General features: G+C 32.8%; 2 protein-coding genes, 1 long non-coding RNA gene and 1 pseudogene across 4 annotated transcripts; all 4 read right to left on the bottom strand.

Moving 5' to 3' along the window:
• Window positions 1-20,428: 20,428 nt before the first annotated feature.
• On the bottom strand, window positions 20,429-39,524 carry LOC145624165 (myosin-6-like). Its single transcript, XM_081677133.1, has 39 exons — window positions 38,979-39,524; window positions 37,389-37,517; window positions 36,886-37,029; window positions 35,868-36,013; window positions 35,467-35,626; window positions 35,266-35,324; window positions 35,026-35,185; window positions 34,163-34,312; window positions 33,935-34,071; window positions 33,685-33,831; window positions 33,498-33,599; window positions 31,993-32,050; window positions 31,792-31,893; window positions 31,429-31,466; window positions 31,206-31,332; window positions 30,948-31,118; window positions 30,730-30,861; window positions 30,523-30,632; window positions 30,381-30,441; window positions 29,352-29,529; window positions 29,039-29,244; window positions 28,462-28,581; window positions 27,935-28,033; window positions 25,585-25,797; window positions 25,293-25,432; window positions 25,060-25,174; window positions 24,924-24,968; window positions 24,736-24,819; window positions 24,484-24,654; window positions 23,624-23,770; window positions 23,348-23,539; window positions 22,805-22,933; window positions 22,601-22,671; window positions 22,423-22,522; window positions 22,232-22,288; window positions 21,873-21,929; window positions 21,436-21,516; window positions 21,113-21,195; window positions 20,429-21,011 (listed from the first exon to the last, which is right to left on the bottom strand). The coding sequence occupies exons 1-39, from the start codon at window positions 38,979-38,981 to the stop codon at window positions 20,897-20,899; spliced, it is 4,539 nt and encodes a 1,512-aa protein (XP_081533259.1). The 5' UTR covers window positions 38,982-39,524; the 3' UTR covers window positions 20,429-20,896.
• Window positions 39,525-46,249: 6,725 nt separating this feature from the next.
• On the bottom strand, window positions 46,250-50,003 carry LOC145624164 (uncharacterized). The gene is made up of 4 exons (XR_014110388.1): window positions 49,553-50,003; window positions 49,392-49,451; window positions 47,623-47,743; window positions 46,250-47,117 (listed from the first exon to the last, which is right to left on the bottom strand). It is a non-coding gene; the product is annotated as an uncharacterized LOC145624164 (long non-coding RNA).
• Window positions 50,004-51,211: 1,208 nt separating this feature from the next.
• LOC145624163 (small ribosomal subunit protein mS80 (rPPR6) pseudogene) lies at window positions 51,212-53,492 on the bottom strand (annotated as a pseudogene).
• Window positions 53,493-55,858: 2,366 nt separating this feature from the next.
• Window positions 55,859-67,773, bottom strand: LOC145616466 (uncharacterized). 2 transcript variants are annotated; one of them, XM_081671196.1, is made up of 14 exons: window positions 67,272-67,773; window positions 67,093-67,161; window positions 66,874-66,981; window positions 65,964-66,032; window positions 64,944-65,093; window positions 63,776-63,805; window positions 63,287-63,393; window positions 63,017-63,088; window positions 61,346-61,397; window positions 58,596-59,191; window positions 57,660-57,866; window positions 56,900-57,020; window positions 56,296-56,420; window positions 55,859-56,199 (listed from the first exon to the last, which is right to left on the bottom strand). In XM_081671196.1, exons 1-13 carry the CDS (start codon window positions 67,596-67,598, stop codon window positions 56,349-56,351), a joined length of 1,980 nt encoding a protein of 659 aa, XP_081527322.1. In that variant the 5' UTR covers window positions 67,599-67,773; the 3' UTR covers window positions 55,859-56,199; window positions 56,296-56,348. The 2 variants fall into 2 exon arrangements, with proteins under 2 accessions (XP_081527322.1, XP_081527329.1); XM_081671203.1 differs by having other exon boundaries at window positions 55,859-56,049.
• Between the last annotated feature and the right edge of the window lie 4,316 nt (window positions 67,774-72,089).

Raw genomic sequence — 72,089 nt, 5'->3', positions numbered from 1 at the left:
TGTAATATGCCACATCATCCATTTTACTATAAACATGTTTCAACGACAATAAAAATGTTTATCACAAGGTTTGAACACAAATGAATTAATGTTCTTACCTACTATACTATCTTTTAAGGGCATGTTCTGTTCCGTTGAAATTCAGTTCAGTTCAGTTCAGTTCAGTTCAGTTCAGCTCAGTTCAGTTCAGTTCAGTTCAGCTCAGCTCGGCTCTTAATTTATGTCTAATGATATTGCTAATGATATAAAGCCAAATTTCATTCTTTTAAGCTCTTATTACAACGACAACAACAACAAAAACAAAAACAATAATAATAATAATAATAATAATAATAATAATAATAATAATAATAATAATAATAATAATGTTTTCAAAATAATAATAATAATAATAATAATAATATTAATAATAATAATAATAATAATAATAATAATAATAACAATAATAATTGAAATAATAATACTAATAATAATAATCAATAAATAATAATAATAATAATAATAATAATAATAATAACAACAATAATAATAATAATACTAATAATAATCAATAACTAAATAATAATAATAATCACAATAATTATTAATAATAATAATAATAATAATAATAATAATAATAATAATAATAACAACAACAATAATAATATTGATACAATTCATTGTTCAAATGGTTCTATTTTTTTTATACATATTTCTAATGTTAATCTCGTTGAGAAAATTAGAGTACTACACAACTTAAAATTTGTTTAAATGGGTTAGATTGTAAGTGTTTTGTGTTCTTTTGTCCTAATACTATTTTATTTTTAAATTAAATAGTATATGTGTTTAAAATGTTTAGAGGTTTCAAGTTTTTAATATATTTTCCATACATTTTATAATATATTTTCCATATATTTTATAATTATAATTATATAGTATATTTTTTCGTAAATATTTTAATATGTACATTTGTATATACACATATGTATAGTAATAAATAATCAATAAATAATCAAAGATCACTAATCCGTAGTTAAAAATCACTAATTAATAAGTTCAGTTCAGTTCAGTTCAGCTCAGTTCAGTTCAGTTCAGTTCAGTTCAGTTTAGTTCAGCTGAGTTCAGTCAATCAGACTAGGCCCTAATTCTGCTTCATATTCAATTATAACACATTTTAATTTTACAAAAAAACAATTTGAGATCATTTATTTAGTTTCATTAGTTATTATTGTTTTTTTTTTTTTTTTTTTTGTAATTATATAGTTAATGATTTTATACCTCAAATACTATTTATTGACATTCAAAGTAAAACCTTGTATATTTTCCAGGCTACACAGTAGATTTATTATTATTTTTAAAATTTTTTTTAATTAGTACTGATTACACTTTCGTACAAATTTAAAAGAGTAGTATAAAGTTAATAATGTATTATTATTATTTTTTTTTTTTTGGATAAGAACAAATCATTAACTTAATTGGGTAATGTTTATTATATTGGTTTTGAGCTTAGTGTCTTTGAAATAAATTCATTAGTCTTGAACACTTAACTTATGGCCTGTTCTCTTCATATTATTTTCAGTTCAGTTCAATTCAGTTCTAATAAGTTCAGTTCAGTTTTTTATTTGCTTCTCTTATAAAGTATTTAGTTCAGTTCAGCTCCAATAAGTTCGGTTCAATTCAGTCCAGCTCAGCTCATTTCAGTCAATCAGAACAAACCCTTATTTGAACCTTTTTTTTCATAAAAATAAGTTGAGCAACACAATTTTTTTTTTTAAAAAAGAAAAAAATTAAAAGAGAAAGATCCCTGAAATCGGGAAGAAAAGTCTAAGCACTTAAGACAATCTAATTTTTATATGCGACATGTTGTACCATGCGACAGGGATTACTTGAGTTTCTCGGTCATGGGTTACTTGAGTTTTTGGGGTTTCTTGAGATTAGGGGTAACTCGAGTTTCCGGGGTTACTTGAGTTTTCCAAGGTTACCTGAGTTTCTCGATCAGGGGTTACTCGAGTTTCTGGGGTTACTTGAGTTTTCGGTCAGGGGTTACTCGAGTCACAATTGTTTGAATGCGGCCTGACCGAGAAACTCGAATTACCCCTGACTGAGAAACTCGAGTGACCCCTAACTGAGTAACCCTTAACCGAGTGAACCCCTCAAGTAACCCCTATATGAACCCCTCAAGTAATCCCCGACCGAATAACTCAAGTAACCCCTGACCGAATAACTCAAGTAACTCCTGATCGAAAAACTCAAGTAACCCCTGACCAAGTAATTCAAGTAACCCCTGACTGAAAACTCAAATAACCTCTGACTGAAAAACTCAAGTAACCCCTAACCGAGTAATTCAAGTAACCCCTGGCTGAAAAACTCAAGTAACCCCTGGCCGAGAAATTCAAGTAACCGCTGACTGAAAAACTCAAGTAACCCATGACCGAGTAACTCTAGTAACCCCTAACTAACAAAAAAACTCGGGTAACCCCTACCGCATAATATGACCTACTGCAACAAAAAAAAAAAATAGTGCTTAAGATATCTCTCACTCTCAAAACAAAAGTCTTTAAATATGTTACAACAAGCTTTTTGGAATAGATGAATAATCATAGACTGGCCAAATTTGTCTTGAAATTCCCCTTGGCTAATCCACCTATGTATGGCCTCTACTCAATTCATGCTGATCGATCCAACTATTATCCTTTATTTATTTATTTGTTTGTAAGTGTAAAATAACTAAAAGCCTTTTATCTTTTATTTATTTATTTATTTGAACAAGAATTCTTTATCAAGGGGTGTATATGTAAATTACATCTAACATTAGTTGATTGTTTGTTTCTCTCTCCTCTTTCAACCTTTTGGTATTTTCTATTTTTTTTTTTTTTTTTTTTTTAATTTTTTCCTACTTCAATCTTTTGTTGTTTTCTCTCTCTACCTTCAATTTCAATACTGAAAAGTACACATTTTCACTATATGACATCTGATAGAGTATAAAACATATTCCTGGGCCTCTGAGGCCCAGGAATATGTTTTATACTCTATCATCGAACAAGTCGAAGTCAATGGAGGGAGAAAAGCTTACCTACCTTTTAGGGTTAATCATGCTCATTATTTTCACTTTATTATTTGGGTGGTGCGAAGTCAAATTTAATGGATGAAGGAAAACCCAGCTACCCTTTAGGGTTAACTATGTCATTAAATTCTCCTTTTGTTATTAGGGTTTTCGTTTAATTTTGCCCGCAAAGGCGGTGGAAATGGATTTGAACGGACTTGAAAGAGAAGGTGAAAGTGGGAAGAGATTGGAGGGAGAAGATAAAGGTGGGTAGGAAGAAAAATTACGAACAAGAGGAAGAAGATAAACATGAAGAAGAAGAAGATGGCAGGAAGAAGATGATGAATAATAGCAAACGATGAATTAACAGTGTTATATACAAAAATCTGTCCAACTTGTCATAGTGGTCCACAAACAGTAAAAAAAAATACTTATCCCGTTAACTATTATTTGCAACATATAGTATAAATGGATGCTAACTATTATGTGCAACAAATGTTTTCTTTTATTTTTAGGTTATCATTTCTCTCTATCTCTCTCCTCATCACATGCACCCAACTGTTTCTCTCTCCATTTTACACTTACAAACAAATTTTGCTTAGGAGTTCGCAAACACCCCCTTTATAGCAAATAATAGTTAACGGAGGAAGTATATATTTTTTAATTAAAAAAACAATTTTCAATGCAACTTATTTACGAAAATGTTATTTGATAAACATTAAATCAAGGTTATAAAACTTATTTACGAAAATGTTATTTGATAAACATTAAATCAAGGTTATAAAATGAGGCTTGCTCATAATTCCAACATATTAAATCATACAATATTACATATGCACATCTACTATAGTTCCACAAAAAAAAAAAAAAAAAAAAAAAAAAAAAAATTATGCACATCTACTAGCAACATGAACTAACTGCCACGGTGAAATATCTACCCAAAATTCCTCTTTTTTTTTTTTTTTTTTTTTTTTTAAAGGGATCCATCAAGTAACTCATAAACTAGGTTTAGACTTAATTTGGCTTATTTTTGTTAACGGAAGCAATAATCTTGACAAGTTAACTTTGCCTAACCAGGTTAGTGAGTTAGACAATTTGGAAGAGTGGGTAAAAGGTAAGAAACTCTCCTTCCCTAAATTTCTCTAGTAGGAATTGAGCTTTCAACCTAATGATTGGTTACTATTTAAACTTAGCTTGATTACTATTTAAACTGCTAACTAGAATGTGATTTTTAAGCATTTCATCGGCTTGTTTTCTGAACCACACAAATCGAACAAGTTTTTTTTTTTTTTTTCTCTTTTTTTTTTTTTTTTTTTTTTTTTTTTTTTTTTTTGTAGCACAACATGAGGATGAGGGAAGTTCACATTTATACGTGTCCGCTTCTATATCAATAGCTCGATACTAAGAAATTACATGACAAAGTTATACGTTGCTTGGTATACTATAGCTAATTAATATTGACTTATTTATTTTTATTAAGATTTCCATTATTCATAAAACATGTACACAATGAACTTTTTTTTTGTTCTTTCTAAAACTCTAGCCTCTATTGTTGAATTCTAAAGGGGGCGATGAAATGACCTAAATAAACTTTGTTAGTTGTGTGGTTTTTCCATTTGCTTTTGTTTGTTCTTGTGTCTATAATAACTCTTCCATATAAATAATAACACTTCCTCTTGTAGAAGAAATTTTTCTGTCTAGAGTTCTAGACATATAGGGTTTTCTTTCTAGAAGGATCTTTTCTCCTTCAAAAGATATGATTTCTCTCCCCTTTTTTGAGGGAGGATTATTTACTTTTTTTTTTCTTTGATGGATTGCTGTGAAACTGTTTCCACAACAAGAAAACAACCATTTACTGACCGAAAAAAAATCCATCGGTAAAACGTCAAAATCAACTGTTAAATCTTTTACCAATTGAAATCGACCGATAAATAACGACTAGTAAATTAAAATTTTGGTCGGTAAGTATAGAATTGCCGATTGAAATTTGATCGGAAATTATTTAGCGGTCGATTTTTGAAAACTTTGACTAATTTTTAATTTGTTGCTAAATTTATCAATTTCTTAAATATAGTTAGATAAATTTAATGAAAATCATCCTTATGCCTACGAGTACAGTAGATCGTTAAATTGTCTCTTGAAACACGCTATATATTCTAGCAATGTAAGCAATAGATGTTCCATAGTGCATCTACTCGATCGACGATCGTAGTTTATGTAAGGGAATTCTCTATATATTATGTATTTGTAGATGTCATATGACTTTTTATTAATTAATTAACTTTACTATTAAAAATCAAAATATTTTTCATAACATTTTTGCATGGTGATCAACTGATCAATTTGTTGCTCTATGCTTTGAATTGTTTTGCTTAACCCTTTGTGTATATCTAAGAGTTTCTAATAATCAGTTAATTTGTTATTTCATTTCTATATATATATATATATATATATATATATATATAGGGGAAGGCTCTCGTGAGAAATTTTCTTATGTGAGAATTTTTCTTATGTGAGAACACTCTTTATGTTCTAAATTTTTACTCGCATGTTCTAAATTTTAAATCTGATGTTCTAAACTTTTCCTTAGGTATTCTAAATTAAATCAAATGTTCTAATTTAGTACTCACATGTTCTAAACCATAAATTAGTTAAGTTCGATGTCATAAATTTTAAATAACTTGTTCCAAAATTTTAACTTGTATGTTCTAAATTTTAAAACATGTGTTTTAAGATTTTTAATTATATGTTCCAGATTTTAAATTGTATGTTCTATTTTTTTACTCGTATGTTCTAAATTATTTACTCACACTTTCTATATTCTATATCAGTTTGTTCTAAATTTTTATTCACATGTTCATAATCTTAAATCATATGTCTAAATTTTACTCATATGTTTAAAATTTCATAAAGCAAATTTTATAAATTTTTAATCACTTGTTCTAATTCTTAAATCAGATGTTCTAAACATATTACTCACACAAATGTTCTAAATTATTACTCATATGTTCAAAATTTTAATTTGAGTCACATGTTCTAAATTTTAACTCGCATGTTCTAAATTTTAATTCACATGTTCTAAATTTTTACTCACATGTTCTAAATTTTAAATCAGTTCTCATATAAGTATGAATTCTCACATATGGACCTATTCTCACCGGATCCCTCATATATATATATGCTTATAAATTTTATTATATTACTAATACCGGTATAGCACTTTGTATCATTTATACAATTGATCGTTTATGAAATTTGAAACCCTAACAAATCACAAAGCATTAAAAGTTATTTAGTTATTCATGATAAAATTACATATGGTCAGTCGGATTTACGACATATTAATGTTTAATTAGTTTATGATTATAATTTCCTCCTTAGACTATAGAGGTTTGCATATATCATTATTTTTTGTTTATAGTAGCTATTTATAATTCTTCTCTATATGTATATAAATATAACTTTAAAGGAACATTATTGAGAAATGGAGAAACTATATGAAAATCGAAATTTTGATAACATTATATGTCGTTTAGTGGAATTATTGTGATGGTCTTAGGACTTACTAAGTGGTCTAACATAATCCTAAGTGGTCAACCACTACCTAGTAATATGCTAGTATATGAAAATCTAACCAAGCTTAATAAAATATGCAAAGTTAGGTTTAATTAATCATTTATGAGGTGATCAAATCAAACAAAGATTAATCATTTGAAAGGGCCCATAAGATTGTATTTATTATTTATTATTTTTGTTTAATTATTTTGGTAAGTATGTAGTAGGAAGATATTCTATGAGAAGCTTTTAGTTTCTCACTCCTCCATTTATAAAATTATAATTTTATGCTTTCATTTCATCAAAATAAATATATAATATATGGTTTATTTACTCATTGCTTGGCCCTATTTCTATTAAACTAGTCACAAAATTGGTCAAACAATCATTCTTTCTAAAATTAAAAAAAATTAGGTGATAATCTTGATGATTTCTCCATAATCCAACGGCTCTATTTCTCTAAATGATTGTTAATGTTAGCGCCGCTTATTTTCAACCGTTTATCCACTAGCTTGATCATCAAATCACATGGTATGATCTAAGGAAGCTAGAGAAAGAACCTTAGAAGAAAATTAAATGATTTTTTGTAATTTTTTTTTTTTTTTGGGAGAATTATTGAAAATATTTGAAAATCTACTTAGCATAAAGAAGATATAAGAATATAATTAGTACCCATTAAATGATTATGGGAGATCTTCACTTTTTGAGCAACACCTACTTCCATATTATTAGCCTATTTCATGTGACTCAATAAATATATTGTAATAAATGATTTATTTTCATTTTTGAAATAATTGATTTAATCATTTCATCAAGTCTAGAATAATTTTTTCCATCTTTGATGGACCATAAATTGATCATGTGATAACATGAAGGTATATTTTTCTTATTGTTAGTACAAATTTTTATTTTATTTTTCTTGGGTAAAGAATTGAATGACACAATAGTACATATGTTGATGAAATTTGATAATAAACCTAAAATGTCACTCCAATACTTTAACCAATTAAACTAGTTAACATTAATTTAACTTATACTATGAAATACGGAGTATAAATTTTGTCGAATATATTTCTTTTATTATATTATAATTACAAATTTTCTGACGTGGATTGCCAAAGGTCAACTTGGAGTCGGACTTATTATGAATGAATAATGTTTTGTATTTAAAACTCAAAAACTTGGCAAATTATTAGCAAAATTTCTCAAGTCCTCAGAAACATGCCTTATTTAATGAATTGTCAGAAAAGATTTGTGTTAGATACCCTTGCCCCTAAAAAAAAATCATTGTAAAAGAAATACACAAATCTATGTTAATAATATGGTTCTTAATTATGGTTTACTTAATACTTAGACAAAAAATAATTAAGTTCAAAATTAGATTGGATGTATTATTATTAAGCACGTCTAATATATGATGGACGCAATATATGTGGAGACTTGAGAGGTTTGAATGTTGACGTCAAGCATGCATGGTCGGTTGGTCAAAACAAACTCTCTCCATCAACACTCGGCGCAGTTTAGAATCTTTAGATCGGCAAGTCAGCGATTACAATTTACAACATAAACATTAGTTTTAAGACTATTTCATAGATTATCTACTAGTTTCTGTGTTAATCGAACAACAGATTATGTTATAGTTATTGGTCATTTTATGTGAACTCAACTACTGATTGAGACATCAATCCTATTGTTGATAATAAATGTTTAAGTTTATTTTCTACGAAGTATTTCATAAGTTAGGTTAGTTTCAACCTGAGAGAAAATTTATTGATTGTCAAATAAACATGTCAAACAAAAGCTTAAGCTCATAGTTGATGCCTCGAGAATGATTTACATAAAGCTTTGATAGATGATTTTCTTGGACCAATTCAACCAAAAGGTTAAATTGATGGTTAAAAACTCAAACATTTTTTAAAATACATATATTACATCCCATTGTGAAACCCTTTCCACCCAACTCTAAGATTTTATAAGAAGGAGTGAATGAGATTTGAACTCGTAATATTCTTGTCATGCTGATTCTTAATACTATATTTAAGAACTAACAACCCATGTTTTTGTGGGGGCAAACAGGTATATATCCTGTATTGGATGTTCATTTCCAATGAGAATTATAGTTATGTACCACTCTAGTGTGTTATAATCCTAAGGACATTCACATGTAGGGAGGGGGTGTTGAAACCTCATGGTTGTCCGCATATGACATGTCACACATTGAAAAAAAGGTCAAAAAGTACTAGGCCACCTTATAATTTAGAGCTAAAGAGTTATCCCTATCATCACCAATGAGTTTTAGTATGAAATCTCATTAGAGCTTATAAGTGGATCGTACTGTCCTCCTTATTTATTGGTTTGCCCAAGGCTTGTTCATTTTCTTGATCTATCCATATTGCAAGGCTCACATGTAAGGAGAAACATATAAATTGACCAACAAGCGAATCCAAACTGATTAATCACATATATTGAAGAAATAAATGGAGAATGACTAACATACATACAAGATTATTAGTTTATTTCACCTATCTCCATTATTATATGAATCCTTAACTTATCTCAACATACTTTGGTTCAAACAATAAAAAAAAACTAATTAAAACTTAATAACCGAACTTATTAATCTGAACTTATAAGAAAATATTTTTTAAAAATTATAAGCGAAAATAAGATAAACTGAAATGACCGCAGAAACCTCACATGTACTTATCAAAATGTCACATTACTAATTTATGATTTTGCTATAAAATTTAGCAATATTGCAATTAAAGTTTTTTAAGGGTGAAATGTGATTTAGATATCGCACAAAATGTGAATGGGAAGATCTTCAAACAATAGAGTCAGTAGTGGCAGTACCACTGTTTGATTTTGATCATTCTACCCTAAATTGCTAACCAACCTTTCAACAACCATATCTTATATATGTCGTCTACATGGCATGCAATCGATTAATTGCAATTGATCAATCAACATTCAAATGTAATTAATAATCAACCTTATGTACATCACATGACATTAATTAACAAGGCCTTCTACATTAAAATATTTAATTAAAGTGCTAATTAAGAGAAAAAAATGGTACTAAAACTCAATTATAGGACCAATTTATGAGTTGGATTTGATTAAATTGAGGCATTGACATGAAATAAGAATGTGGGTGACCTCAATTTATCTTAAAATGTACTCCTTTCCACCTTTATTGGACCACCCTCCTTCTCTAACGGCAACATTGCTAAATATTAATTGGGTCGGTAAAACAGTTTCTTTTATACTCTTTTATATATTAAAATACTAATTTATTTAGTAAATTATACAAATTATTACTAATAAATTAATCTAAGGTTCATATTATTAGATTAGAGGCATTGCACCTGGCACAATCGTTGGCTTGCATATGGCATGAGCCTTAATTAATTAATTAATTTTTATAATGTTATTTTTAAGTTTTAATACTATTAATTTAAATCCCTCTATTTCCTAGGTGCCGCCCCCCTTCACTATTCTCTAACAAACAAGTATTTTGGGTTTAGTTCCAAAATAGTGGGGTTATCTTGTTTAATGAGCTAAAGCATAAGAATTATGAATGAAGATTATTTAGTTAGCTTAATATTTAATTAGCTTATAGTATAAGGCAAAAGCTAATGAGCGCCCCCGGGGCGTTAGATAAGAGAATTAAAGTGTAAATATTAGAGTAAAATTAACATTAATTACATCGAACGATGCGTGATTTTGTCATAAATTCCTAACTTAATACCATTTCAACCAATATAATTTATCCTTATCTAACGCCCCGGGGCGCTCCTTAGCAAGATCGATAATATAATATCATTATTTCATAAATGTCCACATTAATGAATGTAACACAATCCATGTTTTACTAGTGGATTTAATAACAAGATACAATGGTATATACTTGTATTTGTGAGTGAACCTTATCTTAGCTTCATTCTTCAACACCACCAAGCACAATGTTAAGGTTTACATTGAAATTTGTTCTCCTTTAAGGTTTCTCCAACCAAAAAGCATCCTTCACTTTCTATGTGCTAAGTTTTTTTTTTTTTCCAACTTCAATTCATTTGGTTTTACTTGATTGGATTGTCTATAATACTAAAATCATTTGGGATGCAACACATTGATTGACGTCCTTACTATAATATGAAGGACCTTTATCTAAAGGTCCGTGATAATAAGAGTTACAACGAGGTTTAGGATCTCTCCATTTTAAGGGTCAACCAACCTTAAAAGCACCAAATATATATCAATCAATCAAAGCCTTAGCTTAATTTTATAAGTGGGGTAAAGCATCAAATATATATATATGAAAAAAAAAAAAAAAATAGTAATACGATGGCTGGTAGAAAACAGATGAGAGAACGCAATAATGCAAGGTGGTCTACCTTAGCTACCTAGTCAGTTGATCGATTAATTTCCAAATCAATATGATGATTTTCTTAATGATCAAAGTATGGAAGAGATATATTTAACATCCATATTTGTTAAAGCAAGGCAGTGGTTTAGAGCAAGGGCCTCCTCAAGATTTTAGGTTTAGAAGGAATTGAACGTACTTTAATTAATAGACAAACCAATATTACATACTAAAAAGTACTCTCTCCATTCCGCTTTATAATCAAAAGAAGGGTTTAAAATATTTTTATTTGATAAGTTTCTCTCTTTCTCCTGTCTCTCTCTCTCTCTCTCTCTCTCTCTTTGTGTGTTTAACCCTTCACTAAAAAATTATAGGAAGTTTATCTTAGGATTATATAAAAAATTATAGGAAGTTTATCTTAGGAATTTATGTAACAATAATATATAGCTCTAGCTAAGAGTTACATATAACATCACTCTTATTAATGAAATTTTAGATTATCCTAGATAGGATATTGTGCAACAACGGATCTGATCAAATGAGAATGAGACTTTAATTTAGAGACTAAAATTTATAGAAATGTGACGTTTTCTTAGGTGATGAATGAGGGATGACAGAGGAAGTAATCAATTTTGTGGTTGCTTGATTAAGATCAAATAATCTTAATTAGATGCACATGATAGCATCATGTGTTACGCATTACCGTGGGCGTAAAATGATAATTGCAGTTGATTAGTGATTTGCAACTGTCCATGCATGCATACTTTTTATTATTACTGCTGATAATAAGTCTTCACCGCGCAATTAATCTAATTAATACTCCTTCCATGTGACTAATCTTTGACTAATTAACGGCTTCCATTCTTGCTTAATTATACTTTCTAAAAAAAGGAAGTCAATTCATTCACATAAAGTGGGTGACTTATCTCTTATCACAACTGAAATTGACATACTACTGTACTACTATACTTGATTTAATTAATCTAAAGTGCTATAAAGTCAACCTATACACTTGTCTACATTAAAATGTAAGTGGGTTCCAAATTAGAGTTAGTCAACTTTACAAAATGTAGCTTTTGTAACAAACATTATTCTTAAGCATGAAACACAACGTTAACTAAAACACACTAAATTTTAGTAATTTATGTAAATAATTGAAATAGAAATTAACTTAAACGCACCGAGGGCTACAACACATCTATGCAACATGGTTGAGCTAGTTGCCGAGCTATAGCTCAACTATCCAGTCAAGGTGAAATAGTTTCTTAATATTAGTTTTCACCGCCACATGACAGTTATTTGAGATTTACTTGGAGTAATTTAAGGCTTTATTAGGGTTTCGATCTCTTACGTTATAAAAGGACCCTTTAAGTGATCAATTAGATCACACCTTTTGAGCCAGTAAGATTTAGGACTCAGCTCCTAGCTTGTATTATTTTCTCCATTATAGTGAAGAAACATTCGAATCCCCCACCTTTGGATGTAGGTCTAATTTGACTTAACCATGTAAATCCTTGTGTTGTTCTTTATTTATCATTATTTATTGCTTTTCTAATTCTCATTTTTCATTGACCTATTTCTTATGAAGTTCATTTGCTCAAATTAATGAACTAGTAAAAATAGGTGAGGGTGAACAAATTTTAAGTCGTGTCACTTATTTCTTCATGTTTTTCATGATTCTTAATCATTTAAATACTAGGGAATACTCCATCCTTTAACCTCTACATCCCAAAGTCCAAATGACATAAACATGAGACATACCCTTAGCAACCAGGCCATAAGCATGTTACCCTAGGAATGAAATTCAAACAACTTAAAAAAAGAAAGTGTTGAAGGACCAATTCAATCAAAAGTTTAAACTTATAATTGAGGCCTTAGAATATATTATAAACTTTATAAAGAGTTTCGCACTATATATTGTAAGCCTAAGGGTTGTATTCCTAATTTCCTACAAGTTATAACCATATATTCTGACAAAACCTTCTTTAATTGGTCTGGTAAAATGGACACTCTCTCTTGATGACAGGTATGGTACAACCGGCCCAAACCGTGTTTAACAAAGATTTAAAATTGCTTTTGTCTAATATATTAGCCTACTCCCCAATCAATAAAATAAGCCTAATTAATCAACCTTACCGGCTACAATTCTGCATCACCATATTCTTATAGAAAATGCATCTAACTAACTTTGCAACTAACTAAACTAACTGTAAAACCTTAATTAATTTCAAAGCGTACATTATTTTATACTAATTAATAATATGGCAGAACAATCTACAACTAGGGGAACAATTAGAACCTGGTAACTACTGACTGATGCTCTGATAATGTTCTAATTTAATTTGTTAATTAAAAATTGAAGAAAATTAATTTGACCAACAATTAAAAATTATAATTATGCATAGATTGAGAGATTTAGAAACACATGAGACCACATGGATTGGATAATTATTATTAAATTTATAAGGCTAGGAACTTTGAGAGGGAACGTAAAATTAAGACGACTTTATAATTTATATATAATACAAGTTGTTAATTAACCTTGAATTAAAATTTCTTGAATATAACTATCAAACTAACCTTACATTAATTTTATTTAATAACCATCTTATAAACAATATTCTTGTATAATTTATGAATTATGTGATTGCAATTCTTAGCTACGTATTGTCAATAATTTGGTGTACCTACCCACTTAGTGTTTCTTCTCAAGAGACGGGGTACTAAATATCATTATCTTACTTAATATAGAATAGAATCTAGAAATAGTTTTATTGTCTTTATTCAAGATTTGACAATTATATTATAAAAAGCTAATATTATTTATCTTACGAAATTTATGTTTCTAATAATTTAAATTATATCATGACAGGCGAACTGTCACAATCTAAATGTTTTGACGTCTCCTAATATGTGCGATACTCTATAGTCTATTAGCAACAAGGGCGCAAGTCAAGTGTGGAAAGGGCTTGTGAGCACGAAGCAGCACAAAGCCCTTTCCACAACCTAGGTACAAAGGCTTTTGAGAACGAAGCAACACAAATGAGCATCGATGAGTTAGAAGACACTCTTGCTTATTCGCGACAAGATCACAATTCCTCCACGATTGCACCCTTTGAGAGAGAGAGAAGGGTCCTCTAACTTCGATTTGTACCTCACTATCACAAAAATGGTACATAAAAAATAATAATTGGTGATACAATAACATCAATGTATAGTAATCATTTATTTGTTGCTATAAATTCCATATACTTGGCATACACTTGACCATATATATAAACTAAAAGTGTGATTAGTTGCCATAATAAACTAATATGGAAATTTGAAGATAGGTATTTTGACTTGGTAAACTAATAATTTAAGTAACAAGTTGTTACTAGAAATGTCAGTGACTGATCAGAAGAACATATGCAAGCTTATCATCGATCTCATTTAATTGAACATACACTCTACAAAATATATGCATGAATTAGGACAACAATACGTTATTTTCTTGTCTCATGCATGCATTTGATTAGTGCTTAATATTTGATTTGCAGTCTAATTACTTCAATTAATGTCATTGATTTATATAATAAGTTAATAACATGCATTTTGACAAACAAAAAAAAAAAAAAAAGTTCAGAGTTACATATATCTGGCAGGTGTTCTCTGCTTGGCTCAGTTTATGTCATTTTATGTTCACTATGATTTCTATGAGTAGTTACATACAGCATTGCATGCTTCAATTTATAGGTACTTTATTTTTCCGAATTGTTATATACAGCATTGCATGCTTCAATTTCTAGGTACATATCATTTGTCCAAATCATCTCATTATCCCTACAATAAGTACATACTCGGGTTTGATGATCATAACAATAACAATTAAGGATATTACATAATTTTATCGTAGTATTTAATAATTATCGTAGTATTTAATAATAAGTCAATAATCATTATTATTTTGAGTATTCATATGAAGAAAAATTAATTTAAATATGCGCTTGTACAATTATACATGTGACTATTTACCGTAATATAAGAATAAATCTAAAATAAACAATTAAATATATTCCTTTTTAAAGATCTATAGAAATACCAGAAGTAAAAAAAACCCTAACCTCTCTCCTCTCTCTTCAACCCCTAGCCTCCATTGTTAATTTTTGAGGGGCTTTCATCGGATATTGCCGGTGAAAAGCCCCAATCTAAGTTTTTTCTTCCTTTTGTTTGTCTTTAGTTTATAATAATTGTTCCTCCGTTCAAGAGGAACTTGTCTCCCTCGAAAGAAAGCGTTTTTCTCCTTCGAAACAAGGTTTTTTCGATCTCCTTCGAAATACAAGGTGTTCTCTGAGCTTGGAATAGTATCAGGTTGTACGTGGCTACGATTGATATTGGTTACTCTGATTCAGTGTACAAAATTGTCACAAGAATTTTCTTCCTCCAAAAATTACGAAGCGACGACGGATCCACTCAAAAAGTTGTATGAGACAACGAATCGAGAATGTGTCAAATTGTTGTATCTATGTATTTGGATTCTTAGTCCTTCTCTAGTTAATTCAATTCTGGTTTGATTTTGTTAAATCTATTTTCTTTGTCGTTAATCATCAATTGTAGATGTCGTATGACTTTAATCAATGAAATTTGTCCTTTGGTTTTTTTTTTTTTTTAAAAAAAAAAGAATAAATCTAAAATAAAGAAGATAACTATATACTCAACCAAACAAACTCTTAAAAAAAAAAAAAAAAAATCCTACTTAGCATATGAAATTTGAAAAGAGGGGGACATTTACACATATTTAAAAGGTTCATCAGTTTTAAATTAAGGTTAAATCATTGATAAGGTGAGCAGGGGCCCAACCCTTGCAAGTATTTCAAAGTTGTTGATTATAAGTAATATAATGTGTAATAATTGCATATAAAAAGTTGTGGCATATTGGCTTATTAGTGTTACTATGTACGAGTAATATATTTAACCAAATGGTTAGAGGATCAAATCTTGACCCCGTAACTTTTTGACTCAAGATCCGTCACGATGAGACAGATGTATGATAAATTAAAGTGAGAAATATAAGAATCATTATTATTCCAACAAAAAGTTTGAAGTCGCCATATCATTATAATACATTTTTGTCTTGTACAAACTTTCAAGGTTAAAGTCATGCTATAAGAAGATGGGCTCATTGCAATTACTTGATGCTAAAAAATTATTGCTACAAACTATCTAGCTTATCTTACTGAAGGCTCAATTTCTCAAAAGGATTATTGAAGCACTTTTTCAATTGAAATTGGTTAGTAAAAAACGAACAAAATTGATGAGTTTTTTTAAGCTATAAATGCAAATAAATGTCCATTTCAAATATGCCAAAATTGTAGGTAAATCCAAACCTCCAAAGAGCTTAACACCACAAATTTGATCTCAATTTCTGTGAGCCAATTATGTCTAGAAGATCATTAAAGAATAAAACTCCAAAAACCTACTACGAGTATATCTTTTTCTTCATATTAATAGGTTGTTCCTATATATGCAATATTTATATCGTGAAAGTGGGTTAATTTTTTATTTTTTTAAAAAATGACTTGTAATTATTATTATTATTATTATTATTATTATTATTATTATTATTATTATTATGAGCTTACAAGTTAGTCTCCAAAAACAAAGAGAATTACATCCATAAAATTGACTGCTTAGCTTTACAACTCTCTTTATCTAATCGCAATAAACATTATAAGTAACAAGATTAAAATAGACAATTTAAATCGATTTTCTAAATTCAAATACCATCTTGTTAAACAAAAAAGTGACTTGCTTCTCCCAATTTGATTGGAATCAAATAGGCCATACAAATTCCTCCTCCTTAGCTTGCTCAAAAAATTCATGTAGGGCAACAAAATTTGATTGTATCAAACTCAACCACAACTTACCCCTTGTGAATAATTTGTAGTCCTAATTTTCTTAAAACACTTTAAAAATTAAAGAGATTAAATATCTCAATAATTGGTTTAGTGAAAAGGAACAAATATTTAAGAAAAAGATCTCCACAACTTTAATATACATGGGAATTTAATGATAAGGTGAGGGATTAGATTGGTACAGTTCGTTTGTCATATGCCGGAATATATGCATCAGAAAGCGATTGAGTTGGACTATTTACATTAATTTCCACGTCATCATTGAGCTGGCAAATAACACCAAATTTTATTTTTAATTTGTAGCAAGACAAATTTATGATATGATAGACCAAAATCTTTAATAGCTACTTAACTGAAAGAAACTCACAGTTTCCCTTCTTCAGTCCCTCTCTAGAATTTAAGTAATCCCGGGTGTACGAAAACGACAACTTTAGTTTTGTTTGTATCCGTGCTAATGTATGAGATATAATATCAGTTAGGAAGAAAGATAATTTAGATAGTTATTAGAGCCAATTAGGGGTACTCCATCTTTATATAAAGTACTATATTGTTAAACTATAAAACATTTGAGGTTTTCAACGTTATTTATGACACACGCTGCACAATTTTGTTCTCACGACCTTTATTAGTGTGCACCGTGTGTCATAAATGACGTTGAAAACCTCGAATTAACGCCAACTATGACATACGTCAAAAGTGGTGCTACTCTAAAATTAATGTCAATCACAACCCTTAAAATGATAATAGTTGAACAATTTCCAAACTTTTATTTTTCATCACTTAGTCTTAATCTTAGTGATATAACTAATTAAAAACTACGGAGTATTCTGTATTACATACACAAATTTAAAAATGTTAATAGCATGTGACAACTTTTTTGAATATTCAAATATCATATACATACTTGTAACTATGATATCTAGATAGATCGGTCATCATTAATTAGAGTATTTATTTATGTTAACAAGTACATTAATGATGTCCTTTTCATGTTAGTTAGTTTCATAAATATAATATAGCCAAATTAAAGGGATAATAGCAAGTGCAGATCAAAGGAGGACAAATAGAAGACTCCCCTAAAACATAGGCACACTTAATTATTTACATTCAAAGCTAAAGCCCCTTGGCCCTTACCCCTTACCCCTTACCTAGCTGCTGTCAAACACAGCAATAACCACAAATCCAACCTTGTCCTACATCCCATTCCTTCAATAATATAATGTTGCTTTATTTAAAGCACATGTAAGAATATTTATCTGTGATTTTATCAGCTATAGAAGAAGAAATTCTTTTTTGACCTAATATTTGCTTTCACAGATTCTTATAAGTGGCTAGCCACATGTTATTGTCAGACATCATGAGAGTTATTTCATTAGTGTTATAGGGGTTGCTCAATCACAGTTACAGGGATTACTTCATTAGTGTTATAGGGATAACTTTGCTTTCTTATAAGCGGCTAAATGGTGTGGTGAGCCGCGCATAAAACACGTTTTTAGGTTCTCTTTTATTCACAAGATATTTATTGAATTTATATTATTTTATGTATTAAAACTTATTTTTTACTAAGGGCCTGTTCTCTTACGTTGAAATTCAGTTCAGTTCAGTTCAGCTCCTAATTTTCTTCTCTTATAAAATATTCAGTTCAGTTCAGTTCGGTTCAGTTCAGTTCAGTTCAGCTCAGTTCAGCTCAGTTCAGTTCAGCTAAGTTCAGTCAATGAGAACATGCCCTAATTCATTTTTGAATTTGCTCTTTGAACTTATATTATTTATTATGATTAAAACTTATATTTACTTAAGCCTGTTCTCATACGTTGAAATTCAGTTCAGTTCAGCTCCTAATTTCCTTCTCTTATAAAATATTCATTTCAGTTCAGTTTAGTTCAGTCAATGAGAACAGGCCCTTAGGGTCTATTTACATTTACTGAAATGAACTGAACCGATTGGAGCTGAACTGAACTGGACTGATTGGAGCTGAATTGAACTGGACTGAACTGAACCGAAATGAATATTTTATGAGAGAAGGAAATTAAGAGCTGAACTGAACTAAACTGATTGGAGCTTAACTGAACTGAACTGAATTGATTGGAGCTGAACTGAACTGAAATTAAAAGTGAACAGACCCTAAAATTGTTAAAATAAAATTTTTATTAAAATCAAATTATTTTTACCAAATAGTGTTTTTTAAGGTAAATATAGTAGGTTCCTAATCTTTTCAATTTCTTCTCCTCCATTTTTCTTTCTTGTAAAATATGATAATCAATAAATATAACTATTATTGTTTCACATGTTGAGTAAATGAAATCATTTTTCAATGATATGAATGAAATTAAATCACAAAACTTGGATACCACGTATTCCTGTCGTCTATGAATAGAATTCAGATGCTTAAATATTAATTAAATTGCTTAAAATTACTCATACTTAAACACATACTCGTATACGTCTCTTGATGCTATGAAAGGCGCGAAAACTACCCTATCCATATATGTTTTGGCTTAACATAACTCCAAGCTTCGTTGAGAAACCATTATTACTAAGATGATCACTCATCCACGAAATATGTGGAAGCTAAGCTATAAAGAAGTTGGCAATCCAAAATTTTGACCAGTTTTAACAAGTTGAGCAAATCCATTCTTAAAATTGGATAAATGGATATATAGGGTCAAAATCACAACTATAAATGTACATTTATAATGAATTGCATATTATTTTTATTTTTATAGCCGAATATACTAGTAAATGCGTTGAAATAACATGAGCAAAATCAAGGACTATAGGGTGGTCCAATATTAGAGATTTTCTTTTGGGTCCTCAAGTCCATGTGAAGTCCTCATGGCCACTCAAGTCCATTTGGGGCAATAATAATTTTATAAAAATAAAAGATTTTAAAAATTGAAAAATTACAAAAAATAATAAAATAATTGGCGTTTGATTAATATCAAGGGTTCAAGGGTACATATCTTAATCCTTTTTTTTTTTTTTTTTTTTTTTTTTTTTTTTGGGACAAAAGCAAGAGATTAACTACTTGATCAAATAAACGCCTTTCATCATGTCTCAATCTTTTTACCAAGTGTTTGCTGTCTAAAGACTACAAAGTCAATGACTCAATTTCTTCAAAGGTCCTACAATCACTTAATTGTTTAAATGTATTCAAATCCCACGTTTTTGATCATTTTATCATATTTCATAAGACTTGGATTGTGTTTGATTAAATTTTGTTTAAATGGTAATGTTCAATCGTAGTATACGAAGTGTATTGATGTTCTTTCCGTCCTATATGGTGTTTATCACAAAAGTGTCGCGATAAATTTTTAGTTTAAAACTGCTATTATATAGTATAGACGATTTAACAAGTTACTTAGAACTGTATAAGCGTCCAAGAAATTCACTTGTGCTCCAACGCAAATAAGACATAACTACGCAATTTTAACAGATTGAAACCACCTTGAAGAACAAATAAAATGTCATAGACAAGCACTAGATCATGCGTGTTTGAGGGTAGTCCATGACCACACACGACTGCATGAGTAAGACGTTTTCTGCAGAAATACAAGATCAACAAATCCTTCTCAATAGGAGAGTACGCAACAAAAATAATAAAATGCACATTCCATAGCTAATTAATTGTCATTACAATTGCACATTTTCGATATAAGCATTGTTTCTTTGTACAAAAAAGAAAATTTAGGGAGTACACTCTTCAACAACCTCTCACCCTAATTAACATGATCAAAATAGCAAAACAACCTTGCTCCCGGTACTAATAAATATTGGGAGGCGAAGAAATGAATTGAAGAAATTTGTAATAAAAAATATATACTTGTATGAAAAATAAGCCAATATTGGCAGTAGAAAAAAAGGGAGAAAAATTATAACTTTTAAGTTTCAACCCTTCCTACACTATGAGAAAATTTACATATATATGATGGGTGTGAAACAATCAACTAAATCTAACACCACGCGAGGAGACTTCAAACAAATAAATAAAATAATTGCACCGTCACCTTAGGCGCCAAGAGAGATGGAAAAAAGGAATGTTCTCGAGTTCTGAGTTTCTGTAACTCATTCATGTAAAAACTGGAACTCGAGGTTCTCAAGAAGCTCCTCAGCTGGTCTTACATCAACAAATTCTTTTGAATGCATTGAACCAGAAATGTCATCGACTGAGAATGGTATGCTGCATCCAAAAATCGTACATGAATTTCATGATTCAGTCATTTTAGTGATATTACTGATAATTCAATACCAAAACGTTAATTTATTTTGCAAAATAATTACCTGGAACTATCATCTAACAAAAAGGAATTGCTATTGGCACTGTTGGAGTCCTCAGTCATTAGGACTCTCATGCTTCCAATAACCTGCAGGGAAAGGGAAATGGTACACGAGTTTGATGAGAACCCAAGTGATCAAAGAACTATGGAATAGATTGGCAGCTATGATACTCAGACTCTTCATTTTAAGACTCTAAGTACCCGTGTCCATTCCTAAACATTCTAAAATGGGTATGGACACGACACTTTTGACTCATGAACACATTTGCACGTAAGTCCAAGTAACATAGGATGGTTATACGAGTACCACAAAGAGAGAAGACTTACATCAGGAGATACACTTCGAGTATTATAGTTGTCATCCCAATACAAGGTACATATTCTGTACAGTTGCTGGACACTCAATACCTGAAACATAACCACGTATCAGCACTGAGCAAATCTGTGCATTCAACATATTTATCTTTTCCCTATCTTTTATATATTTTGAAAGATTAAGTCCATGATCCAACTTCCAAAATCTACAGGAAATCATTAAAACTCCTAAAATAAAAGGCTATCAGTTCCTGTAGATCAACAATGTAGAATGTTTCTATGGAACGATGAATAGCAAAATTCCAAGCTTTATAAAATATCTATATATCTGGCCAGAGAATTTGATTTTACTCCTGGAGTAACAAAGTAACCCGTAAAATATCCTGTGCTCCTGAGCATTAGACACATCAGGATACATCCAGATTAGAACAAAGATAGAAGAGACTTACAGGGCAGAGGTCGTTAGTTATTTCGTCGTAAGATATTCGGTACTTTTGATGTATAACCTGTGATTAAAATAGCAAAGCCTTGCATAAGTACGAGACTCGAGCTTCACCAATCAAATAGTAACAAACACAGAAATCCAGAATGATAGAGCATATTGCAGACTAGAATTAAAAATAAATTTTATGTACTGTATTATATTCTGTTCTTTCAGTGATGAAGATATGTTCATCAAGGTACTAGGATTTCAGAAATAGAAAGCAATTAATCAATTTACTATTGCGGGAAAAGGTTGGAAGTGAAAAGACTAAAAGTTACATCCTTAAACATAATGGCAACTACAGGTATAAATAAATGAACATACCAGGAACCCGACAGCTTGTCTTATGTGCTTGAGTTCATCCCAGGATGAACCTGCATACTGTGAAAGTAATAGTATTCTGATATTAGATCTTAAATTTCCACGTAATAAAATTAGCAAGCAAATACATGAAGAACCATTACAATGGCTGCTGATTATTGAAAAAACAAATGGTGAAAGATAAGAAAGGCTACCTCTTCCTTTGCTTGGGCACACCAGAGTTCTAACTCAGCTAACCCAGATTTCACATATTCTCCATTACTAAAAGTACAGCACTCGCGACGTAGTAACAGACTGAACATTACAGACAAGCTTGTTAAACACATGTTGCAGAAAATCTCGTTTACAGGAAAGTGCAAAAACAGGACTTACCTGTTGAAGAGTTGTACGTTGATATATGAGAATATCTGTGTGAAGATTTTCTGACAGAGAACTGGAGGCACCTGCATGAACACCAATTTCCAAAAAAAAAATGAAGACAAGGCCCCGAACAATACACAACAGATTCTGATTAAGATAGCAAGGGTATATAAAGATGAGAGTACGGAACACAGCAAAGAAGAGTGCTCTGCTTACATAATTTTCTTTCAGCGTGTTGAGAAGTGAGTTAAGACTGTCAATGATACCCTGCCAGTGACTTGGGGCAGACTCTTTACTAAATGATCGGCCTGACCTTAAGGCACCTCCCTTGGATGTTCTAGGTGCCTGAAAAAGGGCAGAGCAAATTTGTGACAAAATTCAGTCCTGAACTAAGGATTTATAAATAAATAATAAACAAATAACGAAAGATTAGATATATAAACTTCAAGAAGGGAAGCTATCATAAAAGGCACACCACTATCATAAAAGCCACAACACTGTAACAGATGTTTACAAAACACATACATGAAGGCATGTATATAAAGGATAATTCATGCACATACAACTTTACATTATAATCAGAATTAGCTACATAAAGATAAACGTCACAAACTGCTACTGTAGTTAAGGTAGAGTGTGAAAGTATGCAGCCTTCCCCCTGTATGATAAGTGTAGTTCATAAAGGCCTTTTTCTAGGCAAACACATACTTTACATAGATGAGTAATATGGAAGAACTAGAAGAAGTTTTTCAAGAATACCTGGATACACAAGGAAAGTAATGATGACAGCTCCTTCTTCAAGTTGTCACGAATAATGCCATAAATTTTCTCCACATACGCGGTGAGCTGCTGCTTGAAAAGCAAAGCTGGATATTTGGCTTCCACTTGGCGTACAGTATCCAGAGCTGCAGCTGCAGCAAGAGTAGAGGAGGAAGGAGAGGAGCGGAAACCCTGAAATTTTTTCCATATAGGTTAGCAAGGAAAATATTCACTCCAAAACAAAGGCTCGGATCACTAGTTATCAGAACCAGGTACCATAGTCATTCTCCCAAAGAGAGATGTAGGGGGCGGAGGTTTCCGCTGCGCCACACCCGGTGCTTTGAGGCTCCGTTGCAAAAGGAATAACAAAGCCGATGTATTTGATAGCCAGTAAGCCAGATGCTCATTATTATCATCTTGATTCTACAAAACATCAAAATTATGATGAGCGGGCCAAATTTACTGGTACAACTTTTAAACGGAAAAAAGAGGCAATTATTTTTATTAAAAAAAAAAATAAGAATAATCATAAGAAAGAGGACTCATAATTAAAATAACCTAGTATTGTTCCTACTGCTGGGAACTGTTTCAAGTATCTATATGATGGTTGATCACTAACTGTCATTATTATTTATACATACTCAATATTATATTTACATTTTACTGTAAAAAAAATTACAAAAGGTCCTTCAATTTATTTTTATTTTTATTTTTATTTTATTCACCTAGGCCAATAATAAACAGAATACCATAAATGCATAATGCGAATCTAAAGATACCGAATCAATAAAAATAGCTGTAGCAGAGCTATTTCCCAGCTTCTCCACTAAAATCTCTGAGCAAAATTTTGACCAATGAGAAGAACAAAGGAGGGAATGGGGAAGATATGCTATCAGCTGTGACATTTACCAAAAAGTATACAAAGAACATTGTACACAACACCAGTTGGGTTTTCAAAACGTAATTGCAGATAACCTTTACTGATGACAATATAATTGACAACAGAAATTCAAATAGCAACTGAAAGAAATAACAGCCTCACACGATCACACCCTTAATACTCTGCAGCTTAATAACGGCTTTTAACGGCATTTACATGTTTGAGCATCGATCAAATGTAACATAACTTAAATTACCTCAATGGAAGAACCAAACATTTGAATAAGGCGGTCAAACACACTAGTCCTCTCTGCTTCAAATGATTTCCAATGGAGGAGACACTTGTAAATTGTAAATGCAGCCACAGGCTTTCCTTGATTGAAGCCAATATTTTTTGTCACACAATTTATTAGAGCATCAACATTCTCCTGCAACAAAGACACATTCTCTGAATTAGACTGTCCACACAAATGACTATTCCTAAGCAGCCAATATTTTCAATATCATACTTGTTGACGCTCAAGCTGAGATCGTCCAAACTTCTGTTCAGATTCAAAATCTAATTTTTTGACAGGAGTTACACTTTGTGGTTCCTACACAAATAATAAAGCACCAAATTTAGAGTGCAGTTGACATGACATGAAAAGGCATATACAGTAAAAATCTAGAAAATACAACAAACCAATTTAGGCCTTACATTGACTCTGGAATCTTCATTGACTATGTGACCATTTGGCAATTTCTACAACAAAACAAACAAAACGATTTTGAGACAGGACTTGAGAAGAAAGATTGTACAGATACACAAATGAATAGGAGACAAGTGAAAGTACCGGAGTCACAGCTATTGGAGTACTTCCTGAACTTAAGTTTACAGGTGCAGATAACAATGATTGTTGTCGAAGGACCTTATTTTCAGATTCCATGTCAAAAATTTTCTCTTCAAGTCTGTAGAAAAGGACAACCACTCCATAAGCATATTCAAACCATGTAGTAGTATGAGTATCCAGTATAAACAAAGTTCTAGGTGAAATGAAACATGAAAAAAGATTAGCACTCAAATAACCTTTGCATGTCTGTCTTCAGCTTTATCATTCTTGATTCTGCATCAAGTGCCTGTTTCAATCGTTCTTCGCTGAGTTTACTAGTTTCTACAAATTTCTTCTCTGTTTCATCAATTTTCAGCTCCAGCGAACTAACTAAGGCCTGCCAATAACAAGATTGTACTGAATTAAGATACAGTAGACTATATCATTAAGAGTTTTCAGACATCACTGCAAAAAAAAAAAACACACACACACACACACACACACCAAGATAGTAATCGAAAGCAAAAAAAAATAACACGACCAATTAACCTTTAGATTCTCATTTTCAGCAGTAAGCTTCTCCACAACAACACTGTCAACAACTGGCACCTCCTGTATAACAGGTACATGTTCAATTACTTTCTTAGCAACCTCACGCTCCTTTGCAAGCAACTCCTTAGTTTCTTTAAAATGAAGCTCCATCTCCTGCAACGCGGTTTTAAGTTTTGTATTCTCTTGTGTTTTTGTTTCTTCCAGATCAGACTGCAAACAAAAAATCCCAACTCAAGAAAAGGAACAGGAAAAACTGCAGTTACCACATAATAAGTTTTCAAAGCAGAAAAATATAATAATCATCAGATTAGTCTTGTAATTTTTTTAGCAAGTAAAACCAGAAAGCAATTAATATGTAATAATCTTTCACAAAAAAACACCTAACAGATAAACCCATAATTGCCAAACTTGATAGGATATTAAGTATTGTTACTACTGATAATAGTATAATGCACACGATGAGAAAGGAAAATGGAGTAACGATGATGCATGCTGAAGGAGGAAGCTCTTAAGCCTGCCTGATACAACAGGATAAACTTCTTCTACACTTTGTAAGATGAAGGCATATAATTGCAATTTTTTTTTTCTTCAGCAATAGCCCAAATATTATCTATCACTTTCGAATAGTCAGCAGATGAAGTGAAATAATTATCCAATGTCCTCCTACATCATTATAGAACTGTATCTCTTCATCTTTCTGCTACCAGCAAGCAGTTATGAATGAGGATTCTAAAAAATGGATACCATGATACATTTACAGTTTACAACAAGAGAAGGCTTTCTACATATGAGGCCTGCTCAATCTTAAGTAATGCAAGGACGCCATGGGCTCATGTCACATGTCTGTAACAGTTTGATGTTTGATCAAGTCTTTTAATGAGTGAAACATTAATTTTGTTCAAGCATTAAACATGTCTATGTCACTACTCTTAGTGAGCAACAAAGAGAAGTTTGATTCAGATCAGTATTAAGCACAAAGAACATTTCATATCTCCCATTAATATCTACCATACTTTACAACTCTCTCTCTCTCTCAACCAGAAGTCAATTTAATGCTAACAGCCAAATCTCTTTCATGATCAATACAGCTTCTATAGCTTCCTACAGGACTACATGATATTGAACTTCAACTGCAACCCCATGAAATATGTAAATTTTCTAAAATTATAATAATTACTAAGTTGATTTAAGCATCTGGTCACTTCTCAAAGTTCACCATCAATACTATGCAGATACGAATAGATAGTAAAAATTAAAGTTACATCATTTTCCCCATTAGTCTTGCTCAAACTTTTTTTAATAAATCCTCTTTTACCTAACAATATGCTACCTTTTGCCTATACCTATACAATGGGTAGAGACCCAGTAAGAGCCCTAATCCGCCCCAATTATTTCAGGGTCAGACCCAGTATCTTTTTATTTTAGGGAGCCCTAAACAAGGCTTGATGGAGTGGGCTTTTCACTGCCCTCTTAGCTCTCTCCTTTAAATTGTAACCAAGAATTTCTCCTCTACAGGCTACATCTATTCTCTCTTCTAGCTCATTCTCACCTTCACAATCTATAGTAGTTATAGCATCAAGATCTAAAGATCAAATGGCTGAGGATGAAGATGGAGGCAACAGGCCAAAAACAATGTCAGGTGAGAGGGAATTGAATTTGATTATCTTACTGAAGAGAAGATAGACACATGATGACTATCCTCGATTAATGAAGTTTGACAATAATGTTAAAGAAAAAGGCATGTGATCTCAGTTTCATGAAGGAATAGGATGATGTTAAAGAATGACGCAAGAACTGACGGCTGAACATGGAGTTGATTTCAGATTTTCATCTTCTTGAGCCAAAATTATAATTAGGCCAGACTGAAAAAGATGACCCTTACCATGCCCCACCCCGCCCCGCCTTACACCAGGTTCAGCATGCTGAACAGCTCTACCCTTGCCAACCTTGAGGATGTTAATGACATGACGCCCATTCCACATATTACAAATGTACTCGGTATCTCAATCAGAATTTAATCTATATGTTAGTGTTACCAACACAATTCAAATCTTACTAGAATAATATTGAGCTGAATCAGAAAATTTTTGAAATTGAAATACACGTCATTTGCTCTGTAGATAGTGCAACATCGCCAACATGTAGGAGGTGCACAGATTCTAGGTAATGTGAGAGAGAGAAAGAAATTAAACACAGACCCATGTGATCATTTCATGAGGAGATGAAAAGAAAGCATAAGCAAATAAAGAAACGTTGCAATAATTATGACCTTAACATGATAGGGACACTTCAATATTTAAGGAACAGAAAAAGTACTACACAGCTAGTAGAGGAAAGAAAAACTAACTCGCATGCGTTTCTCCAGTTGTAAGCGCCAAGTAAGCTCCTCAACCTGCTTTTCCAATTTATTTTTGGCAGCTTGAAGAGCACCTGTCTCCCGTGCAGCCTGCATTACCAGAAAAAAAATGTTGGTATATAAACAAGGATCCAACTAGCACCCAATCTATCATAACAGATTAAACAGCACTAAACGTAATTTATTTTTTCAAAACCTTCAAGAAATCACAGAAGAAAAATACAAATGGCACAACAAAGTTGAAACAAAAGCATTCTGTAAGACACCAGTAACGTGTGTGAATCTCTCATTTGTTTTACAGCTTCTACAATCTACCCAAAAAAAAAAAAAAAAATCTCTAGAAGTTATAAGCAAGTTTCTGTATTTCTTTTCTTTCAAATGCAATATAGGCCAATTCAGGAAAAGTTCCAGGGATAAGGCAGACAACAAGAATAGGTAGTCATTCAGAAAAGGCAGCAATACATCAGTTACTAAAGCAATGATAAATGTTATACTACAGAAAAAGAAAAACAAATCACCATCTTGAGTTTTCGCAATTCAGAACGAGCAACTTTGCATCTCCATGCACATTGGGTGCTGATGACTGCTTTCTTCAATCTCAAGAACCGTGTGCGAGCCAAGAATTTGCGACAGTGACTCTGGAAGTAGGAGATTAAATCAGCACTAATATAAATTTTACAAAGAGCTAAAGAGATAAAGCTAGAAATCTTCTAACTATAATCACAGATAGTTCTACAATGGAAGGTAATAAAAAAATCTCTACATTATCTGCTTATGAATTTCACAATGAACTGCAACTAAACAGGAAATAAAAATTTAATACTCCCTCCACTTTAGAATAAACAGTTTGACCAGGCACACATGCCAACGAATAAATTTGACCATTAATACACGAAAATATATGTAAAATAATAAAAATTTGATATTGTAAAAATATATGTTAATACTAACTTAACAACATTTTAAATGATAACATTTGAAAATTTCATATTAGCATAAATATGCGGTCAGAATTAATAGAAGAATAATGAAAGTTAAAACAGTGCCAATTATTCTGAAATGGTGGTAGTATCAAATTATACTATCTTCTTATACCTGAATAAATATGGCAGCTCTAGTCTGTCTTCTAAAGCGGATTTCATCACGAGAAGCCATACCACGCATACCACTTTGGATGGCGACAGCAGAACAGTAAACTTCCCTGTATGCTTTTCGTGCAAGATGCATCCGCAAAGCGGTTTGTATTCTCAAGGATGCAGATTCTTGCCTCATGCCCTCATACACATGACGGGCAAGTTGTCCTGTATATTGAATAGTGAAGTTATAGAAGATATACATGAGTCGTAGATACAAAGACGTTCATCAGAGAAGCTTGGAATGCAAAGCTTGAAACACTGCTATAATATACCTCTACATAGAGCTTGTACATGTACTGCTGACCGACGAAGCAAGATAAAGCTTCTGCGGGCCAGATAAGAACGGATCTTTCTCTGGATGATACTTGCTGATCGTCCCAACACCTCGCTTCTTCGAGCATCTAAATCAGCCATCTGACCAGCCCTGAGGAAAACCTTCGTCTTACCTATCTGCAACAATTTATCGCAATTAAGGTAAGTAACCAACATATTAAAGTAGAGTAGCAAACCACAACAAAAGACTACATGATGAAAACAAATAGAATTTTTTTCAAGGAGTAGCATTCACGATTTCAAAGAGCTATCAGATGGGGTTTTTCAAACTTTACAAAGTCAAAATTCATTAAGAAGTCCAAAATCCTTTTTTTTTTTTTTTACAAGTTATTGGTCAAATTTCTTGTGATTATAAAGTGCTAATAGAGTATCAAGGAGCAGCTACAAGTCTACAAGGCTAACCATATGATGAAACCTTACATCAGGCCAGCCAAATTTACCACACTGAATATTCAGATATTGTACAACCGAGATTCGCATATCATCAGAGATTTCTAACATACATAAGATGATAAGATCAAATAAACACTTATTCAAACATTAAAATTCATGCAAGGTAATAGATTTAAAATCATGACAGCAGCAGATGGTCATGTATATCATCACAATTCACAAGTACTAAGAAGACAAAAACAATCATAAACCTTATGAAGAAGAATAGATTTGTTATCAATCCCAGAAGCATAAGACAAACAGAGCTCCTTTGAACTTATGCCCCTTTTTACGTATTAGCTACCACACAGAAACAAGATACTGGTGTATAATGGAAAAGAGACATATAGAACCAGTATTATGCTCAGGTCGGTGTAAAAATAGTGAGATAATTTGACCGGAATGTATGGGCTTGGAAAATGCATGCTAGGTTTATTGCTAAAGTCAGAATTACAAAGACTGCACCTAACAAGACAAGTAAATAAAACATTTCATCCAAGTAAGTTACGATGATTTTCAAAACATGATTCTGGTACCTGGTAGCCTTCAAGTCCCACTTTCTCAAGAAGCCTCTTACATGCTGCGACATCATCAGAACTAAAATAAAAAAAATAAAAGAAATCAGTTTCATACTTTCATTTCCAAGCAACATCACGCACAGGAAAAGACATGGTTTACCTTCCATCTAAGACTTCTGGTGCAAGAATTCCAAACCGATCTAGAAACTCAAAAAATGGTTTTCTAGTGGGGTACCCAGCCATGCTTATCCTAATAGCCTCCAAGACCCCCTAAAACAGAAGATACAACAAGTCAGAACAAACAAACGCTGCACTTTCAGGTGACGATGTACAAAAGAAAAATAGGACATGTAATCCCAATCCTCACCCCACAGCGTAACTGTTGAAGGACATTCTGATTCTCAAAAATTGCCGGCTTAAGAAGATTGTTTGGCTTCACACAGCGAATGTAATGTGGTTCAGTTGCACTCAGCGTTTCAAGAAGTGAAACCAATTGTTGCTACATAAACATAGAAAAGAACATCAGAAAGACAAGCCGTACATAAAATCATACATATAAGGCAATATAACAAAATATTTGCATACCTTAAAGCGAGTACCTATTGATGAAAACTTTGATGACTTAGAAGACTCTTCAGGTAAAGGAGGAAATAAATTTGCTACAAAGGAACATCTGGAAGCACTTAGAAGTGCTTGGTGTTCAGCAACAACGTAGTCTTTGTTCTTATCCAGAAACAGTTCAGTTTGATAGGTAACCTACAGAAACGTACAAAATCCCTCAAGCTACAGAACTTAATAACTAACGAAACCAACCTATGCATGCAGTGAAAACTTTTGACTTACATCACCAGCATAATGGCAGATAGTGAAATCACTACGAGCTAATTTAGGCTTGCTGAAACGCTTATGGTTTTTGAATGTCTGGTACAGCTTTTGGGCAAATGTTTCATGTGTAGATCTTGGGAACATACTGTCCAAGGGGGGAAAATCATCAAAAATGTAATATATTTTATCAAGAGAATGCTAAATTCCTGTATCTAAAAAAAATATTTGTCACTCTGCTTACCAAGCTTCATCCAGAAGAGAAATGATTCCACCAGGTTTCTGACAGAGAATTACAGATGAAGAAAAAGAAGTTACTTGCGAGAACACAGTATAAATTCACAGCAGTGCAAGATAATTAACAGGCTATATCATATACTGCCTATAAAGCAAAAGAGTAGCCAAGCATTCACCAACCAACTGAACAGGAGGAAGATAAATAAAAAAAGTAACCAAACATTCACAAAGCGACTGAAGGGTTTTGATTGCGTTCTCAGTCTTTAGGACTATCCCTAGTTCCCTACTCCATAGAGAATAATTTTAATTTTAAAAGTACAAAAAGGATAACCCCTCGTTACAATACCAGGAAACATTCAGCAAAACCAACCTTTTCAATGAGATCCAGAACATCTTGATTATCAATGAATTCAATGTAGCTCCAATTTATTTCTTCTTTTTCATATTCCTCCTGTTCCATCTTAAAGACATGCTGCATGACATATTTTCGATGTGTTACCAAAACATGAAGAGGGAAGGAAAAATTCTCAAGCAGGAAAATGTTCGCTTAATCGCTTATTGATACAAAAACCTGGTTAAAATGTTGCTGAAGCTTCTCATTGGTTAGATTAATGCAAAATTGCTCAAAACTGCAAAGACACCAAACTTAGTGGTCACAATGACTTATCATCAAAATTTAATATCAGGAACAGGTAGAAAAGTAAAGAGTAAGACTTTACAAGCTACTCTCTGGAAAGCAATTTCAACTGACAGAAGAATGATCTTAACATAATTTTGTAATACCATATAATTGAATACATACATTTAATTTAGATACTCAACTAGATAAAAAGTAATATCCAATTCTTTCCTTCCCTGTCTTACACCCAGGACCCAGCCATAATGTCATGGAAAGGATAAAGAAATAGAAGGTGAGCTAAGAGTTGAGTTTCCCAAAAGAGCATAAATCATTCATCACAGTAACAAATTCAATAATAATCACAAGACAAATAAAATGAACAGCTAATGATGACATGATCAGCAACAAAGTGGCTAATACCATCGATTTCCATATATGAGTTAATAAATGCATAACAAATCTTTGATTTATGAAAAAGTAGTCACTCCATTCAGAATATTTTATCAACATCACATAAAGAAATCATAAAGTTCACTTTTACTCGCAATATATCCAACAAGGTTTTATGACTCAATTATGCATTGTTTTCCTTGAAATCATTAACCTAATTTATTCAAAAACAGTTAAAGTGAGTTAACTCCTTCTCCATTAAGATAAGCACCATTAACCCAACTTAAACATATAGTGGCTAATAGGACAGTATCTTTTTCACAGTAATGATACTGTTACTAGATAATCTCATGCAAAGCTGTAGTCTTTTCAGAAGTTCAGCTTACAATCCTAAGCTTCTGTTCAGATTTTTCAATAAACAACAGAACGACAGTATTACAGCAAGTCCAAGTAAGATTCCATACCAAAACAGAACGACAGTATTACTGCAATACTCTTTCTTGATTAGGAATTCAAATCTCGAAACTTCAGCCACATATGGATCAAATTTGATATTAAAAAATTACACACGACAATTTTTTTTTAATAGATTTTCCATTTCTAATTGGCATAGTTAAGAATAATGGGTCAAGGGTGACAATTCATATGATTTGACAAGCATCGCCCAAGTGATAGCACAGCCCATGTGACCTACTCATAAAACTTACCAAAAGGACAAATGAAACAACTATTTTGAAATACTCAAATAAGGGGTACAGAACAACTAAGAAAACAAAAAAACATAGTAACAGAAACTTTTCACGTTCTCTATTGTCAACATGATCATTTGATTTGACAAGCATAACTGCAAAATGAAAAGATGCAAATCACTATGAGAGAAAGTAATTGCAGCAAGAAAATGTTAGTAGCTTCAGGGCTGAAGATCTATCGGTCTACTTTACTTCAGAGCAAGTCATTGCATAATGTGCACCATGGACCTCAACTAAACAAGCAGGTGTTGCTGCCCCCATGCTCCATCATACATATTCCCATCAACCATAAAATGTAAAGGCATACCAGTTAAGCACCTGTTTGTCTTGAAACTCTCAAATCCATAGATGTCCAGCACTCCAATTATGAACTTTGAATTAGAATCTTGACCAATTGATGTGTTAATATTATCAACAAGCCTACAGCATAAGATGGCAGAGGAATTTATATGAGCAGAATCTAATAATACCATGATACTAGAAATCACAAGTCTTAAGTTTTTACCAGTCAAACAGCCTAGAGTATACTATTTTAGCCAAGGCATCTCTACTAAGGGCAGCAGACTCCGGATCCAAAGATTTGGTAATGGTTTCATCACGAGTAACCATTATGCGTTTACAAAGAGAATCTTCTAGTGCTTTTGGATCACACCTGAACAGCATAACATGTTATAATTCCTGTTTGAGGATAACACTGAAGAAATTTTTTTCTTCCTAAATTGGTGTTCAACAAAATCAACAGAGTGCATGTTTACATGAAAAGCTCAGCAGCCGTTTGCAGATGGAACCGAGACTTCTCGTCTTTGGGCTCGGATGAATCCATTTCCTTCCCCTTTGCAAATTCAATGTTTCCTAAATGAAGAATTGCTGCCACAACTCGAAAGATTCCATCCTGAAAATCAAAAATAAAATTTTAACTCATGAAAATTTCTACAATGTGGGTTATCACACCGGGGGAGGGGATGTGGAGGAAATATAAATACCTGCTCATCAGGACTAAGCCCAACCACATCCATAGCTCTTCTGGTTGCAAGATATTCTTCGCCATCATCAACCCCCTCCAACTTGATACAATTCGTTTGATTCAGATAATGAAATGTTTTCGGATCTCCCAGCTTGTATTTTTGAACAACCTGAAACGAAGAGTCATTACTGAACATAATTTACATATAGGAAAAAGTAATAATGCACAAAAATTACTCAGCAAATATTTTTCAATAATGTTTCAAGAGTAGCACACAGCAGCATAGCATGCTTCAAAGAAATTGACCGTATCAATTTTCTGATAAATCTATGATCTTGTTCTTACAAATGCACAGCTGCATGCTAATCAATGTGTTTCTAATCAAGACTAAAGGAAATGACAGACTCTGCAATTGATGAAATCTTTTTGCACAGAGACAATGGTCAGTTTGGCTAGATAACCTCGCCCAAACAACAGGTCAAACAACAAAGTGTCCTTACAGGTCTTACATCATACAGTTTTGAACCAGTTATGAATAAAAGAAAAGAATATGGCCCAGCGATAAAATCAAGACACTCTACAGCAAAATCCCTCTCTCTCACATCACGGTATTACCAAGGAAAAGTGACACAGCAAGGATTAAACATCTACGGCATCATAAATAGGACAACTATCTGGCATTCCAAAAGGTGATGTAGAATAGATCTTTTAGACATGTTTTTGTCAAATGAAGACAAGAAAGAAGCTCTGGATAACAAGGAGTATTCGCCAACAATGAATTTACCAAACTGATACAAGTCATTGGAGTTTTGTCTACTACATTTTTCTAACTTATATTTCGATAGCTAATATTGAAGAGGGAAGCCATTGCAATCTACTTACCTCTGTTGGTGCGGCACAGAGCATGTAGAAACAATGATAATTTCTCTCAGGATCAGATACTTGACACACACGAGATCTTTCCAACAAATATGTTCTTATTGCTGCTCCAGAAATCCTTCCTTTCTGGTCAAATTGGAGCTCCACAAACTTCCCAAAGCGACTATATTTTTTACTCGTTAATCAAACAAATGCTGCTTCAAAAGGTTATAACATCTCCAGAAATAATTTAAATTAAATTACCTGGAGTTGTTATTTCTGACCGTTTTGGCATTGCCAAATGCCTCCAGAACAGGATTAGACTGCAATAGGATAAGAACAGATTCATTAATAAGTCAGACAAGATGAAGTCAAACGGCAAATTACCACTTCATTTTCCACTCTAATAGATATGAGCTTAAACCTATTAAAGCTATACTTAATTGAGGGGGAAAGAATTATTACCTCCAGAACTTTCTGTTCAATACTTCTTCCCTCAGATGCAGCAACTCGACCCCCCATATAAGCAAGATAACGCATCAGCAATTTTGTACTTTCTGTTTTACCTGCTCCACTTTCCCCACTCACTAAAATTGACTGGCTGATTCCATCCTTCATCATAAGCCTGTAAGCAGATATAACACAATGCTGAGCTTCATAAACAGGTACAGAAGTAATGTCCCATAAGCCATAACTCGTAAACCAACAGGTTTTATTTTTTTTCCAAAAGCATCCCAAATGAGTAAGTAATAAGAAGTTGCAGAGAGAAACATGTAGGTCCAACTCCTATTTCCCTCTTGATATGTTTCTAGGATTGAGAGCAATAAGAAACCAATATCTTATACAAGATAAACAGTATACAGTACCTGTAGGAAGCGTCTGCAATCGCAAAAGGATGTGGACTTAGCTCACCAAAACTTGCCCCCTTGTATTGTTCCATCATATGTATGTCATACAAGTGAGGCAGTTTTCTGAAAGGATTTACAGCTATCAAAATGTTCCCAGTATAAGTCTGTAGACACAAAGTTGTTTATCAGGACCAATGAGGTCAAAAATCACCAACGGAGTTACAACAGAAGACGTGTTGGATGCAATAGAAGGGATTAAATCACACTAGAGTTGACAACATTCTAAGGTTATGCTTTGTAGCTTATTTTAGGTCCTCAATATTTATTGGAAATCAAATCAAACTACATAAAATGATCAGATCAAATAATAACAAATTATAGCATCTAATTACAGAATAATATTAATCTCATCATCAACCATTCAACACCGTTGTCATAATACAATAAATCAATATTCCCAAAAAAAAAAAAAAAAAAAAAAAAAAATGTTATCAGGTTGTCTAAACAAAAGGCAAAATTGGCCTCCCTGAGTATAGCTTGGGTGCACCCAACACCCCGTATTTTAACTAATCACTAGCCACCACCAACTATTGATTGAGGCGCAACGTGTGCAATTAATTAGCCATTAGTTACCAGAAATGTCTCAATGAGCAATTAATTACCCTTTAATTACCAGAAATGTCTTAGTTTGAGTGCCAAAAAATACCCATTAAAAGCACGTGTTGCACCCCAATCAATAATTGGTGGTAAGCAAGCAACTAGTTAAAGTTCGGGGTGTTGGGTGCACCCAACCTATATTTCAAGAGTGTTGAGGCTGATTTTGCCTAAAAAAATGATCTAACATTCAACAGAGATTGTATTAGATACATTTATAGAAGTGATCACATTCATATCTCATTAAAGTTGATACTTGATAGCATTATTCATCAACTAATTCACCACAAACGTGAATGATACATTGATACAGCTAATTATTATTACATGGTAGTATGGTATACCTAAAAATTTACACTTATACAGGAAAATATACACTTACGTATATTTCATTGATGTCGTATCTAGATTTCAAATTCTGCAATACCCCTGGTTCATGTAAATAAGCCAGCTTTGTCATGTCATCTACTCCACACGGAGGGGCTTCTGGGTCCTTAGGGTAAACATTTGAAGCGTGAACTACAACCTGCATATTACAAGAAAATACAAACTCATCACAAAGGATACTAATAAAATTACAGAATTTACAAAAATGAACATTGCCATTTTTTTAGTCAATAAAACTCATCTAACAAGATAAAAATCATTCTTAAAATTGGACATGAACAGCCAGCAAAAAAGAACTACAAACAATAAGGAACATAAAAAAATATTCAAGTGGAAAGTAAGCAGCCGTGTGCACAAGCACAATTGAGTAGAGCTCATGGTCCACGAAAGTAGAGAAGATTCATATACGATACGCCTACTTTAAAGAATCATTTATACTGTAATCAAGGCCATATACATTAAGATATATGCCATGAGACCAGGCAATTCAGCACTCACCGTTTTCCCTGAAGTACAAAGGACCTTTAAATTTTCACCATTAATCTCAACTACTTCGCCATCTATCCAGACAACATCAGGGTCCTCAATCCAAACAAGAGATCCGACAGCTAAACTGACCGAAACAGCCTGAAAATTACAAAAACAATGTTTAGTTCCATTTGGGGTTATAGCTCCATCTCAACTTGAGCACCAGTTCATATAGCATAACATTTCTATAAAGTACGCAAAAAACATAAACACCAAAGTAAGAGAATAAGAACATACGATTGGAATGTCAAAGAGGTAAGAGTAGGCTTGTTATATTTAGATGAATGCTATTTTATAGTCACTAAAGCTTTTCACATAGCATTATAGCACATTAAAAGTTTAAAATTCAGTTGAAAATAACTGTGTATTACATTTTATATTTTATATCAAATCATGACTCCAAACTAATGACCCTCCATTAATCACCGTTCAGATCTAAATCAACTATAAGCGGTAAGAGTAGCCATGTTATCTATAGAGGAACGTTATTGTATAGGCTAGTAAGACTAATGCCTTTCATATAGCATATTAGCACTAAATGCGGATCATCCTCTTTTAGAATCACGGTATCAGGCATAGCATTTACTAGGTCCACTGACATGGCACGTTCTCAAATGGTGACCGAAAAGATACAGTTCACTACATGAGACACAAAATCAGGCAAAGCATTTACGAGGTGCACTGATACAGCACGTGCTCAAATGGTGACCGGAAGTATACAGTTCAATACATTAGAGACTAATGACCCAATCATAAGGTGCAGGGTTGGCACCTAGGAATTTCAAAGCCTAAACTCTTGGTTCAAAAAGGCCTCCCGAGCCCCCAGTTGCAGGTTGGGTCAATATGAAAAGTTCTGCCTTCTACAAGTTACGCGCAAACTCTACCACCACCAAAATGTAAACTTTTACAATGTATAGAGAGGAAACAGCAAACTAAGACCACGAATAATAATAAATTCTTCTCTCTTTCATCCTTCCTATCATACCATCATATTGACATCATAACTTCACAAGCAATATAGAACTTCGACAAGCTCGGGAGTGAATGCTGATCAAAATTCCAATTAAATTCATTAGGCGGCTCATCTAATCTCAAGCACTCAACCTTCTACAGAATAAAATCATAACTTGAGCACCCTTCCTAGTCAATAATAATAAATGCTCACAATTCAGGTATTCTTTGTTTTCTACTTGGTAGGAAAAAATCATTCCATATCAATTTACGGAACAATCAAAAACAAAAAGATAGAAGAACTTTAATAAGCATACTAAAATCGAAAAATGAATTATAGATCAAAAGCAATACTCCAAGCAAATCAAAATGTATAAATAACTAAATTTAGCAGCGTAACATTAATAAAATAAAATTCAAAATAAGCTCAAATTATTCTCAAATGTAGTAAACACATTTCTCAAATGAAGAACAGATCAGTCAAATTAAGTCAATAAACAGTATAAATCAGTCAATTGATCAACAAAAATTAAAACAAATGCAACTAAACTTACAAAAATTCAAAAAATATTATAAACCCAATAATTAAAAACAATTTAAAAAATTTACCATTTTGCTTTAATTCGGATCGAAGTCCCCTAGTTGCTTCTCGATCTGGGTTTCTTTTTCCTCCTCCTATCAATCAATCCCACTTCATTTAAACTCCAAATTTCCAAATTTTTTTTCCCAAAATAAAACCAAATCAAAACTTCAAAAATCCCTCTTTTTTTTCTCCAAAAATGCCCAAATCAAATCAACCTAATTGCTCCAAACTCTGTTTGCTGCAACTCCAAACTTTCCTTCAATTAAAAATAATTTCTTTCAATTCTTATAAACAAAAATCCAAAAATAATTAAACCCAAATACTTCAATAAAATGCTGGACCCAAAAAGCTTAAATCTTCTCCCAAATTAATTACTCAAGAAGAGAGAGAAAGAAGAGAGAGAAAATTTGATAAAAACCCTGCTATAAGCAAAGAAAAGTTGGGTTTTTATTTATTTTCTAATTTATATTTTTCCTTCAAATTGCAGATTTTTGGAGTTTTAATTAATAATGAAGCTGCTAATTAAAAGGGAAAATTAAGTGTCAAAAATTAACAAATTAAGCAGCCTTCAACAAGATTTCCGAAAATACCCTTTATTGTGGGACCCATTTTTGTTGTCTGAATCCAGAAATTGAATTGTTAGACGCGGGTCTAAAAACCTATTTCACATTTTTTGGGTCGGTGGTGTTTTAGTTGTAGCCAAAACCGCGTCGTTTTGCATGTGTCTTGAATCTTTATTCTATTTTATTTATTTATTATTTGTTATAATACACCAAAATAAAAAAAATAATTAAGGGTAGATCTTATATTATAATAATTTTGGTATATGCTAAAGTCTTGGTCCAAAGATTTTGGCGTCTATTACATCATCATTTAGGACTCAATCTTGATGCATTCTTTTTAATCTTATTAAGATATACCTTAATTTGTACTTTAATGCAAATTGAAGGCCTTTTAAATAAAATGGGTGCATACCAAATACTCCGTATTGTATAATAGACGTAATTAAACTCATAACAAGGGTATCCAATGAGCACGATGTAGCTAATTCTCTAGAAAGAGTTTATGCAATTGGCCATAATATCTTACGCCAATATGTATGAAATTATATTATAGTTATTTGCATACATGCAATAAATGTGTTGGATCTTGTGTAACTGTGCAATGTTCGAAATTTTAATAGAGTTTTTTTTTTTTTATGACGCATAGTAAAGTTAAATTTGGATTTAATGAGGAAGGGGCATAAATTATCAACTTCAGAAAAAAGGAAATGTTTGCTATAATTAAAGTACTTATTAAGACAAATCAACTAAACAACTAAGGCATCACACAAAAATGGAGATATATGAATGTAATCGAAATAAACATAACTTTAATACAAGAAAAATTAAATTAGGTTACAACTATTTTTTTTTTATCTTAAAAAAAGTTACTTTTTTTTAATGTACGTAAGAGGAAAATATGTAAAGGAACGAACGTACTTAGAGGTATAATCAAAAGTTAACTTGATTAAAATAAAAGGTTAAAGTTACTATATCTTATACTCTGTAGTCCGTACGAAATAGAAAAAGTTTCACTTTTACAAAGAACTATGTTAGACCCCGTGTCATGTATGGTAATTTTTAATAATTAATTTTAAGTTTTTTTCTTTTTTTTTTTTTTGTATAAGTAAATTTACATATGTAAATATTATCAATAATAACAATATACTAAAAGACACACCAGTAATGACACGTGTCATCCCCTGGTGTGTCCTTAGTTTTTTTTTTTTTTTTTGAAATTATATTAAAGAAACAAATTCTATACAAAATAATTCCCTAATGTTATGCAATATAATTACTAAAAATAAAAAGATTTGACATATTTTTAACACAACTTTTTATATAGTTATAAAAATTAAAATATATATATATATATATATATATATATATATATATATATATATATATATATATATATATATATATATATATATATATATATAAAACCTTTCTTAACATAATTTTGATTATTTTCTACATCATTTTATACCTAACATATCTTTTGTAATTCAGTACTTTGATCAAAATTTGTCAACTATATTCTTATATTTTTTTTATATATATAAAAAACAATTATAATGATGGTTTAATAATGATTATTGAAAATTAACGTGCATGACACAGGAACTAACCTAGTAATAGATTATAAAATATTTTATTTTCCAAACAAATATTTTAAAATATGCATTTGACTATATATTGTTTGTGGAATGATACATCAAATATTTTATTAATATAAATTAGTAATTTTGGTTTATACTTAAATTTATAGTTGGCAATAAATATAAGGACGCATCTAATCTTTTATTTATGTATAAAATTTGTTTTTTATATGGAATTTTTTATAAAAAATAAAGAATAATTAAAAATATAAGAGACACATCAGAAAATGACACATGTCGATGGGATGTCTTTTAGTATATAATACTAACGTAGTACCCGGGCGATGCACAACTTACAAATCTTAATGCTTCGTACTTATATTCATTTAACATAATTTTAAAGTAATAATGAATTTACTTACATAGGTGTCTTAATCATACATTTTTCACCTGGTTAGTGTGTCTTTTTTTTTTTTTTTTTTTTTTTGTGGAAGTGTTTTTTAGTATATAGTATTGATTGATTTGATAAGGTTTTAAACATATTATGAAATATTAATTTCGAATTTAAATATGTTATTTAATTTGCTTCCATATCAATAAATGTAATCATGATTTTGTCCTTTTTTTTTTTTTTTGTTTTTTGGGAAGGAATGATTTTGTCCATTTTTATGTGTACACTAATTGGAAAGTTAATAATTTTTTTTTTTTTCCAAAATTGACAATTGCTACTAGAGGGTATCATAAATTTATTAGGTAGACATTATGAACTTATTCATTGGCTTATAACATAGTGATAAATGTAACCAATTTTATTATTAAAAAAAATCCTTAAAAATCACCTCTTAACATACAATAATATTACTAATTGGAGTAGTTTTTTTTTTTTTTTTATGTTATCTTGTATCATTAAAAGAAATGATTTTTCTTCAAAAAAAAATGATATTTATTCCAACAATATATATATATATATATATATATATATATATATATATATATATATATATATATATATATATATATATATATATATATATACACACACACACTAAACTAACAACCATTAATGTCCATCATTGTCTACGTGTCACTTTTTTATTTAATTTTTTCCCTCCAAAATGCAAGGATAATGTCATATTTTTTTTCCTTTTTAAGCTACCCTATTTAACATATCTTTGAAAATATATTTCATTTAATTTTTAAAATTTAAATTTTGGGTTTTCTACACATATTATGCTATTTAGTTATTTACGAATTGTTAACAATAGTTAATAATATAATTTAATTGAAATTTCTTAATAAAATATGAAATTATGCACTTTTGGGAATTGTATATTCATATTTAATTTGAAATTAGTTAGGAAAAATGAGGAAGTTATTTTCTTTTTGTATGTGTTAAAATTCTACAATTCAATTCTTATTTTAAAACCGTACATCGCACGGAGTTAATCTAGATAAAACTAAAACAATCACCATATAAGACACTTGGCACAATTATATGAAAATTTTTCCCTCCGAAATGCTTTTTTTTAGTCTGGATTCCTATGCCTTTTTTTTTTTGTTAAAACAATGAATTTGTATTTAAAAAAAATAATTACTATAACATTAAAAAAAAAAGTTACATTCAAGATTTTTAAAGGTGTACATTATATAAATTTAAAATATATTTTATAAAAAGTTACATAAATCATCGCTAAATCTTACCTTTATTTTATTTTATATTTATTTATATTTTTTTAACAAGAATCTTACCTTTATTAATCTGCCAAAACTAGTCAAGTATTAAAAAAAAAAAAAAATGTTTTCCAGGCTTATATTGAGATTCCATTTACAACCTTTATTTTTTTCGTAATTGCATTTACATATAAAATATATATATATATATATATATATATATATATATATATATATATATATATATATATATATATATATATATATATATATATATATATATATATATATATATATATATATATATATATATATATTGGATTATGGGTCATTAAGCCCTAAAAAATAGCATCACATTTTAATTTGGAATTTTGAATCAGATTCAAATAACTAAATTTTAATTCGGATTAAATTTGATGTTCAAATTGAATTGAATTAAAAATAATAATAATAATAATAATAATAATAATAATAATAATAAAAAAAATAAATAAATAAATAAAAAAAAAAAAAAAAAAAAAAAAAAAAAAACTAAAACTAAAACATACTTCTATATTTTATTTTGGATTAGATTGGATTTGCCCTTACGCCCAGATCCAAATGTAGTGATACAACTATACAAGTATGTTCAAACAAAAGCTAGGTAGTATGAAAAATCCCTTTTAATTGCCACATTCAATATGGAGCTGAGGTATAAAAAACACATCCCTTCTCAACCCAATTTTCGTTGGATAGTTTAATAACCATATTCATATGTACCATAACTTAGTCCACACGGATTCATTTTCAAATTACCAATGGATCAATGTGGGTGACATTACACGTGATTATATATCGAACAATAACGTGGAAATTAAAATAGGCTAGGTAATGCATGTGTGAAAGCTTTACCTAATTAGGATTCGAACTCATGGCATGCATCCCTATTAATTAATAAGACAAGCTAATAATGTGAATTCAATATCTCAAAAAATAGACTGTTATTTTACCATATCTATGTAGGAGATCTCATGTGATTTTTTTTTTTTTTTTTTTTTTTCAGACGAGGTGCCATTCACTCTTTACAGATTCATTGCCAGTATTCGCGGGAAAAAAAATCTAATGTGATTCTCCTCAATTAATAACCTTTAATTATATGTATAATGATTCAAATTATTACAATGTTTATTTCCATAAGCTAATCCATTTGTCTTATTTGCAAATAGGTGAATTAAGTTTTCCTAAAAATTGCTCATTTTATCAAACTAGCAAAGCCAAAACCCCTTCTCCACAAATTCAAATTACAACCTTCCATGGATTTTAGATACCAAAAATGGTATGGACTTCAAGGCGAAGAAGATAGATTGAGCTCACTTCCGACTTTAATTCGCATCATTATTCTCTCACTCCTTCATATTAAATCCGCTATCATGACCGGTATATTATCAAAGAGATGGTTTCACCTTTGGACTTTCATCACCGCTTCTCGCTTCGACAAATCAACTAGTAAGGCGTTTAATTCATCTTCAATCATTAACCATGTTTTAATTTACCTCAACTTTTATCGCCTGAAATCCAAATCTTTGTACTCCTTCTCGATGACCACCCGTACCAAGCCCCCGAGTTTGGTTATTCTTACTCCTTATATAATCGCTACACTAGTCAAGAGACTATTGTGGTCCGATTTTTTTTGGAGATATTACTAATGAAGATGAAATTTCAACCACATTATCACCGTGTCTCTTCCAATGCAAGTCATTGGTATATCTCATTTTGGGCATACAACTTAATATAATTACTTTGCCAGATGAAATTAGTGTTCCTAATCTAAAAATTATTAACATAAGTCATCTTAACGATAATCACGAAAATTTGTTGGCCATTCTGTTTAATTCTTGCCCTTGTCTTAAAGAGTTAAGATTGTATGAATTTTGATGAAGATTTTGATAGTATGGGATGGGGATAGAGACATTCATGTGGTTGTTTCATCATCAAATTTAAAGTCATTGTGTATTCATACACACAATTTGAGGGGAAGAGTTGAGACCATACATGTAGATATTGATGCCCCTAATTTGAAGGTGTTTGAAGCTTCAGTTTTAAGTCACTCGGAGTTTAGGTTTATCCGGGAACCAAGAGAGTTACAAAGTGCAAGCTTAACGTATTCTTTAGAGGCCAAGATTGAATGAGTAGAGGCACATAGTTATTTTGGGCATTTCGCAGTGTTAAGGCTCTTTTGTCGTGTTTTTACTTTGGTAATTGCTTTGAATGGCTTGAATGGTGATATTCAATTGCCAATATTTCATAATTTAAGACATCTTGAATTTAAGAAAACATCTCATACTTGTTGGAAAACGTAGATACGTTTTCATAATCATGCTCCCAATGTTGAGAAACTAACTATTAGGATGAGCTCAATTGATGAGATATTGGAAGTTATGTGTTCATTAAGTTTAATATCTTTCCTGTAGATACTCCACCTCCGTGCTCGTTGCAACATGTCAAAGAGATAACTATCTGCCTTAAGGGGCTAAAATAAGACCATGCGGCGATGTATTTGTTATTGTATATATTGAATGATGCAAATCCCTTAAAATTGCTAGTTGTTGAGGTTTTTGCTAGTGATGCTGATTGTCAGAGTGTTGTATATATTGTGGATGCTTCTACAGACTTCTTTGTCACGTCGTATTCAAGGTGTTTTGCAACGTGTTGAAAAGGAGAAATTATCTTATAAGGATTTTCATAACAGTGAATTAGAAGAACGCTCCATTGAATTAGAGGAATAAATGTGTACCTTTGTTATGATGTAAGTGAGCTACATAGTAAGAATCATCATAAAAAAAAATGTAAAAAAAAAAAATAGATAAATAGATATAAATACATTTTTTTTTTTTTTACCTCTTGTTCGCTTTTTTATATAATGAAGATCATGTCTAAGAACACCAAATGTTTTTTTTTTTTTTTTTCCTTGAAACAACTCTACACCTTATTTTTACACCTAAAGTTATTTTTACCGGTTATCAATTATATTTATTGTTTAAAATTACTGACTTTTACATTTAAAACTTTTTTTTTTATTTTTTATTTTTTATTGTTTCTATGTTATATTCGTATTTAAACTTTAAAAATACTAATTTTTACATTAAATATAAACCTTATTTTTTGTTAATAAATTCATGCATTTAAAAAGGTTATAAGTGACATTTAAATATTTAGAGCAACTATATGCCTAGGGTGGAAATTAGGTACAATGATGGAAGTAGCTAGAATGAGTAGAGGATTATCAAATCAAAGTGCATTTCCACCGCCGTGATAGATGGAGCCAAACTCTACAAAGCTGGCTTTGAGCTCACGTGTTCAACTTGTAAAAGCTACTAACCAACTGTCAATTGAGTGTTTCTATTTGCACCCAAAAAAAAAAAAAAAATTCGTACTACGTTTTATTTTGTTGAGTAAACGAAATTAGCCACTTTATATTACGAATAATACCAGTAATCCATCAAATAGAGTTTTTTAAATTAGGTTAAACAAATACAATATAATACTAGTAATTAATATCCAAAAAAATTCAAAAAATTTTGGTTTATAAAAAACAATCAATATACTACTATACATACAAATTTTGACCACCTCTTTAGCAATTCAAGTTGGATCATAAGAATTGCTTGATATGAGATCATTGAAATTGAGTCAAGCTTTGATCGAGTCGAGCTTGGGAATTATTTTATAACATTATGACCCATAATATTATGGAAGAGTGCGGGAGAGGGAGAATTTGAATGGGTATTGCTGATGCAACCGTCCGAGGGGAGAGAAAGGGTGTACGGGAGGGGGTAGGTGAGGATATAAGAAAAATTACAATACGGCAATACTCACTCTAACTATTTATTGGCAAAGATTGGTACCATTATCTAACTAGAAACCCTCGAAATAACTGTCATTCGTAATATTTACGGCTGCATCATGTACTTCTCATTTAGCAATTAGCAGGATCCCCCAGCCTCCCGCGAAAAAAAGATGGTTAGTGCACTCCACTTATAATTCCTCGCTCAATCAAGCACAGCCATCTTTTTAGCAGTACTCAACAAGCTCTATGGCTTTCTTCACCAATTGATAACTCGTTGTCTTCTGCTGGACAATATCAGCAGCGACAAAACTGCAAGGCTCAGCATTTCAATTTGATGAACATGTAGACCGGGTTGCAAATAAAAACACAATTATATCAGTATCATAACAGTACAATATCATATACCTGGTATTCTTGCATCCTCTACAACTACATCGTCTTATATTTTGACGGTCATCTAGGTACTCCATCGCCACTTTTTAGCACCCAAGCCCCTCCCTTTGATACACATAATTCAGTTGTGACCTACCACAATAAGAAGAAAAAAAAATTAACAGAGATGAATTTAAGCCAGTGTCATAACCAACTTCCTACTCAGAATTTCAGATACAAAGTATAAAAGCACAAGGCATACAGAGTAAGCAAGGCTTTGCCACATTATGGATTTTATTTAATTTAATTTATATATATATAAAAAAAAGTTCAAATATTATTAGAAATCTTCCACCGTCAGCAACGCTCATATCAATTTTGTATATGAGTAGAGGTACTAATGTATGTTGAAAGTTGGCAATGCTGAGTTCTTAATCTTAAATTCACATTCTATAGTTTAGATTGATTTTTTTTTTTCCCTATGCCAATTTTCCTAATATTTATGCTAACTCCGTTCATTTAATCTTCCCTACTACATTAATGCATATCTCTTCATAAAACCAGACTGTAAAATCATACTTGTATAAGAAATCACTATTGTCACAAATTGGTTAAGCAGGATCTGAAATATTATTTGTACAAAAAGAATAGCACTGACCTTCTGAAATTCAATATTACTGGGCTCCTTTCGAAGTCTGATTTTAGCAGCTTCCATAAATTCACCTTTCTTAAGCTTTGCATTAGGCCCGCTTCCAAGAAAAAGGTCAACAACTAATTTTCTGCAGGGAAAATGAGAGGATTTTGAATCCCTACTAATTGATAGCTCAAAATATAAATGAAATGCCGTCTTTTATAACAGCCAAATGTATGTTACTTACAAATCTGTTAAAAGGGTAGATTTTGTGAGGACTAAACTGAAGGGAGAAGCTAAACAAGTAAAAAAGAATGCCTTTTGATCTTTATTGGCAATGCAAAGAAATTCTTGAGAGTTGACACTGCATATCAGGCTGAAAGGCCAATTCATATATTTTAAAGATCCCCTTCTTGAAAGGTAAAAGCTCACAGGTGGCCACAACGCCCACAAGTCCACATCACCCTAATGGAGGTGGAAGGATACCAAACAAATGGTGAGAATAAGGAGGGGGGGGGGGATCCCCTGTTTTTCCGTTCCCAACTTCATGTCTTTCCCATCCTCGTCTCTCGATCAATCAACCATCAATATTACAGGCATATGCTAACTTAGATGGATGATGCACTCACTAAATTCAGCATAAAAATTTGACAAATATTTTTCCAATGTTATTAAGAGATAGGCCTTTCCAGAAGCCTTTTTCCAAAGGACCATGCACATGGAATACCCCCGATAATTAATGTGATCTAGTGACCATGAAGCTTCATGCCATGACAATTGACAACTTCTCATACTATAGTTCCTAGCTTCAAATAAAATATTATATAATGCAAAAAATGAGAAAAAGAAAACAAATTTATTAGGAATCAACAACCTATCTGAAGAGTGAAGTATGCAACATACAAATTTACTGCTGGCTGGCTGAATGCTGACTGCTGACTGCTGACTGCTGCAGCAAATTCGTTCATACAAGCTTATATCTTTGAAGATCCCTCCCCTAAAGTATCCTCTTCACTACACCTCCAAATTAATCTACGTGATATAGTAAGTCAACACCATTCTAATGCTTGGAACTTGGAAGAGTGATGATTCTTTTAAATATAAACTACTAATCATTTACTTTGGACTGGAGTACACACTTTGATCAGGTCATCAGTAGTCCTGAAATGCATATGGTTATAGAGAATGGATGACTAAAGAGGGAGAAGAAGAATAATGCAAATTAAGCTCCTTATAACTGAACAAATGTCAGAGCTATGGTACTTAGAAGCAATAAGCCAATAGAAGATTGAGTGCCTTGAATTAGAAAACGCAACACCAGGAAAGTGGACAATATCTGAAATTAGGATCGTCAAAATGTTGCAGAACAAAATTGACAACTTTTTTTCCAGGTTCTGCTTTATCAAAATACATGCCATAACAGCTTTGAATTAACATCCAATAATTCAGCTTGCCAGTAAGCAATTTACTACCAAGCCAATTGAACATAGCTCTTAGTCACCCAGTGCCACCTCCAAACACATACTACGTATATGGAAGACAACAGAAACTACATAATAGCTTCAGCTAAAACAGGACAAAATAAACCTTTTAAAATGATAAGGGTGTCTCTTTTAAATCAGCATAAGTCTTTTGATGCTTTGTCCAAATTTTAAACTATTGTGTTTTGCGCAATTGCAAATTTGCAACAGAGCATGCCCAAAAAATTTTAAAATGTTTGATCAAGTACAACAGTCACCTGACGGCCAGCGGGGTAGGGAAAGCTAGAACTTAAAAAGATTATAACTATAGTATACCTCAAAATGCCCCTTTTGACATTCGTTTAGGAAAACCGTCCAAGAAGAGCCAAATTACTCCTGAAAGAAGAAATTGATAATAATATTAGGAACTATTATATAAAATGCATGGATAAGAATTGCATAAAGAAGGCAAGAGGTAATTAATCATAAAATCTAACCTATAAAAACTCTTGTCGAATGTATGGACAACTTCACCGTCAAAGTCCCATATCCCCTCCTTTTCAAGTTCTTCCTGAAAGTAAACATAATTCACTCATTGGAGAGCCCCAAGAATGCTGCAATATTCTAAAGAAGGCATCTTGGTGGTATATTAGAAGATATCTATGCAAATAATTAAAAATATAACATTTAAAGTACATACACAATGTTGATGAAATTTGATCTCGTATATCCAGCCCTACAAAAAAGACAACACATGATAAGATGTGCTCCCTCCGTGTTTGATAAGTGTTACACTTACTAAATGTGGCCGTATTTTAATAAGTGTTACACTTCTTTTTTTGGCAAAAAGCTATATTTAAATGTAATCTCTCTCCTCTCATGATCCCCACCCAAACCCAACACTACTTTTTTTTTTTTTTTTTTTTTATTATTATTATTATTATTTCATTCCTCTCACATTCATTACTTTTCAATAAACTATTAACCCACTATCTTTCTTTTACAATTTTTTAATACTTCAACTACCCCACTTGCCTCTTATTTTATTTAAGTTAATTAAATGGCCTAAAACTATGTGCTAGTCAAAGTGTAACATTTATTAAAACACGGAGGGAGTATAAAAAAAAGATTCGATCATCAAATTTGAGAAACAATTTGTAAATGATAAAAATAATCAAAACACTCAACACCAATATTTTAATCAAAAAACTACTTAAATCAAGAAAATCAAACTATTTCATCACAAAGTCTAAACCAGCTTTGTTGCTACATTAAGTTTGATTAACATATCTGATTTCTTTCCAGTTTGTTGACACTCTAATCAACATTTAGGTCATACTTGTTTATCACACTTTTTTTTTTTTTTTTTTTGACACATACTTGTTTATTACACTATTAACCTTTTGTCATCTCAATTACCATTATTCTAAATACATAATATGTTCTGATTGCTCGTTGTCATAGCAGCTATAATTTGTCATTGATCTGACCAGTTCTTTCCTTCAAAAGAAATCAATGTATATTCTCATACATGGCCATGATACTCGGAAACCATTATACACTAATAAGTAATAACATCAAATACTTAAACATGCCTTGACTCCTGTAGAAGCAATTAACATGGAAATGTCAAGGTCATGAATCCTCATTATCATTAAGATAGTTCAGTCAATGAGATTTTTCACTCCGGTTCGAAATAGTATTATTTAAGGCCAATGGTTACTGTCTTAATGGAAATAAGTAAGCTACAATTCCCAAAAAATTGATACTTAAAATACTGCTCCAAATTGTAAAGTCAATTAGACATTAAACGATCTTAATCAAATAAATAAATAAAACCCTAACTTAAGAACGCATAGAAATAAAATCCTTCTTTTTTTTTTTTACAAAATTGAATCAAAGCCATCTGAAACAATTGAATTGAATTAGAACAACTCCAATTTTAAAACGAATTGAATTGAGTTGAGAAAACCCCTAAAACTTACAGAAAACCTGCTTGACCAAATAATAAAAGGCTTGGTTTTTAAAAGCAAAAGAAACAGGATGATTAAAGAATTTATATTACATACCTCTACTACTACTGTCCAACTCTCAAACAAAGGCTGGTGAAAACCCCTCAAAAATATATCCACCAATGCACCCTTAGCCAAAAGAGAAATAGTTTAAAGCCACAACCCTAGCTTCCATTGATAAGGAAATCATACATAAGAGTTAGTGACATGATTATTTTGCTCACTGGAAAAAAAAGAGCAAAGTTTCTGTTGATGTTTCCATACCAACAGTTTCGCACATATATATATAAGCACTAACTTCCTAACAGATCCAGCTACCACAAACGAAATGGCATAGCCAGCCAAATGAAAGAAGATGTACTATTTGATCAACAGTTCTGGAATCAATGCCATCCAGATTAATGCCTAAGAGCTCCAAAATTTGATAACCAAATGAAAATGAAAAGAATAAAACAAAAAGAAATACTACCACAAGAAAAAGAATAAAAACGGCTTGAGCCACTTCATGTTACAACATTGATCATGGTCCACTAACAATCTATGGTTTGGCATGATCATCTTCAGATCCAACTGCCTCTTGCTCCAACTGTTTAACTGCACTTACAAGACCTCTCGTAATACCAGGTAGATACAAACCTTTCTCTTTCATTTCTTCCAGAAGCTTCTCTGCTGATTTCCAATCTAAAGCCTTCAAACAAAGTGATTGGATAAGCTTATTGTACTCATCTACATTAGGCTCGACCCCGGAGTCCTTCATCTCACTCAGCAGTTTCACAGCCCTGTCAAATTCTCCAAGGTTGCAATATCCTCGAATTAGTGAATGGAAAGTAGCAGGGCAGAGCTTGGAGTGTTTCCTTTTCGCCATTGATAAGACTTTGCGAGCTTCTTCCATCATACCACCCTTTGCGTAACCACTAATTATGACACTATAAGTATAGACATCAGGTTTCAGTCCCCTAGTCTCCATAAGTTTCAGTAACCTCTTGGCATCTTCCATATCTCCAGCTTTGGAAAGAGAGTTAATGATAATATTAAAGATTGCATTCCCAGGAGGCGGACCTTTTTCCATCATCTCAGCAAACAACTTCTTAGCACCCTCAATGTCATTTTTCCTACACAAACCGCGGATGACCCATGAAAACGGATTAATAGCATGTTTACGAACTTCATCAGAAAAATCAACCAGCGCCTCCTGTGCTAAGTCCACAGTTTCATCCACCTTTGATAGACAACTTATCAAAAAATTAACTGCCTTCTGAGGAGGATACTTATTATCCCTCTTGGCAGCAAGATAGACAACATGGGCCTCCTTGGACTTGTATCCTTTGCATAAGAATGATATGATCTCACCAACCTTCTCACTCTCTGGAAGCATTCCAGCATCAAGCATTTTCTGAACAACTAATGTAGCCCAGTCATAAAATGACCTCTTGCAAAGTGCCTCAATTGTAAGATAATAACTGTCTACATTCAGGACGCAGCCAAATTCCTCAAACTTCCCAAATGCCTCATATGCAGCCTTTCCCTTACCCAATCTCGAAAATGCCGATATCAATTGATTAAGCATTTCAGCATTAACAACACCACTCTCTTTCTCACCCATTTCCTTGACCAAATCCCACAAAGCATAAACATCTTTCCTCTTGGGTTCATAATCATTGCAAATAGCACGGACAAGTTCACTTAACAACAAAGTATTACCTTTAAATTCATTTCGACTCGAAACCCATTTGTAAAACCTAATCAAATGATCCCCAGGAATAAGCGGTGAAACGAGCAGTCTCACCACAAACTCCTCATTCAACATCAAATCCATACTATCAAGGCTAGACTCTAATGACCCATCTACATCATTTAGAAGCAAAGACAATACATTTTTCAATTGTTCAAAATCAACCCCAGTAATTTCCTCACTATCCCCTTCTAACTCCTGATCAGTTAACCCAATACTACTCATCTGGGCATCATTAATTTCATCAAAATTAGGGTTCAAACCAAGTTCTTGAGAAGAACTAACATCATGGGTATCATAAAAAACCCCACCATTTTCCAATTCAACTTCCTCAGAATAAGTGGAATCATGATTCTCAGTTTCAATTTCACTTATTGAAGAAGAATGAGAAAAAAACCTGTGATTCTGATATGAAAACTTGCTGGGATTCTCGATAACTGTAAAATGTGATGAAATCAAGGGTTTATGGATTACCTGAGATGGTGGGGTTTGGGTAGAAGAAATCAATTTTCGCACAAAACTTCTGGTGAAGGAAGATCTTGATGCTATGGATCTCCACATCTCTTCTCTCTACTCTCTTTTCTCTCTCCTCTTTCTCTCGATTTCTGCTATGCAACGAGGTTCAACCGTCGGAGTAGGGTTTTTGGAGGTAGTCCTGTGTTAGCTGTGTAATTGAATTGCCGTTTACTTTGGTTAGTGTAAGGGCATTAAGGCCTCTAATCCAAATTTTATTTTACGCGTAAATATAATTGTCGGGTTAATTGTACGTTTTTACCTCTAAATATTTTATCTCTAATTCAATGTGACGAAGTGTTAAATGAGTTGTTTTAAAAAGATGGTTCGGTTTCTATTCAACCTTGAGGTATTTGATTCTAATTTGCTTTATATATATATAAGTTTTCTTCGAATATACGAATATTAGCTCACCATGAATCATGAAATAGTCTATAAAATTGGGGCATGTTCATGTGAGCCTATAATTAGATATAATCAAGTGAGTTTTGATTATGATCACATTTGATTATAACAGTTGTGTACAAACACAAAGTCACTAAAACCAAAAGATTCATGTTCAAACCGTTTAAAATTTTAAATTGAAGCTAGGTTGTAGAGAATCTTAATAAAGAATTTATACCCAATCAAGTTTGATAAACAAATGGTAGGCAAGATAGACCCATTTTTGGATCAAATTATTGCAAGGTGTAATGGGCTTCTACACATTCAGACATGGATCCCAAGCTTTGAGCTAGCACAAGTCATCAACGGGTAGACAGTTGAAAGAGCGGAACATCGAAACTTCTTAAAGAAACTTAGAGAGTTATTTTCGACTTTCTTATATTTGTTGTTGTTTTCATAGAAACACTAGGAATTAATTCTCTTTTTGGACCGTTGTAATATATATATAGAAACTTAGAGAGTTATTTTCGACTTTCTTATATTTGTTGTTGTTTTCATAGAAACACTAGAAATTAATTCTCTTTTTGGACCGTTGTAATATATATATATATATATATATATATATATATATATATATATATATATATATATATATATATATATATATATATATATATAGGGGAGGAAATTCTAATGTCTACATATGAACTCATTAGACATTGGAATAAGTTTCATGGGTAAAATGACTATTTAACGTCAAATGTTTCATTAAGAATAACAACTACATGAGAAGGAAAGGGAAATTTGGAGAGAATTTGAGATATATAGGACTCAAGTTGAATAAATATTTTTAATAAACCAAAATATAAATTCTCGTTAGCTTTTCAATTTTTGCCAAATGTTTCATTAAGAATTTTTTGGATTGTCAATTAATATAATTCAACTTGAAAAGCTAACGAGAATTTCAAAATTTGTATGTATAGTATATTTAATGTTTTTAATAAACCAAAATATTTTGAAATTCTCGTTAGCTTTTCAAGTTGAATTATAAGAATTGCTTGATCAAAGATCATCGAAATTGAGTCAAGCCTTGATTAAGTCGAGCTTAGAAATTATATTACTCCCTCCGTTTCTTATTTCTTGCAACATTTGCCATTTTAGAGTAGTTCACATTTCTTGCAAAAACTTATTTTTTTTCCTTATTTGGAAACTTTTTTCTGTCAAAATGACCAATATACCCTTAAAATTTTTAAACACATAATGCTACACATAATTGCAATCCATTATAACCTTAATCTAAATTAATTATCTATGAAATCACCCCCAAATAATCAAACCCATTATCTTTCTCTCTCCTCCTTCATCTATCATTTCATCATCTTCATCTATCATAATCAAATCCCAAACCACCCTTTTAGTGGATTTTTGGTTGTTGGTGAGTTAGGTGGTTCGTCAGTTATTTTGGTAGTGTCGAGGGTGGTTTTGCTAGGTCGTCGGTAGGTTTTTGTGGTTTTGGTGGTAAAGGTGGGTTTTGTGGTTTGTGGTTTCACAGGAGTGGAGGAGAGTCGCAAGGTTGGTGGCGTGGGTCTGGTGGTTTCGTGGGTCTTGAATTGGTCGTTTTCGGTGGTGTTGGTGGTGTTGATGGGTCTATATATGGTAGTGTTGGTGGTTCGCAGGGGTGGAGGAGGGGTTTTGGTGGGTTCGTGGGTTTGGTGTGGTGGGTCTAGGTGGTGGTTGTGGGTGGCGTGGGTTCTAGATCTAGGTGGTTTCGTTGGGTGATTTCGGGTGGTTTCGCTGGTGGTTCTAGGTGGTAGCTTTTTGTTGCTGGTGGTTTTGGGTGGCGTACCCGTTCATCGGTGGTGGTGCTAAACTTTTAGTTGTTTAATTAATTATTCACCCTCCCTCCTTAATTACATTATTTACATACCCTTACTTTCTAATAATTGTGCTTAAAAACTTTTGACTTGGGAACCGTGCAACCTCCTTTGTTGCAAGAAATAAGAAACGGAGGGAGTTTAACATTATGACCCATATTATTGTGGAAGAGTGAGGGAGAGGGAAAGGAAAATTTGATTGGGTATTGCTGGTGCGACCGTACAAGGGGAGAGAAAGGGTGATTGGGAGGGGGTAGGCAAAGAATATAAGAAAAATTACAATAAGGCAATACTCATACGAACTATTTTTTTGGCAAAAATTGGTACGTTTATCAAACTAGAAGCCCTCAAAATAACTGTTATTCGTAATTATCAAACAATTCACTATCGATAGATTGCACTGGATTGAAAACTAGTATTGTAATATTTACGGCTGCATCATGTACTTCCCAGTAAGCAATTAGCAGGACCCTCTACCCCTACAGCGAAAAAAACTGATGATTAGTGCTTCATTTATAATGCCTAGCTCAATGGCCTGTCTTCCCATCCTCAATCAATGAGCTCTATGTCTTTCTTCACCATTTGATACATCCAAGTCTTTTTGCTGGACAATATCAGCAGCGACAAAACTGCAAGACTCAGCATTTCAATCTGATGAACATGTAGACCGGGTTGCAGAGAAAAGCACAACTAAACCAGTATCATAACAGTACAATATCATATACCTGGTATTCTTGCATCCACTACAACTACATCGTTTTCAAGATAAGTTAGATAGTCAACTGGGGATTCCATCGCCACTTTTTAGCAGCCAAGCCCCTCCCTTTGATACACATAATTCAGTTATGACCTACCACAATAAGAAGAAAACATAATTAAACACATTGAGAAAATCAAGCCAGTGTCGTAACCAACTTCCTATTCAGACACAGAGTATAACTGTATAAGGCACAAGGCAGACAGAGTAAGCAAGACTTTGCTACGATATGGAATTAAAAAACAAAAGATTCAAACTTTGTTAGAAATACTCCACCGTCAGCAAGGGTCATATCGAATTTGTATACGAGTAGATTTTGTATGTTGAAAGTTGGCAATGCTGAGTTCTTAATCTTAAACTCACATTCTATAGTTTAGATTAATTGTTTTTTTCCTATGCCAATTTTCCTAATAACAATGCTTATTCCATTCATTTTATCTTCCCTACTACATTAATGCATATCTCTTCATAAAACCAGACTGTACAATCATACTTCTATAAGAAATCAACATTGTCACAAATTGGTAAAGCAGGATCTGAAATATTATTTGTACAAAAAGAATAGCACTGACCTTCTGAAATTCAGTATTACTGGGCTCCTTTCGAAGTCTGATTTTAGCAGCTTCCATAAATTCACCTTTCTTAAGCTTTGCATTAGGCCCACTTCCAAGAAAAAGGTCAACAACTAATTTTCTGCAGGAAAATTGAGAGGATTAAAGGATTCTGAATCCCAACTAAGGTGGATAGCTCAAAATAAAAATGAAATGCCCTCTATTATAACAGCCAAATGTATGCTTGCTTACAAATCTGTTAAAAGGGTAGAATGTGTGAGGACTAAATTGAAGGAAGAAGCTAAACAAGTAAAAAAGAATGGCTTTTGATATTAAGTGTCGATGAAAAGATATTCTTGGAAGAGTTGACACAGCATATCAGGCTGAATAGCCAATTGTAGTATTTAAAAGATCCCCTTTTCGAAAAATAATTGCTATAAGGTGGTCAAAAGTCCACAGCACCCTAATAGAGGTGGAAGGTTCCCATCCTCCTTGTTTCTCTATGAAGTATCAACCATCAATATTACAGGCATATGCTAACTTAGAAGGATGATGCACTCATTAAATGCAGCATAAAATTTGACAAATATTCTTCAATGTTCTATCAAGAGACAGGCCATTCCAAAAGCCTTTTTCCAAAGCACATGGAAATATGGAATACCCCCGATAACTAATGTGATCTAGTGACCACAAAGCTTCATGCCCTAACAACTTCTCATCACTATAGTTCCTAGCTTCAAATAAAATATTATATAATGCAAGAAGATGAGAAAAAGAAAACCTCAATTGATCAAACTCTGGATGCTCTGAAGACGACTTCAACATATAGACATCGTGGACATTATAAGCAATTTCACGTATAGCAGCTTTAAGCTCTTCCGGGGCATCAACACCCTTTGCAGCAGCTACAGCAGCTCTGGCATCAGCCTTTGGGAGGGCAGACATAGAAACTGCCATGTCCCTCAGACCTCGGCAAATTGTTTGAAAGCTGTCAAAATGGTATAGCATTCATTATCTAGCTCTGTTAATAAAACAATTGGTGATGAGAATGATGACTACAATAATGTGCAAATCACAATAAACTGAAAACTAGGATAGTGGTCTCAGTATGCCAAACTGCATTTAATTGTATTTAAATAATAAATAGATAATGAGGATGATGGTCAAAGTATACACATAGTTTTATATTGTAATTCTATTTATGAAAACAAAAACTTGATTTCTAAGAAAACAAAAACCCTCAAACCTTTGAGAGATTTTCAAAATTATGTCCACTTATGATTGTAACCACCTTCAATGTGTGAAACATGCAATATTACAAAACTTTTGTTGCGAAAAAAAAGTGGTTGATATGATACTTGATAAGATTAATTTCACAGAATTCTAGTTATCGTGAAGGACATAACTGGCGGTTTAACTTCTTTTTAAATTTTAATAGGCACAAGTTAACCAGACTTAATATTAGAGTAAAGTTCCAACTATTACATAAGTTGGAGGGAGGATATACACATAAATACTCTCACTACTCCGCTAAGTACCATGGTCATCTATGTTTTCTGAACTTCTGAAGCAGTGACATAGTTAAGAGAAATAAAATGACCTGCGCAGCATCTAAGCACCCTATATAATTCTCCTAAAATTCAAGCAGAATCTAATGTGTAACTTACAAAAAAATATTAGGAGTATAATTCAGGTCACAAATATAGGAACTCCTTACCTGCAAACTTTGTGAGATTGGAAAAGCTTTTTCAAAATCTTAGGTAGGGCTTCTTGAGTTTCTTTTGACATGGAAGTGCTTGCAGAGCGTGCTACAGTTGTTTCTCTTACAGCACCTTCATCAGAAGGCAGTGAGGATCCAGGTCTGTTGAAGCTTCTCGAAGCTTGCACTGCTTTACGACTGGCAAATTTTTGTTGTATCAGTTGCTCATTAACTTCCCATAGCTTCATTTGTTTCTCAACAACATCTGGATGAAGTTTCATAAACAAAACATCTGTAGCCTCTTTGAACTTCCAATCTTTACAGGATGGTCTCTCAACAGCTAATTCTCTTAGTACTATTTTCCCAGTAGATTTCTGGGATCCCAGGACATCTAATTCTATGTCTTTTATGAATGGACTCTGGCTGAACAGAAGAAGAGCATAATCTCTTGCTAAAATTTCTGGTCCACGTGCATTTGGATGCCGGATGCTAGATTTTAGAACCCAGAGACCTTGTACTAAAAGAGCATATTTTTGAAGGATTTCAAGAACTTCTTCAACAGGGTCATCAGGTGCAAGATGCTTAATGACTTTAAATCGTTGAATAGAAGGTCCCTGAAACATTTTGAAAGTTAAAGCTCAATTTTTTTTTTTTGAATTTTTATTTTTATCCAAGATTGTTTTAGCATGTTTCACCAAAGAGGAACATCAACAAAAAAACAGATATAGTGCCCAAGTTAACAAAAGCAGGTGCTTGTTTTGCATGCAAGGGTAAAATGAACTCCCTCATCCCATAGTACTTTTCACCTAGGGCCGTTTGGTTGGGGGTATTCATCAAAGGGAATAAGAATCATCTGCCCTAATTCCCTTTGTTGTTGTTTGTTAGGCCTTTTTCCCCATTCCCCCAAATCCTTCAAACTAGATCCCCCCCCCCCCCCCCCAACAGGTTTTTTCATTCCCTTTCCTTAGCCACCATTACACCACCATACCCACACCAGCCACCACACAGCTGGCGCGTTGCCCCTACTCTGCCCCTCGCCACACCTCCCCCGCCCTTCACCACCCCCTGAAAAGCCCTCCCCTGAAAAATATCCCTCACCCCCGCAAACCCTAGAAACCAGTCCCCATCCCCCCAAAAGGCCGGCCGCCCCTCCCCCACCCTCAAAACCCTTTTCAGAGGGTGGTGAGGGGCGGCAAGCCAGCTAGGTGATGGGGGAGGGGTAGCGAGTGGTGGGGTGGCTGGAGAAGGTGGAAATCAAGGAAATAGGTGGTTGTGTGGTGGTTGGATTGGTGGCTTTGATTCCCTTTCTTTTTTAAAGCAAACAACATAGCAAATTTCAGGGATTTTCATTCCATTCTTATTATTTCCCTTCATTCATTCCATTCCATTTACCCTGTGCAAACCAAACAGCCCTTGATTATCACCTATCACTGAAATGTGAATGCTTTGTTAAAATTTTACTAATCTATTTTCAATATCAATAGAATACTTACAAAATAAAAACCCTCTAATATGTGTGCAAAACAATAAAGAAATATTATAGCATAAGAAAATAAGTAGACATGCATAGCACAATTTGCCAGATTGATTCCACCCCAAGCAAAATATATTTTTCTATTATAATGATTACTTGACATTAAATCCACCTCATCTGGTGACAAGAATCATCACTCAGAGTCCATGACCATAGAGATTATCATGTCTAACAAAGTAAAAACCGGCATTATGTGCAAGAGTGCAACTCCACAATCCAAATTCAAAAATACATTTCTTAAGGTTCTGCTAGACATAAGCTCACAACATCACCTGGGGCACAATAGAGCAGTTCAAAATGCTCTACATGAGTTCTTGTGAGGTGTCATATCAATCTGTCATTGACAGATCTATTGACCCAGGCGAAACCGTCTCAAAAGAGCAGGTAAGCAATTTTATACCAAAAATCAAGGGCAGAAGTGGACTAAATTACCCAAACAATAATGTCTAACCTTTTTTCTTATACTTATTTATTAAAAGATAGACCCACATCATTCTCTTTTAAATTTTTTTGGGTATTATACTAGTCAGCACAATCCTATTGAGTGTTACTCTATAATCCCTAAAAAAATGGAATACATACCAAGTTCAGAAAAGAAAACAGAAAGTGCATCTTTCTAAACATATGGAGAGGGGACTTCTAATGTCTCAACAAAGGCTTTTTCTTTAGCATATATTTACTTTCCAGTGTCAAAAATCAGCTCAAATTTTTTTTTTTTTTTTTCCCAAACAAAATAAAGCAACTACCATTTGTTAATTCTCATTGTCAACCCCCTCTCATGACTATAACAGATGCACGTCTCAACTCCAGATTCCCTGCCCTACTTCTCAAAATCCCTTGTCTATACTTACTTTCTCAAGAATCTTAGCAATCTGATTTGTTGCAAGCTGAATTTGGAGGGACAGCTTATAAAATTAGGTGTAACTTCCTGACTGGTTTACCATAATTAAATTGCAAAAGTTGTAATCGGCGTCATTGTCAACACCACAAAACAAAAGTTATATCACCAAAAGCATCATCACTCATCAGTGAGCAGTCATGCGTAGAGAAAATGGGAGAAGCAACAAACAGATGCATGGAAAGAAATCATTAATAAGCAGCTACTTGCCAAAGGTCGTGCAAGTTCAACAACATGCATTGACACATACAAGCAGGGTACAATAACCTAGATAATAATGTTACTGATTCGAGCCACAGAAAATATTCAAGTTATAAGATGGATAGCAGATCAAACCTCAACAAGCAACGTCTTTATTCGTTCCTCCAGTGGAAGGGAAAGCAAAAAACTGCATCAACCAAAACCTCCACATTACCATAAGTATAACAAAAACATATTGCTCATCACTTTGCAGGGAACCAAAAAAGATAATAGCAACAAACCAATTATAAATTCAGAAAGACATTTACAACCAGCACAAGCAGTAGCCATAAAAAAGTAGCGCCCCCCCCCCCCCCCCCCCCTCAACATCTTTAAGTTTTGTTTTCTTCCTTCCTTTTTTCTTTTTTTTTTTTTTTTTTTTTTTTTTCAGGTAGTGCAATAATGGGGACTAATAAGATGTAACTTAGCAGCTACCCAAGTTTACCTTGGACAGAGGGAGTAGTAGGATCCCGTCAATAGATGTAGTCCATGTAGATTGTTGAAAAGACCAAGATTGCTAACTTCATTAAATCTTGTTGTTTTAACATAAAAACTAAGTCGTATAAATGCATGCATACCAGCCCAACTACAATTTTCCACACACACACAATGACAGAGTATCAAGGTGTGGGCACGTGTATACTATAATTGTGATAGATCTAAGAAAGCCACTGGGGACTTTGTAAAGAACTTAGTTCGGCCACCCAGCGAAATCAATGTAACAGCAAGAGTTTGTGATTTTAACTAGCAAACTAATAAAGATGGAAGCTTTAGATTGATTGATAATGGTGGACGGGTTACAAAGATAGGCTGTGTAACGGGTACATTGATACCTAAGCATCGTGGTTGGGTTACATATGAGAGGAGAAGGAAGAGAGGTCAGCAAATGGGAATGAGTAAGGATGTGACAGAAGGACAGCCACCAAATCACCAAATCAATGATGAGCAGCCCTTCTTTGAATGACAGCTGCCATAATCTTTTGTCTTCTTTCTAATTTAGGGTGATCTTGTATATATAAGAAAGGGAGGGTAGGAATGTGCAGTCAGGCAGTGATTTTGTTAGCATTAGTGAGCTAGAGAGTGGTGCCCTAAAGGTACTAAATCAGAGAGTAGTGGCCTCAAGCCACCATTGTGTAAATTTCTTCCATTTTCATTAATCAAAAAGCTGCCTACTTTCTTCAAAAATCATATCTTTATTGCTTAATCAATAGTATTACAAGTCTAAACTAACAAAAGTGTTACAGGCTGATAGCTTAAGGCTATCAATCTTCGATAGTGAGTTTAGCTCACAACTCTCCAATAATGGCTTTAGGCCATAACTCTCCAAAGGTTCTCACCAAATTTTTGCCTACCTATTTCCTTCCCTTACCTCTCTATTTATACTAATAAAACTAGAATACCTATACTACCCCTCCAAGTTAATCTATTAGAGCCTTACAGATAATTTTAGTTTCACTGCCTCAGGATTCTACTTCACCAACTTTTAGTACATATGTTGCAAATGGAAGAGATGCAGCTTGTGTTTAAAAAACATCTTCTTCGGGGGTAATCAACCAGACAAAACATACCAGCTTAAGTAGTAGATCTTTATACCTATCTATAATTGGCAAAATCCAACTTAAAATTTTCAAAACAACAAAGTTTAAGGAATACATTTTAATGCACATGCCATGAAAATCTCAACATCCAAGAGCTTAAATAATAGTATATCAACAAGACACCAACCACAGAATGTACAAAAGGAAGACCAGAGTTTTGATAGCATACCGTTTGGATGGTCCTCTTGATGTCATCTTGTTGATCACCGCTCTAGGACACAAGGAGTTTAAGTAATCATACCTAAAAGGAAACTTGATTATCATCCATATAACAAGAATACAAACATGAGGAAACAACGAGTTAAATGGCAACCCAATTTATTCTCGCCATTGGATGTAATTATTGAAACTTAGGTTTTCTCTGTTAGCCATCTTAATAAGCTCTCAATTAAAGGAAAAAAAATAACAGAAAATCAACAGTGGGAAGCAGAAGATATACGGATTCATCAAAAACTGTAACGGATCCTTCTGTTCTGTCACCATCTTCCTCAGATATTTTTCTGCGAGTCCAGTAGCTGAGCTGTGATACTTGAGGGAAATCCAAGACTGCATTTAATCAGGCAGAATAATCCGTAAGTTGTACTTTCTAAAGGAACAATGCTCATTTCTCAAAGTATAGAAGCCTATCATGCACACATACTAACAAATGTTAAGCAATAACATAACAGAAGTCAAACAGGGACAAACAGAGCTGTAATTAACCAATAATCGAATGCTAAGAGAGGACACACTACAATATATACCAAGGAATTACTCTCACTTATATATTATACTCAGAGTATTTCCAAACTTTCAGACGACATTAAGTATCATGCTAAGAAGTATAAAAAATCAACGAATACTTTAAGTCAAAACATGTGCCTAAATTGATTGGTCTCTACATGAGGGTAAGCTTTCAATTGAAATAAAGGACAATCATTCTTCCTACCTCCACAGCTGCTGGATCCGTTTGTTTCATCTGCACATCAGAACAGCCCCAGAAATTATAACGTAAGCATGTATGTGAAAATAGATAACTGAAAACTTGCTTGACAACATAATTCAAACTTTATATTGTCAGCACATAATACAGGAATCAACCAAATAAAACAATTTTTACCAGAATCTGTAATAAATAAGAAACCTTTGAAATCAACAGACATATCAAAACTTAATACAGCATTAAGCATAAAATGTGGAAATCATCAACACCAACCAGGATAAAGCCATGGGTATTTTTTTCCCCTATATGCAAAATCCATTCCGAAGGAAATTGTGCTCCTCAATCAGGAACGAATTCCAAAAGATCGAAGGTTAAATTAATTATAGGTATCTCTCTCTATCCGTTCTAAGTGAACCATCAAGCCACTTAACCTAAGGCACAAAGGATACAGCATAATTTTGTTAAACTAGTTTCAAGTGGTATGACACAAAGAAACATCAATCAAAACCGACTGTGGCCAAAGAAAAGCTATTCAGAAATTGAAGGATCTGAAGTACTCTGACCTATACTTTCCCAAAGCAATTATATAAAACATAGCATTGTATTAACTTATTCACCATCCACATGCACCCTCTTAATTTTTTTCCCAATCTTTCCCTTGTAAATAATTCAACATAAGGAACCTAATACTGTAAAAAAACCATTAATAATTACAAGTTAAAAGAAAGGAAAGCCCAACTTCCCCATGTATAAATCTCAGTTCATTAAATACCCATCCAATCCATTCCGAAAACCATCCTCAAAACCAATAATACCATACTTGACCTCATTACCATATAGATGAAGATTAGAGAAGCATCAGATTCCAACATCCTCAACTTAAAGAACTCCATATTTATAATCACTTGTTCTTTCTTTGACAAAAGTTATAAGCTTCTTTAACGAATTAACACATCTAAGGAATTTACATCTGTACTCTCCACAGCACAAATAAAACCACCTGGATTCTCAAAAAGAAAGAAAGGAGAAAGTAAAGCAGGTGAAATATATCAATAATTTTTTTTATACTACATACGTTCCAAAGTATATAGTTCTATACATGCAAAATAGAGCAGGATTTTGGGCTTGAAAGAACCTAATAGTCGACCTACCAAACAATAATATAAATCAGTACCTCCTTCCTTGATGGCCCAGCAACAGCACTATTATTAGATCCTTCTTCTTTAAAAGTAACATTTGGTTGTTTTATCTTTGACCCACTAGAATCTAAAGATTCCATTGACGGTCGTAGCTGCACAACTGCATGAATGGGGTTTAGATATAGCTGCAAAATCAAAAAAAATAATAGACCTTGCTTTAAAATTATATCACGTTGCATAAAAAAAATAAAATAAAAAAATAAATAAAATAAAATTATATCACGTCGTTAAGACATAGATATGATGCGCAATTTTTTTTTCTGATTCAAAGAAATCAAGTCATATAGGACTTTATAATCATTTTTTACACTGAAAATGATTGTTGAAATAATCTAGTGAGAGCATGTTTACATTGTAGATTAATTTATTGTTTCAGAAATTAATGGCCAAAGTCTACAAAATTTGAAAGTTAAAAGCAGCCTATAACTTTGGGATAAAGAAAGTCTATGTAACAACTAGAGAAAAGTCGAAAAACCACATTATAATATTATATGCACAAACACCAAGTCACCAATCTGATAGCAGACTACACAGCAAGGAGCCTACGCAAATGCAGAGTCCAAGTTAATAACTATTAATGCCACAATTTATTTATCTCTATTAAACTCATCTCTTCCTTTCCCTCCCCTTCCCTTTCCTCTATTTCTCTCCATCCAAACAAGCTGTTAATGATAATCCATCTTTAAAAAAAAAAGTAATATAGACAAGTTTATTCAAACCATGAGCTATGCATTGATTCCAGTAGAATAGCTAGCTGCAGGAACTGGGAAGCTATGCATAGCGTTTTTACAGAGTAATACGGGTCACTACCATCAATAAAAATGAATCTGTGTTTCTTACAAGTAATTATTTAAACCAAACAGTAATCCACAGCAAACGTGATCCTAGTGTCTTATTTGGATTAATTAGACAATGAATATCTTCCAAAATTGTCATTTAAAAAAACCTAGTGCAGTTAGAAAACTGTACAGAGTCTAAGTATAGAAAAAGCATACCTTCTTATCAAACAACACCCCAACAGCATAACTAGTTGTTTGAGGCGGCTTGCATGAAGACGACAAAGTCTGGAAGCATGAAAAAAATCATTAGAAAGATATCAGATACTTTTCCAATGATAAAAAAAAAAAAAAAAAAAAAAAAAAATAAAAAATAAAAAAGAATAAAATACATCAAAGCAGAATTAGGGCTTTTGACACAGGAATGAACTCCTGAACATTAGTAGTTTAATATCCTTGCCTAGACAGCCTTTGACATAGATAAAGAAAATCTTGATACAAGGTGCATGAAAATATTACTATGAAAATTTTGCCTATACAGAAAACATGGATGGTAAATACAAACTCATCCTATGAAAATATTACTAGCTGGTTTTAATAACAACATACAAGACCATAATTTAAGTACATATCCTTAAAGCAAGGTTATTATTGCATGAAGGGAGTATATGGCTACTTCTAGTGAAGCATAAGTGCTAAACTGCATTTCTCAATCCTGGCAATAAAAAGCACAAACATCTTTTCATTGCTATAGGCTCGTCAAAATATTGGATAAAATGAGCGACAACCATTTATATTTGGCTATAGGCTCGTCAAAATACTAGATTCACACCAACATGTACTTAATCGTGAATAAATAGCAATATAAGTACACATTAATTGAACTTCAGACTAATAGATTAAAGAAAGTCATCTACCGCAAAAGATTGAACCCTAGAGTGATTATATTCGATTTTTATTCATATAGTGAATTAGTGAGTGTTTCAAGACGCCAAGTCCATTCAAACATTCAATCAAGTGCTAGCTCATTAATCCGAAATCAAGCACACAACACCATTTATATCCAATAACCAACAAAACTCGACTCCAATAACAATAACAAATCAAATACACTAGTAAAAACACCAACCTGAGTGACCAATTTTCCATCATCTGTATCAGATTTGAGATAATTATCCGAATTTGTATCAATCGACAAATCGACCTCCACCTCTCCACTCTTCGGCTTATATCTCACCTGTTCACCATTACAATACCAACATAAACATCTCCAAAAACAAAACATACTTCAATGGATATTGCAACACATACAACTACAACAACAATCAAAATTCCTCATCAATAATACCTCAGTACATCGCTGCTCCAACTCATACGGCCGCCACGACGGTCTCAACGGATATTGCAACACATACAACTACAACAACAATCACCAAACAAATAAACACAATAATTTCATCAAATTAAACACAAAAAAAATCAACACTTCAATCCAATTTTGAATTAAATCAGAAATTCTTCTTTCACCTGAGTAGCAGGATCACGAGGAGTGTAGTAAACATCATACTCAGCAACAACACAATCTTCCTCAACATCTTCCTCCATAGAATTGGAAGTTTCTGGAATTTCTCTCTCCTCCATTACCTCTTCTTTAAGTTCCACACTATCAACCTCCATTTTCGCCTCCGCAACAGGCACCGCAGTATCCTCCTCCTTCTTCACTTCCACTTTCGGCTCCGATTTCATCGCACCGGAGTTCTTCGTCTTCGGCTGAAACCTAGCATTCTTCGGCGCAAATCTTGACGGTTTCGGCTTCGGTGCTTGAAACGGATCATCCAAATCTTCAAAATCCATCTCTCTCTCTCTAAAATTCACAGAACCTTCAACAATGGCGTTAGTTTTTTCTCTCTCTAAAAACACACTCAAGCTTCAACAGTGGCGGTAGTTTTTCTCTCTCCAAAAAAAGAAGAGAAACTGAAAAAATGAGAGTTTTCAGTATTTAAGGGTTTTGGGTTTAGGGGGAAGTGAGGTAATTATCCCACATCGAAAGATTAAGTAAGAAATGAAGTATTTATAAAGGTAAAGTAGCTTGATAATCTTCAATTCGAGTTTGAAGGTTGAAGTGAATGGGCCGTGGGCTAGCTTAAAGGTGGGTCCTGGCCCAGGAAAGTCCCCGGGCCAATTACCACAGAGATGTGGGCCTCGGAAACGAGTGTGCTTTTACGATGGAAGATCCAGATTTGCATTCGTGTGAATCGGGGCTGAGACGAGTGTGGAGCTCTTATGGATCTTCTACGGAAGTATTTGTGGCCGACTGTTACAGTTATTCACTTGGGTTCTTCTGATCCTACCTGAACGGGGCTTACAACCTTTAAACTCAACCTTTTTGGCCAATTATCGAAATTAAGTCGTATTGTTTATTTGTTTTAACTTAGTACCTCCGTTACATATTAGTAGTTGTGCGTTTGTCTTTGTATAAAGCAAGATGTCGTTGAGCATCATCGATCTTAACCCTATGCAGCTTCAAAATGTTTGGTTGAGGTGTTTCACCTTGGCTTTCAAATGCTTCATTTATAGTTTCTTACCTCCTCTTCTCGTCTTAGTTACTGAGTTTTATACTGTAATCATTATTCCCTATAACATATTAATTTAGTCGCGTAGTTGTGTGTTTTTTTTTTTAAGCAAGATGTCGTTGAGCATCATTGAGCTCAACCCTAAGCAGCTTCAAAATGTTTGGTTGAGATGTTTTAGCTTAGCTTTCAAATGCTTCATATATAGATTCATACCTGCTCTTAATCTCTGAGTGTTATAACCATAATTTTCCGTGTATGGTTATTAACATAGTCGCGTGAATGTTCATCTGAGTAATATTTCTAGTAACAAAGGCTTACATAATAGATGTCCAAACAAAGGCAGGAACCATCTAATAGCTATTACCATACATGTTAATTGAGTACCTTCCACATTCTTGTTTACTTTTCTGTGTATTAAATATATACAAAAAGACTCCTTAGCCATGAAAAAAATACAAATAAAACCTGCTTAATTGCAGTAAACAATCATGTAAATGCTAGAAAGATCATGACCATCCTGTACTTCTTGCTTTTTATACTGTACTCTCCTATATTTACTTCTGACTTCCTGTAAAAAAAATCAGTCAACTCCATCTGGTAGCATTAGAACATTATGAAATCGGCTAGAGACTTAGTGACATTCAGGAACAAATATTTGAAATACTATCACCCAATTTAGGTACCAAGAAGTGGAAATGATCACTGAAGAATGCCTCAAGATCTTCATCTTCTGAAATATCATCGCAGATTGGCAGTTCGTGGAGTGTTGCCTTTTTTAGGAGTATCAACACTCTTCGTGTAACCTTGTAATTCGTCTGATTCTGTAGAAGAACTAGATCTGTCTGTGTTAGTTGCAGATAATACTCGCCCTGCTGTACTGACGACTGGTCTGTTGGACTCATCATCTGCAGTAACGCCAGTAATATTTCCTGAGGTTGAACCAGGACCACTCGCAGTTCTATTACCAAAATCACCTTTGTTTACACCATATCTAAAATCTCTTGCGAGCAAAGCAAAAGCATTACTTGAAGTACATCTGCCTCCCTGAAGAAAACCTACTACACCAGTAGAAGGCAACGTATCAATTACAGCAATAGATTTTTCTGATTTTCTCTCCTGCATTGGAAAACTTGGATTTGGTCTCGGTTCTGATTGCACCACATTAGGTAACTCGACGTTTATCCACTGAACTTGACTTCTTTTTTCACCACCTTGATCAGCTGCCGTGAGCAGAACATTAGTTGAAGTACTTTTTGTTGCCTGCACTCTTAAAGTTGGGCACATTGATAACCTTGACAGCCTCAAAGCACGTAATTCAGCTTGCACACCGTGACATCGAGCTATGAGATTATCCACCTCAGATAGAAAACTCCTATTCCTTTCTCTATTCTCCAGAAAAACCTTAAGCTTAGAATTCCAAAACTGCCTTGCAAAACACAAGAAAGTAACAGAATAGCATTATCCTCGGCTAACCTTTCTATATTAGTGCATACAAATTGCATAGAAAAAAACTACATATGTTCATAAGGAAATGCATCAGTACTAGAAGTCTAGCATACATCTGCTGTTCTTCATTTATATTCGCCTTATCAACATTATTAAAACAATATTATACTTGTTTGTTACTCTTAATATACTTGTGTCAATAATAAAAAAAACTGACCGGCGTTTTCATCAACTCAGTGTGAGGCCCTGGAGTACTGCTACATGGTGGAAGGGGATTTTGCTGCACTTCATCACTCCGAGAAAAAATATTCCATTTTCGACCTACACATTTAACCGATACCATAAGATTCATAACAAGCAGAAAAACAAGTATTAGTCATTTAGTCCCTTAAAAGTGAAAATATGAATTTCTTGCTATCACCATATGCTGTTAAGTGTATGCCTAGTAGCTTCCTGTTGAAAATTAAGTCGAATTTTAAATTATTAAAGTGCAGAAGGCTCTCAAGCATACCTGAATCAGGAAATACAGATCCCAACTGATTAACATTAGGACTAAATGGGTGATGTTGTTGCAACTGATATGCTGCATCTCGATTAAAAGCAGGATTTGCACTTGATCCTGGTTGATACAAAGAACCAAAACGCGGTAGCAACTGATATGATGTGGCTTGATAAAAAGCAGGATTTGAACTTGATCCTGGTTGAAGCCGAGAACCTATACGAGGCCTGCCATGCCGTGACTGACGCAATGGGGCTCGATTAAAACCAGAATTTGAACTTGCCGCGCTAAGACCTTCAGTCGAAGAGGATTGGTTATCAGGAGGATGGTAAATTACTCCCCTCAGCAGTTCCTGACCTACTTTGAAAGAGACTGTGTATCCGCAGTCGAATTTCTGATGAATTGCTCCTACTACTGGAGTGCCCAAGGGAATAGAATCTGCATATCCACAGTCATTTGTAAATTTAGACGTCGTAATTTATCTGAACTTATTAGGCCTTATCTGAACTTATTAACTGTTACCTAAACTTGGTCTGAACTTATTGACCGTTACCTAAACTTGGTACTAAGAAAGAGTGACAAATTATAAATAATTTGACATGATATCATTGATTACTTATAGTAGCTGCATCTACCTTCATGTTGAACTTGAGCTTCTCTGTGTTCCTCCATCCTAGCTTCGACTCGTCTGCTTGATTCAATAACACCCATTGTATTCGACTAAAATACCCAGAAATCAAACAACCTTCAAGAAAATCAGTAGCTACAAAAACAACCAAGAAATAGACAGAATGTATTTCTCATTAAATGATCCAATAATCACACACCCATTTCACTTTTTTCTCTTAATCCACCATTGTTAACTAGTTCAGAAGGTATAAGTAATCCGTTAAATTAGAATACAGTAATCAATTTCATAACCTGGTACCAAGATTTATACATTAAGCATTGAAATTAATACCAAGAAATTGTTCTACAGTATGACAAAGTTAAATGAACATTCAATAATTTTAAAACCCTCTAAATGTACTCTCGTAAATTCATAATCCGCCATTAATAAATAAGCAATTAAAAATGCATGATCAACCCAGAAAATAATTGAAGACAAACAGCAAGATTACAAGAAAATGAGTAGAAAATCTTACAGCAGAGGTGATGGGTTCAGATACTTGATCATTGTTGTGGTCGTCTTCTTCCAACTTTCTTTTCTTTCTTGCCATGAAATTTACAACTTTCGAAGATGAAAATTTATGGGTTCAATTCGTTTTATCAGTCGAAAGAGTGAATTTTTATTAGGGAAAACAGAGGTTTCAATGTTTTTTGAGAGCAAGAATAGTCCTTAGTCATAAAGTAAAATTTCAAAGTCTTCAATTCAAGAGCTTAAGAACTAAATTCAAGTTCTAAATTAAATAAAGTCCTTCTTAAAAAAACATTTGGTACATATATATATATATATGTCTCTCCCCTCCCACCCCATCCCCTAACCAAAATCGACAAGGCAACCTCAGAACTAGTAGGCCGGTCCATCCAAAGACCATTATCACCACTACCATTAAACTACGCGCGAATTGAACACTAGTTATAGACTCATAACCCTCATAAAACCAACTGGAAGTGCACGCGTTGTACTAGTTCAAGAAAAAAAGTCACATCAAAATGATAACAATAACATAGGAGATAGTTGTGTTTTGAGTTAAACAAAAAATGCATTAATACATAGATTTGCTAATTGAGAATTATCTACATCTTAATTTGTTTTCTTTTCTATGCATTATTCTTTGATAAACAACACTACTAAAAGACTTATTATTCCTTGACAAACAACAG

This window comes from Chenopodium album, chromosome 3 (genome assembly GCF_948465745.1).
Source record: "Chenopodium album chromosome 3, dcCheAlbu1.1, whole genome shotgun sequence".
NCBI lineage: Eukaryota > Viridiplantae > Streptophyta > Magnoliopsida > Caryophyllales > Amaranthaceae > Chenopodium > Chenopodium album.
This window is presented reverse-complemented; position numbering and strand designations above follow the sequence as displayed.

Bases quoted from the DNA above. Each gene is read 5' to 3' on its own strand.
- LOC145616466 (XM_081671196.1), bottom strand. From the start codon at position 67,598: ATGGATTTTGAAGATTTGGATGATCCGTTTCAAGCACCGAAGCCGAAA. The intron at 66,982-67,092 runs GTATTATTGATG...AATGGTGAACAG, and splicing joins TGGAGCAGCGATGTACTGAG to GTGAGATATAAGCCGAAGAG. The intron at 59,192-61,345 runs GTTTGATCTGCT...AAAATGTTTCAG, and splicing joins TAAAGACGTTGCTTGTTGAG to GGACCTTCTATTCAACGATT.
- LOC145624165 (XM_081677133.1), bottom strand. The intron at 31,119-31,205 runs GTAAGTCAAAAG...ACGTTTCTGTAG, and splicing joins TCTGCCATTATGCTGGTGAT to GTTACCTATCAAACTGAACT. The intron at 29,245-29,351 runs GTATATTATAGC...TTCAATATACAG, and splicing joins TGTACAAGCTCTATGTAGAG to GACAACTTGCCCGTCATGTG.